General features: G+C 42.9%; 1 protein-coding gene across 1 annotated transcript; it reads left to right on the top strand.

Annotated features, from left to right (window-relative positions):
* The first annotated feature begins 23,502 nt into the window (after window positions 1-23,502).
* On the top strand, window positions 23,503-36,190 carry LOC148002742 (uncharacterized). The gene is given in 7 exon segments (XM_087574834.1): window positions 23,503-23,784; window positions 23,909-24,512; window positions 24,515-24,655; window positions 31,375-31,471; window positions 31,473-32,520; window positions 32,522-35,726; window positions 35,820-36,190. Coding segments are annotated over 7 exon segments (5,742 nt in total). The 5' UTR covers window positions 23,503-23,508.
* The last annotated feature ends 35,899 nt before the right edge of the window (window positions 36,191-72,089 follow it).

Raw genomic sequence — 72,089 nt, 5'->3', positions numbered from 1 at the left:
ACAACAAGTCACAAGTTTTCTTCTCCCTAAACAAGTTTATTTGAGCTAACAGTACTGGTTGTGCTTGGTCACATGTAGGAAGGAAGTGCTTAGGCAGTGAGTACATCCAGGCATATACTTGCTTATGATTGGACCTGATAAAAAATGGAATTGACTAGTCACTGTTTTGGGGGAGCTGCCGAATGGACTTTATAAGAGTCAATCATCCTGGCCCATATTTATTTAAAACTTGCTTCTAATTTGGTTCAAAAGCGAGTTAGTGGTCTTATTCTCACTTGGTGGGGTTTACCACAGAAGACAGGAAGAGATGTTTCTAGCAAAAGTGGCCATCCTAATGCTTCAGTTGTTCCTTAGAAAGCCTCTTAGAGAAGCAGAGGGCCTGAGTTCAGTTCTCAGCAGCCGTGTCCCCTGGCCCACAACTGTTCCTAATGACATCTCCAGGGGACCTGATGCCATCTTCTGGTCTCCATCCACAGGATCTGTACTCATGTACACAGAGACATAAACATAAAACACAATCTAGAAAAGAATAAAGGACAACAGCTCCCCCTGCACCACTAGAGCCTGAGAGCTCTACCCTATCTCCTCTATTACATTCTGCTACTGCATTCTTCCCTTCCAGCAAACACCAAGCCCATCTCTAATCCACCTGTGGCCCTTTATAAGGGAAAGAAGGGAATTTGCTTGAGCAAACACTCACACACATATGCACTCTCTCTCTCTCTCTCTCTCTCTCACACACACACACACACCCACACACACACACACAGAGAGAGAGAGAGAGATTACTATCACCACTATAATAATGTAAGCAGATGTCAGTGCTACTCCTATTTCATAGGAATAAAAACTGAAGCTTAGTGTGGTTACTCCACAAGCCAGTTATCACTGAACAGGATCTAGACCTGGGATTCAAACCAAGAAATCTGACACTGGAAACTTAACTAGTATGTTGCCTCTAATGTGTCGGCAACTAGGAAGAAGAAACAGATGCGGTGTTAACAACAGTTGATCCACTGGTAGAGGTCATCTCATCCAAGTTAATAGAAACATTTTGATTGATTAGTCATGTCTGCTGTGAGTGCAGGACAGGAAGATGCAGTTCATGTGCTATGTATATATGTTTTAATCCTGAACCAACTAAATACACACTCTAGATTTCTCTCTCAAGCTAGAAACATAGAGACTAGTTCCTTCTCCATAAAATTTCCTGAGCTTCCCCTCGTTACTAAAAGGCTTCAAGTGTCATATCAGATCATGTCCCAAAGTCCACATTTGATTGCAAATAAAGTAAAAAATTAAATTAACCCCAGTCAGCTCAGACTACTACCATATTTCTTCCCACTAGGCTTTTCCTTCCTAAGAGTCCCTCAGCCCTAACCTCCAGTCTAAGAAACCTGAGCCTGCCTATCTCTCCCCAACATACATGAAAACTATTCTGAATTTGGGGGTCCATCTCAGGTCCTTTGAAAGGGCAACAAGGCTCTTAAATGCTGAGCCATCTTCCCAGCTCCCATATTTGTATTAAAAAAAACTTTTACAAATAATGAGAGCAAAATAAAACTTTTTAGAGACATCCCATGACTCTTTCACATACAAAACCCAAATGAAAAAATGGGAAGTCTCAGACTTCACCCATTTGCTGTGGCACGGGTGGCAAAACCTTCCAGCACAGGAGCCTGAGATAAAGGCCTTCCCAGCATCTGTCCTTGCTCACCTTTCTGTTACTCCCATGTTATTTCTGCCAAGAAAAAATCCAACCGAAAAATAGAAACGAGATAATCAGACTCTGACAAGCCTTCCCCACACAGAAGCCTGCTGTTCCTAGTGACCCTGGCTAAGTCTACACTCCCCATAACCCCATCCCCACCCCCTCAAACACGAATACAACAAACTCTTGAATTTGGAAATTCCAAGGTTGGTTCTCCTATCAACCTGTTCCAGTAATACCCAGCAACCCAGCAGGGTCCACATGGATGCCTAACCCCAAGTTTTAGCTATTTATTCTGATCATACCATCTGTGGTGAAGGAAAGGCCGGGGGGAGAGAGAGAGAGAGAGAGAGAGAGAGAGAGAGAGAGAGAGAGAGAGAGAGCAGGATCCCACATGGAGCTTTCTGGAAGAGACAGAAATGCTTACATCTCTTTAGTCTTCACTCCCTTCCCTGGCTTTGTCAATCAATCACTAAGAATGTTTTTGAGAACTGGAAATGCATTCAGCTGTGTCTGCCCTTTTTCTTTGAAAGGCAGCCTTTAAAATCATCTTTCTGGTCTAATTATCTTTTATGGGGATACTAATACCTCATTCTTCTGTATTTTCCAGCTTCAGCAGCCATCTTCTCTGTGTACAATAATCACAGAACACACACAAACTGGGGTTGCAAGGAGCCAGGGGTGCTGTTACCTGACACGAAAAAACCAGGTCCTTACCCAGCTTGAACTGTGGGCAGAATCAGCTTGCTCTGGCATTGTTTTCTCTACTCCACTTTGAGGACAACTCTGCCTTTCACAGAAACCAAAGCCTTTCCTGCTTTTTTTCCAAGGCAATTGAAACAGAGGCGTAAAATGCTTGCCCTGAAATTGGCTTTCTAGGGTTGAATTCTGCCTACATTTCTTATGACCTGCACAGTGCTACACAAGATGAGTGTGTAAGCTCTCAGGCCTTGGCTAATAATGCATCTGTAGCATGTCCCCCTGTGTGAGGCAGCTGTTCACACTGCAGAGGAAGATAGGAAGCAGAAGAGTCTGCTGCGGGGAGGGGGTAGGTATAACCTCTAAAGATCACCCCTAGTGTCCTGTGTCCAGATCCTAAAAGATTCAAAATTGCCCGAGTGTATTTTTGAGCACCAAGTGTACAAACACATGAACCTATAGGGAACATTCAAGGCCCCCTTATCTATGGTGAGGGCTCCTTGTGCTTTGAATGGGCAGTCACTTAAAAGGTAGTGCATACATGTTTGTTCAATAAAATAAATACTTTGCTTGCAAAATAATTCTGTCTTGACATCACTCCCCCTCTCCTTCCTTCCTGACAGGTCTAAAGGAAACTCCAGTTCCCCAAACCCTAAAAGGCAGCCCAAACATCCCGAAATGAGCTCAGCATGGGCTGTAGGAGAGTTTCTGAAGGTTAGATAAATGCCAGCAACCCTCAGCAACTTGTGAAACTGGTTCCCCTCTACCTAGAGTCCTAGCCCTCACAGAAGGGATTTATGCCTGGATACCTGTGGTGGTTGTTAGCACACAAAGGGCAAGTCGGCCTCCAGGACCCCTCAGTATAACAACAGGTGCCCTGTACATTTCAAGACCTAGGCTAGTGTCCTAGCCCTTCTCACCTTCTCCACCCTGAACTCACTCAGGCCATGTGCTCCCCTTCCCCAGATACTCATTCCTCCTGTAACCCTCTCTCTGTCTCTGTCTCTGTCTCTGCCTCTCTCTGTCTCTCTGTCTCTCTCTGTCTCTGTCTCTCTCTCTCCCTCTCCCTCTCCCTCCCCCTCTCCCTTCTTCTTCCTCTCCCTCTTCCCCCTTCTTCTTCCCCCTCCCCTTCCCCCTTTTCCTCTCTCCCTCTTCCCCAGTCTTGCTCCTGCTCCTGCTTCTCTCACTCTGATTTCTCTCTTCTCTATCCCCTGCTCTTCTGGTCTCTCTCACAGGTAGCTCTGGCCATGTCCAGCCTGCAGCCGTGCTCAGTCTACCTTTTCCCCTCTATTCTGAACTCTTGCAGATGCCTCTGACTCTTCTCCCCCTCATATCTACAATAAAAACTTCCCCTTAATACCATGGAGCAGCTGTTGTCAGTTTATACCGACAAACAGCTGGCTGTGCCTCAGAATAGAAGAAGGGTGGGTGAGGACAGACAGACACTGGAGAGGCTGCTGCCATAGACCTCCTGAGCTGAACAGTCTTGCCATCCCTGTAACAGCAAATGGGCAAAGTCTGAGGAAACTCAGGATGTCTCATATTTCCCCTGAGTGGAGTGGGGGTGGGGTATGTATGAAGGGGTCATGAGATGTCTTTAAAGGTTTTTGATCTGATCTCACTTTTTAAAGGCATCATTTTACATACAAATGAGTGCACTGAGAGATAGCTCCATGGTTAAAAAAGAGCACACACTGTCATTGTGAAGGACCTGAGCTCCACAATGGCTCACAACTGCCCAGGCCTCCAGCCTCAGGTGACCAGATGCCTCTGAACTCCATAGACACCTACACTCATGTGCATACACCCACACTCAGACATAAACAAAAATATCAACACCAAAAGATTAATTTTTAAATAAAAATACAGTTCTTCTTTTGTGGGGGGAAGAGTCATAAAATCTACCTCACTGGGCTCTCTGCCCCACACTGCAACCATTGGATGAAGGGAAGCCCCTTTCAGGTTCTCCAGGCTCCCTCTCCTGCCTGCCCATTAGCCTCACCTGCCTGATCCTGGTAGATACTTAAGGATACCACCCTCACCCTCCTAGAATAGTGTCTCCCAAGGTCCAGGTATTAAGTGTTAGTTTTTCCAGTCTATGGGTATGTGGAATCTTTAATAGGTAGGGCCTTGTGGGAGGTCTTTAAGCCATTGGGAATGTCCTTGGTGGAGGTATTAGACCCTAGCTCCTCTGTTCCTTCTCCATCACATCTCACTGTGAGGTAAGCAACCACTGTGTTGTCCTCATAGTGTCCACCCTGTCATAAGGCAAAAGCAATGGGGCCATGAGCCACAGTCTCCCAAAGCATTTGCAAGGATTCTCATTACAAGTTGATTTCCCTGGGTAATTGTTACAGTACCACATAGCTGACTAACCTATTTCCTAGGAAGGAAGAACCCCAGTTCAGACCCACTACAGGTAGATCTGAGGCAAGCTGCTTCCTGTGTCTAGCTTGGTGTCACAGCCATTTGATTAAGACTGGATTAGATATCAGCCCAGGAATACACATATTAAGTTGGATGTTACACATGAGATCTTACCTGGACAAATTCTGCTGTTTTTATTGTTTTTATTATTTCTTACCTGAAACACCCCATGCTTCCAAAAATGACCTTTCTAAGGTGTGGGGGGGGGGGGTTGAGGAATGTACCTGTTTCCTAGGGTGGCTATAACAATGTACAACAAACTGATCTCTTGAGATGTGCTTGCTAGTTCAGAACTGAGGTGCAACAGTTTTCTTCCCTTCTTAATGCTCAGAGTGAGAGCAACTCAGCCCTGTGCTTACTCTACATCGAGTAGGTGTTAAAACTGCTCTTCCTCAGCCAGAGACGCTTTGATCCCATCTCTCCCCACCATCTTATGTGGTAATACGCCTCCGTGCCTCTGCGTCTCTTCTTGTGAGAGTGTAGATAGAATATCTTGTGTCTGTATGGATGGCACCTGTCAATAATAAAATTGATGGTCTACAGCTTAGGCAGGAAATAAGAGGTGGGACCTCTGGGGGCAGAAAGGATAATGGGATAATGCCAGGGGAGAGACTCACCAGGGGAGATGTGATGAGACAGACACAGGTTCTTAGGCACAGGTAACGAGCCCTGAGTGCAGGTCCCTGTGCAGGTTAAAATAAATGGGTTACTTCAAGTTATGGTCTAGTCAGAGAAGAGCCTAGGTGTATGGCCCAGGTGTTTGTAAATATATGTAGGGTCTGAGTCTTACTCCGGGAGCGTGGAGCTAGGAGGAAGAACCGGACCTAACTTCTACATGAGAGTATCAGAGTTTGCCTGAAAACCCACTCAGCTCTGTAAAAACTCAGCCATGGAGGCAAAAACTGTCCCCCCCCCCTCACACTTTGAGGATTTGAATGGACAGGAATTCTGGATTGATACTGTTAATGTAAAGCAGGCTAGCTGGGATCACCCAAATGAAAAATATCTTTTCCCTCAGTCACTAAAGTCATCTGCTGATCACTAACATCAGATTACAAGTGTGGGAGCAGCGGGAAGATGGCTCAGTCAGTAAAGAGCTTGCGTACAAGGCCTGAGCTGTATCCTCAGAACCCATGTGCTAGACCCAGAAGTCTAGCACAGGTAGTATACATTTGTAATCCCGGAACTTGGAAAGAAGAGGCAGATAGAGCTCTGCCAGTCATCCTAAGCTACTCGGGGAGTTCTGAGATAATGAGAGATATAGAGTTAAAAATAAGCAAAGTGGGGTTAGAGAGATGGCTCAGCAGTTAAGAACACTTGAGGCTCTTCCAGAGGACCTGAGTTTGGCTATCTAACACCTACGTTGAGCTACTTACAATTACTTATAACTTCAACTCCAGGAGATACAATACTCCACTCCTGACCTCTGAAGGCACCTGCACACATGTAGCATATACTCACAAAGACAGACAGACAGATAGACACACACACACACACACACACACACACACACACAAACACACACACACACAGAGGATGTTTATAAGGCAAAAATCACAAAGACTTACAGTCTTGTGCATAAGCTATCTATTCTCAGGGCTGATTTCAAACTAAACCCACCATAGTTCTGAAATCCAGTAAGAAGCAGTTGCCACCAAAACACTTTTATAGAGCAAAGTGATGAGCTTTGAATGTTTGCACATTTTGAAGCTAAGGGAATAACTGATCAAGGTAACAATCAGTAGGGATCTCCAAGCCTGGCATTCTCTTCCTCCAATTTTCTGAACACAATCTGCAGACAGCAAGGCAGTCAGCCATATCTCCCCATGCTGCTGTGTCCCTAATCACCCAGGAAAGAAGCAGCAATGCTTCAAAAACAGAACAATAGAATCACCTTAAGACAATGAAATGCCCAAGATGAGGATTCTGCTGTCCTTAAAGGAACATTCCCAAAATCAGTTGAATAGAAAAAGCCTGCCCTTACCTGGTAAGACTACAACACGTTAGTATGATGTTCAACTTTTTTGTTCTGGGAAATGAAGCCCTAAAAGTGCCCTAAACAAGACAGGAAATGTTTTTTTTTTTTTTGTTTGCTCTGAGATAGTAAAGCCTTTTCAAGCAGAGAAGCCAAAAGGCTCCAGGGTAATAAGCAGGCTCCTACTCAGGGTAACCCAGGCCACCCTTGTAAAACACAGTTTCAGCTTGAATGTGTAGCATCCAGCCTGGTCATCAAAGTTCTCTAGGGAAGCCTGTGTTGAAAGGCCAGTGGCTCAGGCTCTAAGATCAACAACTAATAAATGAAACCTCTTGAAATTGAGAAACTTCTGAAAAGCAAAGGACACTGTCAAAAGAATAAAACCGAAGCCTACAGATTGGGGAAAAAAAATCTTCACTAACCCTGCATATGACAGAGGGTTAATAATCAAAATATATAAAGAACTCAAGAAATTTGACTCCAAAATACCAAAACAACCCAATTTAAAAATGGGGTACAGAGCTAAGCAGAGAATTCCCAACAGAGGAATCTCAAATGGCTGAGAAGCATTTAAAGAAATGTTCAACATCCTTAGTCATCAGGGAAATGCAAATCAAGATTCCACCTTACACCAATCAGAATGACAAAGATCAAAAACTAAAGCAATAGCACACGCTGGTGAGGAAGTGGAGAAAGAGGAACACTCCTCCATTGCTGATGGGGTTGCAAAGTGATACAACCACTCTGGAAATCAATCTTGCAGTTTCTCAGCAAATTGGAAATAGATCTACCAGAAGACCCAGCTATACTGTTTCTGGCCATAAAGATATGCCACCATGTGTTAACAAGGGTCCATGCTCCACTGTTCGCAACAGCCTTATTCATAGCATCCAGATGTCCCCAACCAAAGAATGGATACAGAATATGTGGTTGATTCACACAATGAAATCGTATTCAGCTATTAAAAACAAAGAGATCATGGACTCTGGGGGCTAATGGATGGAATTAGAATATATCATCCTGAGTGAGGTAAACCAGACCCAAAAGGACATGCATGGTATGTACTCACTGATAAGTGGATACTATTCAAAAAGTACACAATACCCATGATACACCCAACAGACCCAAAGAAGTTAAAGAAGAAGGAAGGCCCAAGTGAGGTTACTTAAATCCCACTTATAATAGTCATCGGGGAAATGCAAATCAAAACAACCCTGAGATTCTACCTCACACCAGTCAGAATGACTAAAATTGAAAATTCGGATGACAGCAGATGCTGGTTAGGATGTAGAGAAAGAGGAACACTTTTCCATTGTTGGTGGGATTGCAAACTGGTACAACCACTCTAGAAATCAGTCTGGAGGTTTGTCTACTACCTGAGGACCCAGCTATACCACTCTTGGGCATACAACCAAAAGATGTTCCAACATATAACAAGGACACATGCTCCACTATGTTCATAGCAGCCTTATTTATAATAGCCAGAAGCTGGAAAGAACCCAGATGCCCTTCAACAGAGGAATGGATATAGAAAATGTGGTACATCTACACAATGGAGTACTACTCAGCTATTAAAAACAATGACTTCAAGAAATTCTTAGGCAAATGGATGAAACTAGAAAATATCATCCTGAGCGAGATAACCCAGTCACAAAAGAACACACATGCTGTGCACTCATTGATAAGTGGATATTATCCCAAAAGCTCAGAATACCCAAGACACAATTCATGGGCCATATGAAGCTCAAGAAGAAGGAACACCAAAGTGTGGATACTTCAGTTCTTCTTAGAAAGGGAGACAAAATACTCACAGGAGGTAGAGGCTGGGAGGGACTTGGGAGGAAGAGAGTAGGGGGAGGGGATAAAAGGGGGCAGGATCAGGTATGAGAGGAGACAGAGATGATATACAGAGGGTCAGGAATTTGAACAGAGGTGTGCAGCAATGGAGTATGGGGAGTTAGGGGTGGCCACCAGCAGGAAAGCAAGAGGTGCTCAGAACCCAACAGGGATGACATTAGCTGAAATGGGAAGGGAGAATCTGTAGAGACTATATCCAGAGGTTAGATAAGGCCCAAGGTTGGGGAATGGGGCAACCCACTCATCTATAAATTTTTAACCCAGAATGACTCCTGTCTAAAGGAAATATGGGGACAAAGTGTAGAGCAGAGACTGAAGGAAAGGCCATCCAGAGACTGCCACACCTGGGGATCCATCCCATATACAGACACCAAACCCAGACACTAAGCTTGTTATAGCTGTCTCCTGAGAGGCTCTGCCAGAGCCTGACGAATACAGAGGCAGATGTTCACAGACAACCATTGGACTGAGCATGGGGGCCCCAATGGAGGAGTTAGAGAAAGAACTGGAGGAGCTGAAGGAGTTTGCAACCCCATAGGAAGAACAACACAATATCAACCATCCAGATCCCCCAGAGCTCCCAGTGACTAAACCACCAACCAGAGTACACATGGAGGGAGGGACCCATGACCCCAGCTGCATATGTAGCAGAGGAGGGCATTGTCGGGCAACAATGGGAGGAAAGGCCCTTAGTCCTGGGAAGATTTGAATCCCCAGTGTAGGGGAACGCCAGGGCGGTGAGGTGGGAGGTGGGTTGGAGAACATCTTCATAGAAGCAGGGGGAGGAGTATGGGATGGGAGTTCCAGAGGGGAAACTTGGAAAGGGGATAACATTTGAAAAGTAAATACATAAAATATCCAATTAAAAACAAAGAAGAGAGAATAAAATAGTCATAGGGGCAGAGGGAAGGAGGTACCTGGGTGAAAGAGGTGGGGAATGGGGGCAGGATCAGGTATGAGGAGAGGCAGGAGAGGCTCAGAGGGCAGGAGACCGAGTGGAGATAAGCAGCTGCTTGGAGTGGGGGATCTAAGAAGCCCAGAGACCCGGGATGGGGAGGTTTCCAGGACTCAGTGTGGGTGACCTTAGCTGAAATTCCCAACAGCCGGGATATAGAACCTGAAGAGACCAGCTCCAGTACCCAGACAGATGCCCAGTGGAGGGACGGAAACACCGACCTACCTACCAAATTTTCGACCCAAAATTGCTCCTGTCTAAAAGAAATGCAGGGACAGATAGAGAGCAGAGACTGAAGGAATGGTGGGTTAGTGACTGGCCCAACTTGGGACCCATCCCGCAGGCAGGCACCAGACCCTTACAGTATTACTGATGCTGCATCATGCTTCCAGACAGGAGCCTAGAATGGCTGTCTCCTGAGAGGCTCTACCCAGCAGCTAACTGAGACAGCTGCTTTGATGAAGTAAAAGAACACACTGGCAGTAGAAGATTGTGTGTGTAGGGGCCAGTAGCCTCCAGTCTACAGCCAGAACAGAAAAACAAACAAAGCCACCGACCCTTGATAGCCTCAAGTGTAAACAGTGCTCTTAAACCTCAGTGGATCTGGATGCAAATTTTCCCCAGTGAGCATCAGATGAGACTGTAACTCTAGCTCCAAGCATGACCATAGCCTGTGAGACCCAAGCAGCAGATCCACCTAAGCCCTGCCCATGCCCCTGACTTGTGTGGGGTAATAAATGTTTCTTCTGGAGCTGAAGAAGGACATTTATTCTTCTGCTATTCTCATCTGCTACTTAGCAATAACGTATCTGGTGAGGCAAACTTTCCCCAGGACCCTAAATCTGCAGCCAAATGGATCTTTGTATCTTACCAGAAAGTAGTTAATGTGGATTCTCTTTAGTGACAATGACTAAGTCATTAGTGCTCTTGCTCCCATTCTTGTGAGAAGAGGTGACTCAAAGGCAGCTTTTGTTTTCAAATCCAAAGCTGACCTTCATTTTCTGCCAGTTGCTCAGTGAGAGCGCTTGGCCATGAATCCGTGGTAGCAGCCATTGCATACATTCCCAGCTAACATTCTAAGTCATGCAAACATTCCAATGCCACACACTGCACTGTGATAAAAGTGACTGACTCACAGAAACACAAGAGTGTTGTCAAATGAACAGCATATCTTCAAAGTTGTCACAAATGCCAAACATGAGAACAGTTTCCCCTAAAAACTATGCATAGTAAAGACAAACATTTTTAATCACAATAAATTTAGATAAAGTGGCTTTAATTGTTATGTAAGCTAGAAACAATGTGTGTATAAAAGCCCAATACTGATCATACAGGAGGAACCAGATGTGTGTTTTCACCATGACTTGACCTTGTTTTTTACCAGTATATTCAGTCTGTGTCTCTTGGGCCTCCTGCATTTTGCTTTATCTTTGAATGTGACCTAACAAATTTACCAATGGCAACATCTTTCATGATATCAAAAGGATTGAGATCCCTGATTTACATGGAAGAGATTATTAACTATAAAAGAGGTATATCCACATTGTCTTTCTAGGACGTGGGCCTAAGGGACAAAAATTAGTATTTACAAGTGTGCAAAGTAATTTTTATTGTCTTCTTGCAAAAAATTATAATTTGAGAAACTACAAGAAGCAGTAAAGGAAAAAAAGCATCTTGTAAAATAAAATTTATCAAGTTAAGAGAGTATGGGGAAACCAGGGGCCTGACAAGGTAAAGCAATCAGAATAAAATGGACGTGAGGCTGGGGAGATGGTTGTGCAATTAAGAACACTTTCTGCTCTTCCAGAGGACCCAGGTTCAGTTTCTAGCTCCCCCATGGCAGCTCACAACCACCTATAATTCCAGTTGCAGGGGGTGCAGCGCCTTCTCCTGGCCTCCATAGGCACTGCATTCTTGTAGGCTAGACACTTAAAAATTAGAAATAATAAAATAAAAATAGTCTTTTATTAAAAAACAAAAACCTCCCAGCCATGTTCACAAACAAAGGCTGGCTATACTTTCTGAATTCTAATTTTATGGCCCTGAAGAGACACTCTGCTATGTGTGTAGCTCTGCTCTGTAATGCTGGCACTATTGGAGCCTATAGTGGACAAGAATTACACTTGAGTCACTGATAGCTTCTTCCTGTTTGGTTGTAGAGCTCCTATTTGTTTTAATTCTTCACCTCAAGCTCTTCCTTCAGTCCTCTTGGAGGCACTGATGAATTGTGTTCTCAAGACAAGCATTAGACTGGTAAACTACAGGTAAAGGTTTAAGTGGGTTTTTCTCTGCATCTAAAGCTGGAGTGGTGTCTCTGCAGGTCTTGCAAAGGTCGATCACAGCTTAAGTCCAGATGCTACACAGATCTCTCAGACTGCACTGTCAGCATAACCGACATTCAGAGTTCTTTACTAAAGAGCAGTCCCACCGTTACCAAATGCTCTGAGGCACCTCTGACACCTCCTCAATATATATTCTATTAGTAATCGTTACCCACTCCATGTTCTGACAAAGCATCTCTGGAAAGTACCACATGCAAACTGGACCCACTGAGAACTACTCCCGTAGAAGTAACTATGGTCTCTCATTAAAAACAGGCTTTTATGGGATAATAACATAATATGATAAGACAAAACAAAAAATAATACATTAGAATGGGACAAAACATACAAACAGAAGACAAAGAGCCCAGGAGAAGGACCAAGAAACAAGAGACCCATTTATTCACACACTCAAGTATCCCATAAAATGCACGAGTTAGGAAGAACTGAAGGAGCTGAAGGGAATTGCAACCCTATAGGAAGAACAACAATATTAACTAACAAGACGCCCCGCCCAGAGCTCCCAGGGACTAAACCACCAACCAAAGAGTATACATGGTTGGTCCATGGCTACCACTACATATATAGCAGAGGATTGCCTTATCAGCCATCAGGTGGGAGGGGAGGCACTTGGTCCTGTGGAGGCTTGTTGTCCCAGGGAAGGGGGATGCTAGAGGGGTGAGGTAGGAGTGGGTGGGTGGGGGTAGTGTACCCTCTTAGAGGCAAAGGGGAAGGGTGATGGGATGGGGGTTTGCAGAGGGGAGACTGGGAAGGGGGTCAACATTTGACATGCAAATAAATAAAATTAATTTTAAAAATAATCCAATAAAAACACTAAACTGGAAACCATAATATATACACAAAGATATGTATGGTAAAAAGAAAGAAAATATATATCTAAATAAAATAAATATTAAAAATAAGATAATTTTTTTAAAAAAGGAAGAACCATGACAATATTATGGGATGAGGAACCTCTGAGGATGCCATTGATTTTGTTCTCTGTTGGCATCTACTGCTGGTCATGCAGCCTACCCTGAAGAGTGACTTTTCCCCGACTTAGACTCCTGAAGGAAACTAAATTTTCATTCACAAGTGGTTATTAATTGGAGATTGCTTCTGGGTTGCAGTGGGGCATAAATCAACTTCAGTTCTAGGAACCCAACTGACACAGACCCATGTAGGCTGTAAGCAGGCTGCCACAGTCTGTGAGTTCAGATGAGTTCATGTTGATTTAGAGAGCCTTGTTTTCTTAGTGTTCTTTCTCCGTCCCTTCTGCCTCTCACACTCTTTCAGCCTCCTCTCCTGTGGGGTTCTCTGAGCCCAAGGAGTAATTTGTCGGAGACATACTGTTTTGGGCTGAGGGTCCCAAGGTCTCTCTGTCTCTGCTGGTCTCTCCGTCAGGTTGTGGGTCTCTGTATTTGTTCTCATCTCTTACAGGAGGAAGCTTCTCTATGATGTCTGAGACATCAAGTTCCTGTTGTAGGAGTACAGCAGAATGTCATGAAAATTCATTCTATTGCTCCATTTGTTGTTATTGTTGATGCTTAAGCAGTATTTAGTTTCACCCTAGGTCTCCTGGCTACCTAGTGTCCTTAGTCACCAAGCATTGTCAGACATAGGTTTTATCTCATGGAGTGAGACATCTGTACTAGTCAGGGTTCTCTAGAATAACAAAACTTAAAAAATGGATAGTTCTCTTCTCTCTCTCTCTCTCTCTCTCTCTCTCTCTCTCTCTCTCTCTCTCGTGTGTGTGTGTGATTTATTAAAACAATTTACAGTCTGTGATCCAGCTAATCCAACAGTGTCAGTTGTGAATGGAAAATCCAAGAATCTGGTAATTGTTCAGTCCATGAGGCTAGATATCTCAGCTGATCTTCTATATATGTTGGAATTCAGAATTAGTAGGTTCTAATCCCAGTGAAGTAATGGACTTGCTAGCCAAGCGAGAATAAGCAGACAAAGAATATAACTTCCTTCTTCCATATTCTTTTATATGCTTTCAGTAGAAAGTATGGACCAAATTAGATTTGGCTAAAGACCTGGATTGAAGGTGTATCTCAAAGATCTAGATTAGAAGTAGATATTTCCACCTCAAATTAACTGTAAATCCCTCTCACAGTAGAGGGTGCACTCTACTGGGGGTGGGGGTAGTTAATTACAGATGTAATCAAGTTTATGAGACTAGCCATCACAAGTCGTATTTGGTTTTACCCTAGGTACCTGGGTTATCTCTTCTGTTTGGTCACACAAGTCCTTCTTCTGTCCTAGAGTGGGTCTTCAGTCAGATCGGATATTGGTCGGTTACTCCCAAAATCTTTGTGCTATCATTGCATTAGCATATCTTGCAGGCCTTGTGTCTGAGTTGGTGTTTACATTTCTCTTTATAGGAATTCAGCATACCTTTCTGTACCAAAGACACTAGTGTGTTGGTCTGAAAGCTCTATTTGGGCACCAGCATGACTTTTCTAAGTTGAATGAGTTGTGTAGGTGTTAACTTCAGTCAACTGACTGAAGGCCCTCCTGTCTGTTTATGAAGAGTAACATATAATTTTGGCAGACTTCTGGGTTTGGGGGAGTTCCAATGGAACCCTTTAGCCAACAACTCAATTGTAACAACCCCAGTTCTGAAAGCTTCATTTGGTGACCAGAAATAGCCAGCTGGAGCCTGCATCCCCCATTACTTGGCTATTTCACTACAATCTCCTTCCTATATGTATATATTTTAGGGAGCTTCTACTATATTGCTTTCCTACTACCATTCATCCATAACTATTTATTCTATTTTCTTGGGAGATCTATCTGACACACCTCCACAACCCCTGATACCTTACCTTATACCTAACCTCTCTGGGTCTACAGATTATACTTTGTCTACCACTTACTTAATGGCTAATATCCACTTATAAGTGAATACATGACATATTTATCTTTCTGGGTGAGACACCTCATTCAGGGTGAGTTTTTTCTAGTTCATCTATTCACCTATGAATTTCATCATTTTATTTTTTAATGGCCGAGTAATAATCCATTGTGTAAATGTACCACATTTCCTTTATCAATTCTTCTGCTGAGGAACAACTTGGTTGAAAGGGCTCTAGCAACCTCACTATACCAAACACAGCTCTGGCAGGTCTTGCTCTTCCCCTATTCCCTAGTCCTTCCCTAAAAACTGTTAGATTACACTTTTAAAGCTATCCACAAAAGTCTATTTCCTAATTCCACTTTCTCTTCTTGAGGCTGACAACCAAGGTCCAGCTATCAAAATATTCAAGTCTAATAATCAAAAGCCCCCTTTTGGCTTATCTAATTGACATGCCCAATGTAAAGTAACCAATGTGTCCTAACATGGCTTCTATTTTTCCTTTTATAAAATGCCATTTGCCTAAGGACTCATCTGTCTCCTCTCCAGATGCAGTCCTTTGTCCCTCTGGGACAAATATCCCTTGTCCCTTTTCTCTTTTCTCTAGTCCTCTGTCTCCTACTCTTGTTCCTCAACCCTGCCCTCTCTCCCTCTGGGGCAAATAAATCTCCTTTGTGCTGAGAACTCTGTCTTGGGACATCTTGTACTGACTTTTAAGTCCTTTCATCAATCACTCTGATTTCTGTCTATTATGAAGAGAGCCACAATGAACATGGTTGAGCAAGTCTCTATAGTAGGATGAAGGGACCTTTGAGTATATGCTTAAGAGCAGAATAGCTGGGTCTTAAGGTAGGTCAATTTCAATCTTCCCAGGAACCCCCACATTGATTTTCATGGTGGCTGTAAAGTTTGCATTCACATGAGCAATGGCCGAGTGTTTCTCTTGCTGCACATCCTCACCAGCACGAGCTGTCACTTGTTTTACTAATCTTAGCTACTCTGACAGCTTTAAGATGAAATATCGAAGTGCTTTTGATTTTTAGTTCCCTGATGACTGAGGATGTTGAACATAAAGTGTTTCTCAGCCATTACACAGCCAATAGAGTTTCCTCTATCAATAATTCTCTGTTTAGATCTGTACCCCATTTTAAATTAGGTTATGTGTTTTCCTTTTATCTAGTTGTTTAGTTCTTTATATATTTTTGATATTAGTCCTTAGTCAGCTGTGTAGCTGGTAAAAATCTTTTCCTATTCTGTAGGCTGCCATTTTGTCCTAATAACAGTGTCCTTTGCCTTACAGAAGCTTTTCAGTTGCATGAGGTCCCATTTACTATTAATCTTAGCACCTATACTAAAGATGTTCTGTTCAGAAAGTTGTCTCCTGTGCCAGTGAGTTCCCCACTGTAACTTATTTTTTTCAAAACCTATTTTCAATGGTGGTTCTTAAACACATTAACCTCCCTTCTAGCCCACCACCCACCAGAGGTAGTGAAAAGAAAGGGCACCTCTTTAGAAATGGTTTTTAGAGCAACTTCCATTTGTGTTGTCAGGAAACCAGCAGTTCAGTTCACAGGTTAGCAGCAGCAGCTTGATCCACTTGCAAACAGTTCATGGATATACTAACAGTCCAGTTCAGTAGAGTCAGAATAGCAAACACAAACCTTGCAGAGACAGCCAGGCCTCAGCCTCAGCACAAGTCATCAGAAGGGACCAGGACCAACAGGAACGCCACAGAAAGTTTTCTACTGTGCCTCCCTCAGCAAAGTATCAGTGAAGATGCAAGGCCAATAAGCACTGTACAGCTAGCTCTATAAGCATTGTACAGCTAGACCAATAAGCATTGTATAGCTAGACCAATAAGCACTGTACAGCTAGCTCTATAAGCATTGTACAGCTAGACCAATAAGCATTGTATAGCTAGACCAATAAGCACTGTACAGCTAGCTCTATAAGCATTGTACAGCTAGACCAATAAGCATTGTATAGCTAGACCAATAAGCACTGTACAGCTAGCTCTATAAGCATTGTACAGCTAGACCAATAAGCATTGTATAGCTAGACCAATAAGCACTGTACAGCTAGCTCTATAAGCATTGTACAGCTAGACCAATAAGCATTGTACAGCTAGCTCTATAAGCAAGCCTAACCCAACCTCCATCACTGTCCATGGAGTCCTACTGATACTCCCTCCAAACATCACATGTCCTCTATGGGTCTTGCCTCAGCACATGAGTCTTAACAAAACTCCATGTGAGTCGTTTGATCTGACATCACTCTACCAATCAGCTGAAGTCTGAGAAAGCAGCAAGAAGCTGTAGCACACCACTAGAATGTTTTTAGTGCATTTCTCTCTATAGAGTCCTGACAAATGGAGCTCAACTATGCAATGTAAGGCAGACCAATACATGCATGTCGTTAGCAAAGAATCTTTCATCACATATTCTTTTATGTACTTGCTTTAGCAGAACATGCCTTCTTCAACAAAATGTTCCTTCACAAGTCTGCCTTAGCTTTTCACCTGTGTCTACTTCAGTGAAACATTCTTTGACCTGTCTGCTTTAGCAAAACACCATCCAATGCAACTGACTTTTCAAAGAACCCTTAAGTTTTCACTTCACCCCACTTTCTCTTCAATAAGGTTCAGTGTATTTGGTCTTGTATTCAGGTCTTTGATCCATCTGGAGTTGAGTTTCTGGCAGGGGGTAAATATGGATACTTTTTCTAAACACCCATCCAGTTTGACCAGCACCATTTGTTAAAGATGCTTTGTGGGTTTTTTTTTTCAATGTATATTTCTGTCTAACCAAAATTTAGGTGTCAATAGGTGTGTGGATTTATTTCTGGGACTTTGATTCAATTCCATTGATCAGTGTGTCTGTTTTGTGCCAATATCATGCTGGGTTTTATCACTAAGGCTCAGTAGTTCAACTTAAAATGGGGGATGGTGATACTTTAAGCCGTTCTTTTATTATTCAGGATAGTTTATTTTTCTCAGGTTTTGGTTTAGTTTGGTATTTGTTGTTGTTTTGTTTTTGGTGTGTGTGTGTGTGTGTGTGTGTGTGTGTGTGTGTGTGTGTGTGTGTGTGTGTGTGTTTTCATATGAAGCCAAGAATTGTCTTTTCAAGATCTGTAAAGAACTGTGTTGGAAATTTGATGTGGATCGCATTGTATCTGTAGATGGTTTTGGATGTAATGGACTTTTTACTATATTAAGATTACAAAAACCTGGGAGATCTTTCCACCTTATGATGTCTTCTTCAGTTTCTTCCTTCAGTGTATTCGAGTTTTTATCATACAATCCCTTTTCTTGCTTAGAGTTACCCCAAAATATTTTCTGTTATCTGAGGCTGTTGTGAGACGTGTTGTTTCCCTGACTTATTTCTCAGCCCATTTGTCAATTGAATATAGGAGGGCTACAGATTTTTGTCAGTTAGTTTTGTATCCAGGTTACTTTGCTAAAAGTGTTTATTACATGTAGGAGTTTCCCATGGGAATTTATAGGGTCACTTATGTATATTGTCATATAAAAAGCAAATAAATATACTTTTACTGCTTCCTTACCAATTTGTATTCCCTTGATCTCCTTCAGTTGCCTTATTGCTCTAGCTAAGACTTCAAGTACAATATTGAATAAGTATAAAGAGGGCAGACAATCTTGTCTTGTTCCTGATTTTGGTGGAATTGTTTTCAGTTTCTCTCCATTTAAGTTGATGTTGGTTATGGGCTTGCTATAAACTGCCTTTGTTATATTGACGTGCATTCTTTTTATCCATGATCTCTTCAGGATTTTTATTATGAAAGGGAGTTGGACTTTGTCAAAGCATTTTGACATCTAATGAGGTGATAATACGTGTTTTTGTCTTTCAATTTGTTTATAGGGTGAATTAAATTTATGAATTTACATATGTTGAGCAAACTCTGCATCTCTAGGGTGAAATCTTCTGGATCATAATCAATGATCTTTTTGCTATGTTCCTTGATTCAGTTTGCAAGTATTTTATTAAGAATATTTGCATGTATGTTCATAAGGGAAATTGTTCTGTAATTATCTTTCTTTGTTAAGTTGTTATGTGGTTTGGGTTCTCAGGATAGTTGTGGCCTTCTTTTTTTTTTTTTTTTTTTTTTTTTTGGTTCTCTTTTTCGGAGCTGGGGACCGAACCCAGGGCCTTGTGCTTCCTAGGTAAGCGCTCTACCACTGAGCTAAATCCCCAGCCCCTAGTTGTGGCCTTCTAAGATGAATTGGCAGTGTTCCTTCTGTTCCTATTTTTGTGGAATAATTTGAGGAGTATTAGCATTAACTCTTCTTTGAAAGCCTTGTAGAATACTAAAACCATCTGTCCCTAGAATTTTCTATTGACGGGGGCAGATATGTTTAATGACTGTTTTAATCTCACTAGGATTTACAGATCTGTTCAGAATGCTTATCTGATATTGACTTAACTCTAATAAATGGTTCCTATTGAGAAAACTCTCTATTTCTTTTATATTTTTCCAATTTGGGTATAAGTTTTTAAAGTATGTTCTTACAATTCACTGAATTTCTTTCGTATCTGTTACGTCTCTTCTTTATAATTCTAATTTTGTCAATATTTTCTTTGCCTTTTAGTTAATTTGGATAAGTGTTTGTCAACCTTGTGGATTTTCTCAAAGAATCTAATATTTGTTTCATTGATTCTTTGTATTGCTTTTGTTGTTGCTTCTAATTTATTTATTTTAGGCCTGAGTTTGATTATTTTTTGCTGTATGCTCCTCTTGGTTGTAATTACTTCTTTTTGTTCTAGAAATTTCAGATGTGCTGTTCCTAATATAAAATCTCTTCAACTTGTTTTATGTAGGCACATAGTTCTATGAACTTGGCTCTTAGAAATGCCTTCACTGTATCCCATAAGTTTGGGTATGTTGTGTATTCATTTTCATTCAATTTTAGAAAATATTTCATTTCTTTCTTAATTTATGCCTTGACCCAGTAGTCATTCAGTAGTAAATTGTTCAGTATCCAAGAGTTTGTAAATATTTTGTTTTATTTATTGCTGATATCCATAGTGGCCACATAGAATGAAGAGTTCTTTCAATTTTCGTGTATTTATCTACTAGCTTTGTGACTGCATATGACATCAGTTTTGGAAAAAAGTTCCATGAGGATATGAGAAGAAGTATTTTCTTTTTGTATGTAATGTTCTGTAAATATATTAGGTTCATTTGATTTATGACATCAGCAGGCACCAGAATTTCTGTTTAGTTTATGTCTGGATGACCTGTGGACTGGCAAAATAAGGTGTTAATATCTCCTATTATCAGTATGTGAGGGTTAATATGTAGTTTAAGCTTTGGTAGTGTTTCTTTTATGAACTTGGGTGTCCTTGTGATTCGTGTATAAATGTTAAGAATTGCAATTTCAGAGAAACTAAAGATGGTAGTAGCCACTGGTGGTCATGGGACATCAAAGCAGCTCCAAGGAGCCTGATAGAGGCATGTTGGCATTGAGGGCAATGTGGCAGCAGAGACTGAGTCTGCAGAGCTAGCAGAATCTCAAAAAAAAAAAAAAATCAAAGGCGTGCCTTACGGAAAGATGCTTTTAAAAGGTGGTCTCATGAAGTCGGAAAGAAAGATGGCGGAGAGGAGTGTACAGAAGTAAGATTCATATTCTTTTCTGGTGGTGAGAGGTATGAGAGAACAGCTGCAATCGACAAAAGAATAGTATTGCTTCTGGGTAGAAGTGGTCCCTGGTCTCCCAGGGCGTTCAGCACAGCCACTGCTGCTGCGTCTCACACTGCTTGCCCCTTCCTTGTCCCTGCTTAACTCTGCTTGCGCTGCTGGAGAGCAGGCACTCAGAGAGCCCTGTAGTAGCCAGGAACTCTCTCTGATCCTGCCCGAGACTTCCCGACAAGCTCCGAGATCACCCTGATTCTGATCAACAACAGGATATCCTAAAGGAATCTCAGCTATAGTCCAGTATTTATGGTGCTTCAGAAATGACTCATTGCAGTAAGTATTTGCATGTAAAGACGTTTGGGCAAAAATAAAAAAGGTGTGCTATGTGACACATGAAGTTTGCAATGCCTCTCTGATGAATAAATCTGTGATGGAGAGGCAGGAAAGATAGAAGAAGGGATCAGTGTAGGGAAGTGGAGAGAGGCAGAATCATTGACATTGTGGTGGCAGCAATGACATTTGGGAAAAAGCTGCTCTGGAATTGCTGAGAATGGCAGGCAGGGTGGTATGCATTAGCGTGAAACTCTTGCAGACTCTGCCCCAAACACACTGCCCAGCTTCATTGTTCAACCTGGATCTGAGTAACAGCAGGATGCCAGAGATGGAGAATAGTTCGTTTTCTAAACCGACCTCTTCAAAAGACCGCCATGGTCCAAGCTTCCACCAGAGGCCATGTTGGTGTCTGTGGTCTGTGCCGCCACTGTGGACTATGTTGATATACATGGCCTGTACTGTTACCAGAGGCCATGTTGTGTGGGACCATGAAAGGCAGCCTGGTTCCTGGATGAGCTAAGGCTAGAAACCCCGGTGACCCTGAAAGGGACAGTAAGCATTTTGCCTGACTCCCAGAAAACCAGGCCCCGACACTAGCCGCAGCCCTCTATAGATGTGTAGCCATCTGTCACATAATGGCAACGGATGCCCCAAGACTCTCCACATGTAGAGGATGTGACCACAGGTCACGTAGACTCAAAAATGAGGTACCTAAATGCCTGGAGGCTTAGCCAATGAACTTTCCTTCCCAGACACTTAAAGGTATTTAATCTCAGGCCCACCCTTAGACGTGGGATATGGTTTGACTTATCCACCACAGTAGGCCTCCCTTAACTCCCAGCCTGTCACATCAAGCCAAAGACTCCCCTCCCACATAATCCCCGAGGGACCCCAGTGCCCCCCCTCCCTGGCCCTCGGATCTTTGCAGGCCCAGGGACACCCCCGCCCCCAGCCAGTTCTAGCTATGTCCCTTGCCTCAAACTGTGTTTCCCCACCTGGGGAGCAGTGTTGTTCAGCTTCCCTAGGGCCCAACACACACCTGGTGGTGGTTGCAGCCTGGGATAAGCCTCCCTAAGTGGCAGAGCCCTGTGGCCGAGTGGACACATGAACCAATAACCCTACAAATGAGCATCCTTTGATACTCATCATTGTTTTCCAAGTAAAATGGGGTACTGCCAGGAGCTGACATGTCTCAATGTCAAAGGGGCCTTAAATTCTTTAAGTCTCTGAGGTTTCTGAAGGCCATTTCTTTATCTGAATTGGCTAACTTGTTTTTTAGCTATTCACAATCTGTTCAATCTAGAAAGCGCCTTATTATAGCAAACTCGTCTATTATCTAATATGACCATAAGTTTGATTATCTGACTATCAAATTGTATTTCTTGATAATCCTAAACAGTTTATAATAGCAGCTTTAAAAGGTACTATAACTTTACATTACACCTACAAATGAATTGTACAGGTTCAAAACCTTATACAAGTTCAAATATAATATGCAGTGTACTAAACAAAAAATACCCACAAATATTTAATCATTATAAAAAGATCTACACTGAAGAACTAGAGTTTCAAAAAGGTTAATCATTATCAGAGCCCGGACGTGCAGGGCCGGACGTGCCTAAGGGAGAGTCAGAGATAGGACTTGCCGGACCAGCTATCAGCCCCAAGGACACTGACCATCTGGAGCCATCCCCTCCCCTTCCTCCACTCCCCTGAAGTGAGTCATTTCCCCCCGGAGTGAGATAAGCCACCCTGCCTGCATTGCTGAGCTGCTAGATAGCACGTACTCCTTGCTGATGTAATTTCGCGCCAAAAGTAACTGTGCATCATTTGAATTGGCCAATCATGTGTAACTGCTCGAATGCCCCTAACCTCCCCTATATAAACCCCTGCGTTTGGAAGCTCGGGGTCGATTCCTCTGTCTCCTGTGTGAGATATGTGTCGACCCGGGATCCCGCTAATAAAGCTACCTCTTGCTGTTACATCAAGACCGGCTACTCGTGATTCCTGGGGGCACCCCACCCCGAGATTGGAGCGAGAGACGTGCCCCCCCGTTCAGGGGAGCGCTCTTTCATTTGGGGGCTCGTCCTGGATCGGAGCGTGCCCCCCCAGAACCCCGAATGCCCCTTGGAGGTACGTTGGTGTGAGTGCTAGAAAGTGGCCGCTGAGTGTGTGTGCATGTGAGTGTGAGTTGCATGCTACGGATTTGGCATTTCTCGGTACCGGTTTGGAGTTTCAGTGCACTCGGGTAGAAGAGGCTTCCCTACCAGTTCAGTACAGTCGGGTGGAAGAGGTTTCCCCACCCAGGAGAGTGCATCAGGATGGAAGAGGTTTCCCCACCCCAAACAGGCACCTGTGAGTAGATGAGCTTTCCTACTCCGAACAGTCTTTTTCTTTCTTTTTTTCCTTTTTAGATAGCGCAAGGGGGGACACCCCAATTGTGCAGGCTCTGGGAGACGTTCCGCAAGCCAATTTTTGTCGGGAGGACCCGGCAGTTGGCAGTCAAAGAGATCCGACTGTGACTTTCCATAATCAAGGAGACGGAGAACTTCTCCTACCCAGGCGGTGGATTTAAGATCCAACACAGTCCGAGGTTGCGTTCAGCTGGATATACAAGTCTAAGCGCGGGCGCTCGTGCATGCACACATTATTTTTTTCTTTTTGTAATTTCATTTTTTTGGTTTGGTTCTTTTTTTCTTTACCATAGGACAGTCCATGTCCACTCCGTTGAGTCAAACTTTGAATCATTGGTCAGAGGTTAAAACGAGAGCCCAAAATTTGTCTGTGACTGTGAAGAAGGGACGATGGCAGACTTACTGCACCTCTGAATGGCCAGCATTCGGAGTGGGCTGGCCATCTGAAGGCACTCTAGACCAGACAATTATTTCATCCATTAGAAGAATTGTTTTTCAGCCGGGGCCCGGATCTCATCCGGACCAGGTCCCTTATATCGTAGTACGGGAGAATCTAGCCTCCGATCCTCCCTCGTGGCTTAGATCCTGATCCTGGCCACCCCTTTCTTCGTCCTCTCACATATTAGTAGCGCAGGAGTCCCTAACGGAGAAGAAGACGGTCCCTAGAATTTACCCTGACATCGAGGGCCTTCTTGAAGAAGATGAGCCCACACCATCGGCACCCAACGCCCCCCCCTTATCAACATGACATTGACAAATCAGAAGGCCCTGCCGCCGGAACCAGAAGTCGCCGAGGGGCCAGCCCCGAAGGACCTCCCCCTGTCCCCACCTTCCCGCTCTGAGCTTATGGCACCCCTGTAGATCCCCCTGATCTACAACCCTTGCAGTATTGGCCTTTTTCCTCTGCTGATCTTTACAATTGGAAAACTAACCATGATTCCTTCTCCGAAAATCCTTCCAGTTTAACTAACCTCATAGAGTCTCTAATGTTCTCCCATCAGCCCACTTGGGACGATTGTCAACAGCTTCTACAGGTTCTTTTCACCACTGAGGAGAAGGAGTGGATCCTCCTTGAGGCTCGGAAACATGTCCCGGGGCCAGATGGGACCCCTACCCAGATGCCCAACCTCATTGATGCTGCCTTTCCCCTTGACCGCCCCCCTTGGGACTACAACACAGCTGAAGGTAGGGAGCAGCTGACCACATACCGCCGGGCTCTGGTGGCAGGTCTCAAGGGGGCAGCTCGTCGCCCCACCAATCTGGTCAAGGTAAGAGAGGTGCAACAGGGACCCACAGAAGCCCCCTCTTGTTTTTAGAGAGACTTCTAGAGGCTTACTGGAGATACACCCCCTTTGACCCTATGTCAGAGGGACAGCAGGCAGCAGTAGCTATGTCCTTTATAGGCCAGTCCTACCCAGACATCAAGCATAAGTTACAGAGATTAGAAGGCTTAAAAGATCTTTTTTTTTTTTTGACGGTAACATCCTTTAGATTTATTTTCTATATTTAAGGAAGCTTCTACAGCAGTAGATTTCAATATGCATTTTAGTTTCCACTTTAGCCATACTCCCATTCTTTTTTTTTTAACAAAGAGAGCTTTTTATTAACTTGAGTGTTCCTTATTTACATTTCGAGTGTTATTCCCTTTCCCCGGTTTCCAGGCAAACATCCCCCTAATCCCTCCCCCTCCCCTTCTTTATGTGTGTTCCCCTCCCCACCCTCCCCCCATTACTGCCCTCCCCCCAACACTCACGTTCACTGGGGGTTCAGTCTTAGCAGGACCAAGGGCTTCCCCTTCCACTGGTGATCTTACTAGAATATTCATTGCTACCTATGAGGTCAGAGTCCAGGGTCAGTCCATGTATAGTCTTTAGGTAGTGGCTTAGTCCCTGGAAGCTCTGGTTGATTGGCATTGTTGTTCATAAGGGGTATCGAGCTCCTTCAAGCTCTTCGAGTTCTTTCTCTGATTCCTTCAACAGGGGTCCCGTTCTCAGTTCAGTGGTTTGCTGCTGGCATTCGCCCCTGTATTTGCTGTATTCTGGCTGTGTCTCTCAGGAGCGATATACATCCGGCTCCTGTCGGCCTGCACTTTTTTGCTGCATTCATCTTGTCTAATTGGATGGCTGTATATGTATGGGCCACATGTGGGGCAGGCTCTGAATGGTGTTCCTTCTGTGTCTGTTTTAATCTTTGCCTCTCTATTCCCTGCCGAGGGTATTCTTGTTCCCCTTTTAAAGAAGGAGTGAAGCATTCACATTTTGATCATCTGTCTTGAGTTTCATTTGTTCTAGGCATCTAGGGTAATTCAAGCATTTGGGCAAATAGCCACTTATCAGTGAGTGCATACCATGTATGTCTTTCTGTGTTTGGGTTAGCTCACTCAGGATGATATTTTCCAGTTCCAGCCATTTGCCTACGAATTTCATAAAGTCGTTGTTTTTGATAGCTGAATAATATTCCATTGTGTAGATGTACCACATTTTCTGTATCCATTCCTCTGTTGAAGGGCATCTGGGTTCTTTCCAGCTTCTGGCTATTATAAATAAGGCTGCAATGAACATAGTGGAGCACGTGTCTTTTTATATGTTGGGGCATCTTTTGGGTATATGCCCAAGAGAGGTATAGCTGGATCCTCAGGCAGTTCAATGTCCAATTTTCTGAGGATCCTCCAGACTGATTTCCAGAATGGTTGTACCAGTTTGCAATCCCACCAACAATGGAGGAGTGTTCCTCTTTCTCCACATCCTCGCCAGCATCTGTTGTCCCCTGAGTTTTTGATCTTAGCCATTCTCACTGGTGTGAGGTGAAATCTCAGGGTTGTTTTGATTTGCATTTCCCTTATGACTAAAGATGTTGAACATTTCTTTAGGTGTTTCTCAGCCATTCGGCATTCCTCTGCTGTGAATTCTTTGTTTAGCTCTGAGCCCCATTTTTTAATAGGGTTATTTGTTTCCCTGTGGTCTAACTTCTTGAGTTCTTTGTATATTTTGGATATAAGGCCTCTATCTGTTGTAGGATTGGTAAAGATCTTTTCCCAATCTGTTGGTTGCCGTTTTGTCCTAACCACAGTGTCCTTTGCCTTACAGAAGCTTTGCAGTTTTATGAGATCCCATTTGGCAATTCTTGATCTTAGAGTGTAAGCCATTGGTGTTTTGTTCAGGAAATTTTTTCCAGTGCCCATGTGTTCTGGATGCTTCCCTAGTTTTTCTTAAATTAGTTTGAGTGTGTCTGGTTTGATGTGGAGGTCCTTGATCCACTTGGACTTAAGCTTTGTACAGGGTGATAAGCATGGATCGATCTGCATTCTTCTACATGTTGACCTCCAGTTGAACCAGCACCATTTGCTGAAAATGCTATCTTTTTTCCATTGGATGGTTTTGGCTCCTTTGTCAAAAATCAAGTGACCATATGTGTGTGGGTTCATTTCTGGGTCTTCAATTCTATTCCATTGGCCTATCTGTCTGTCTCTGTACCAATACCATGCAGTTTTTATCACTATTGCTCTGTAATACTGCTTGAGTTCAGGGATAGTGATTCCCCCTAAAGTCCTTTTATTGTTGAGGATAGCTTTAGCTATCCTGGGTTTTTTGTTATTCCAGATGAATTTGCAAATTGTTCTGTCTAACTCTTTGAAGAATTGGATTGGTATTTTGATGGGGATTGCATTGAATCTGTAGATCGCTTTTGGTAAAATGGTCATTTTTACTATATTAATCCTGCCAATCCATGAGCATGGGAGATCTTTCCATCTTCTGAGGTCTTCTTCAATTTCCTTCTTCAGTGTCTTGAAGTTCTTATTGCACAGATCTTTTACTTGCTTTGTTAAAGTCACTCCGAGGTACTTTATATTATTTGGGTCTATTATGAAGGGTGTCGTTTCCCTAATTTCTTTCTCGGCTTGTTTCTCTTTTGTATAGAGGAAGGCAACTGATTTATTTGAGTTAATTTTATACCCAGCCACTTTGCTGAAGTTGTTTATCAGCTTTAGTAGTTCTCTGGTGGAACTTTTGGGATCACTTAAATATACTATCATGTCATCTGCAAATAGTGATATTTTGACTTCTTCTTTTCCGATCTGTATCCCCTTGACCTCCTTTTGTTGTCTGATTGCTCTGGCTAGAACTTCAAGAACTATATTGAATAAGTAGGGAGAGAGTGGGCAGCCTTGTCTAGTCCCTGATTTTAGTGGGATTGCTTCAAGTTTCTCTCCATTTAGTTTAATGTTAGCAACTGGTTTGCTGTATATGGCTTTTACCATGTTCAGGTATGGGCCTTGAATTCCTATTCTTTCCAGGACTTTTATCATGAAGGGGTGTTGAATTTTGTCAAATGCTTTCTCAGCATCTAATGAAATGATCATGTGGTTTTGTTCTTTCAGTTTGTTTATATAATGGATCACGTTGATGGTTTTCCGTATATTAAACCATCCCTGCATGCCTGGGATGAAGCCTACTTGGTCATGGTGGATGATTGTTTTGATGTGCTCTTGGATTCGGTTTGCCAGAATTTTGTTGAGTATTTTTGCGTCGATATTCATAAGGGAAATTGGTCTGAAGTTCTCTTTCTTTGTTGTGTCTTTGTGTGGTTTAGGTATAAGAGTAATTGTGGCTTCGTAGAAGGTATTCGGTAGTGATCCATCTGTTTCAATTTTGTGGAATAGTTTGGATAATATTGGTATGAGGTCTTCTATGAAGGTTTGATAGAATTCTGCACTAAACCCGTCTGGACCTGGGCTCTTTTTGGTTGGGAGACCTTTAATGACTGCTTCTATTTCCTTAGGAGTTATGGGGTTGTTTAACTGGTTTATCTGTTCCTGATTTAACTTCGGTACCTGGTATCTGTCTAGGAAATTGTCCATTTCCTGAAGATTTTCAAGTTTTGTTGAATATAGGTTTTTATAGTAAGATCTGATGATTTTTTGAATTTCCTCTGAATCTGTAGTTATGTCTCCCTTTTCATTTCTGATTTTGTTAATTTGGACGCACTCTCTGTGTCCTCTCGTTAGTCTGGCTAAGGGTTTATCTATCTTGTTGATTTTCTCAAAGAACCAACTTTTGGTTCTGTTGATTCTTTCTATGGTCCTTTTTGTTTCTACTTGGTTGATTTCAGCTCTGAGTTTGATTATTTCCTGCCTTCTACTCCTCCTGGGTGTGTTTGCTTCTTTTTGTTCTAGAGCTTTTAGGTGTGCTGTCAAGCTGCTGACATATGCTCTTTCCTGTTTCTTTCTGTAGGCACTCAGCGCTATGAGTTTTCCTCTTAGCACAGCTTTCATTTTGTCCCATAAGTTTGGGTATGTTGTACCTTCATTTTCATTAAATTCTAAAAAGTTTTTAATTTCTTTCTTTATTTCTTCCTTGACCAGGTTATCATTGAGTAGAGCATTGTTCAATTTCCACGTATATGTGGGCATTCTTCCCTTATTGTTATTGAAGACCAGTTTTAGGCCGTGGTGGTCCGATAGCACGCATGGGATTATTTCTATCTTTCTGTACCTGTTGAGGCCCGTTTTTTGACCAATTATATGGTCAGTTTTGGAGAAAGTACCATGAGGAGCTGAGAAGAAGGTATATCCTTTTGCTTTAGGATAGAATTTTCTATAAATATCTGTTAGGTCCATTTGGCTCATGACTTCTCTTAGTCTGTCTACATCTCTGTTTAATTTCTGTTTCCATGATCTGTCCATTAATGAGAGTGGGGTGTTGAAATCTCCCACTATTATTGTGTGAGGTCCAATGTGTGTTTTGAGCTTTAGTAAGGTTTCTTGTACATATGTAGGTGCCCTTGTATTTGGGGCATAGATATTTAGGATTGAGAGTTCATCTTGGTGGATTTTTCCTTTGATGAATATGAAGTGTCCTTCCTTATCTTTTTTGATGACTTTTAGTTGAAAATTGATTTTATTTGATATTAGAATGGCTACTCCAGCTTGCTTCTTCTGACCATTTGCTTGGAAAGTTGTTTTCCAGCCTTTCACTCTGAGGTAATGTCTGTCTTTGTCTCTGAGGTGTGTTTTCTGTAGGCAGCAGAATGCAGGGTCCTCATTGCGTATCCAGTTTGTTAATCTATTTCTTTTTATTGGGGAGTTGAGGCCATTGATGTTGAGAGATATTAAGGAATAGTGATTATTGCTTCCCGTTATATTCATATTTGGATGTGAGGTGCTTATGTTTGTGTGCTTTCATTCTCTTTGTTTTGTTGCCAAGACGATTAGTTTCTTGCTTCTTCTAGGGTATAGCTTGCCTCCTTATGTTGGGCTTTACCATTTATTATCCTTTGTAGTGCTGGATTTGTAGAAAGATATTGTGTAAATTTGGTTTTGTCATGGAATATCTTGGTTTCTCCATCTATGTTAATTGAGAGTTTTGCAGGATACAGTAACCTGGGCTGGCATTTGTGTTCTCTTAGGGTCTGTATGACATCAGTCCAGGATCTTCTGGCCTTCATAGTTTCTGGCGAGAAGTCTGGTGTGATTCTGATAGGTCTGCCTTTATATGTTACTTGACCTTTTTCCCTTACTGCATTTAATATTCTTTCTTTATTTTGTGCATTTGGTGTTTTGACTATTATGTGACGGGAGGTGTTTCTTTTCTGGTCCAATCTATTTGGAGTTCTGTAGGCATCTTGTATGCCTATGGGTATCTCTTTTTTTAGGTTAGGGAAGTTTTCTTCTATGATTTTGTTGAAGATATTTACTGTTCCTTTGAGCTGGGAGTCTTCACTCTCTTCTATACCTATTATCCTTAGGTTTGATCTTCTCATTGAGTCCTGGATTTCCTGTATGTTTTGGACCAGTAGCTTTTTCAGCTTTACATTATCTTTGACAGTTGAGTCAATGATTTCTATGGAATCTTCTGCTCCTGAGATTCTCTCTTCCATCTCTTGTATTCTGTTGGTGAAGCTTGTATCTACAGCTCCTTGTCTCTTCTTTTGGTTTTCTATATCCAGGGTTGTTTCCATGTGTTCTTTCTTGATTGCTTCTATTTCCATTTTTAATTCCTTCAACTGTTTGATTGTGTTTTCCTGGAATTCTTTAAGGGATTTTTGCGATTCCTCTCTGTAGGCTTCTACTTGTTTATTAATGTTTTCCTGTGTTTCCCTAAGGGAGTTCATGTCTTTCTTGAAGTCCTCCAGCATCATGATCAAATATGATTTTGAAACTAGATCTTGCTTTTCTGGTGTGTTTGGATATTCCATGTTTGTTTTGGTGGGAGAATTGGGCTCCGATGATGCCATGTAGTCTTGGTTTCTGTTGCTTGGGTTCCTGCGCTTGCCTCTCGCCATCAGATTATCTCTAGTGTTACTTTGTTCTGCTATTTCTGACAGTGGCTAGACTGTCCTATAAGCCTGTGTGTCAGGAGTGCTGTAGACCTGTTTTCCTCTCTTTCAGTCAGTTATGGGGACAGAGTGTTCTGCTTTCGGGTGTGTAGTTTTTCCTCTCTACAGGTCTTCAGCTGTTCCTGTGGGCCTGTGTCTTGAGTTCACCAGGCAGCTTTCTTGCAGCAGACAAGTTGGTCTTACCTGTGGTCCCGAGGCTCAAGTTCGCTCGTGGGGTGCTGCCCACGGGCTCTCTGCAGCGGCAGCAACCAGCGAGATCTGTGCCGCCCCTTCCGGGAGCTTCAGTGCACCAGGGTTCCAGATGGCCTTTGGTGTTTTCCTCTGGCGTCCGAGATGCGTGCAGAGGAGCAGTCTCTTCTGGTTTCCCAGGCTTGTCTGCCTCTCTGAAGGTTCAGCTCTCCCTCCCACGTGATTTAGGTGCAGAGAACTGTTTATCCGGTCTGTTTCCCTCAGGTTCCGGCGGTGTCTCAGGCAGGGGTCCTGCCGCTCCTGGGCCCTCCCCCACGGGAGCCCAGAGGCCTTATACAGTTTCCTCTTGGGCCAGGGATGTGGGCAGGGGTGGGCAGTGTTGGTGGTCTCTTCCGCTCTGCAGCCTCAGGAGTGCCCACCTGATCAGGCGGTGAGGTCTCTTTCCCACAGGGTCTGGGAGCAGAGAGCTGCTGCAGGCCGGGATCCGCGGGCGTGGGACCTCCGGCAAACACAGGACGTGCCCGGTCCTAGATGAACTCTGCCTCTGTGTGTCCCGATCTCACCAGGCAGCTCTCTTGCAGCAGACAAGTTGGTCTTACCTGTGGTCCCGAGGCTCAAGTTTGCGTGCGGGGTGCTGCCCAAGGCAGCTTAAAAGATCTTACAGTAAGAGACTTAGTTAAAGAGGCAGAGAAAGTGTACCATAAGAGAGAGATGGAGGAAGAGAAGAGAGAGAGAGAGGAAGGAAAGGGAAGAGAGAGAAGATGAGAGAGATAGACGCAGGGACCAGAATTTGACTCATATACTGGCCGCAATAGTACCTGAAGGAAACAGAAATGTAGGAAGGAAAACAGGGAACCTGGGCAACCCATGCCACCAAGATGACTTGGCCACACTGAACTGGAAAAGAATGGTGGACAAAGATCAATGTTGCCTCTGCAGGATGAAAGGACATTGGACCAGAGACTGCCCAAACAAGAAGGAAAAGATGCAGGGTCCTAAGACCTTAGCCCTAAGAAATGAAGATGACTAGGACAGTCGGGGCTCGTATTCCCTCCCCGAGCCTAGGGTAACTTTAGATGTGGAGGGGACCCCCGTGGATTTCCTAGTTGATACAGGGGCAAAGTTCTCAGTTCTACAACACCCTATGGGAAAGCTTACAAACAAGACCAGTATGGTGGTGGGAGCAACCGGCACGAAAATACATAAATGGACAACAGCCCGCCACGTCAACCTAGGGGCCGGCCAAGTATGACATTCTTTTCTAGTAATTCCTGAATGTCCCACCCCCTTGCTCGGAAGAGATTTGTTGACCAAGATGAATGCCGAAATACAGTTCTCTCCAGACGGACCCCAAGTGAAGTGGCACCCCTCCAGGCCGGTATGGACTTTAACTCTTAAACTAGCTGATGAATATCGCATGTATGAAAAAGGTAACAAGATGCACAACCCACAATGGTGGCTTTCAAGGTTCCCTGAGGCCTGGGCAGAGACAGGAGGAGTTGGGGTGGCTTCCCAAGTACCTCCCATAGTAGTTACAGTCAAGTCGGGGGCCACCCCCATCAGCGTACGCCAGTACCCTATGAGCAAGGAGGCGAGGGAGGGTATCCGGCCCCACATAAACAAGTTTTTACAGCTGGGCATCTTAACCTCATGCCGGTCCCCCTGGAACACCCCACTGCTCCCAGTGAAGAAGCCCGGAACACAAGATTACTGACCTGTCCAGGACCTAAGAGAAATTAATAAACAAGTAGATGATGTTCATCCTATAGTGCCTAATCCCTATACCCCCCCCCCTTAGCACTCTGCCACCAGAGAGGACATGGTATACTGTCCTAGATCTTAAGGACGCTTTCTTCAGTCTGAGATTACATCCCTCTAGCCAACATCTGTTTGCCTTCGAATGGAAGGATCCAGAGACGGGACATTCTGGACAACTGACCTGGACCAGGTTACCACAGGGATTCAAGAATTCACCCACCCTCTTTGATGAAGCTCTACATCGAGATTTAGCGATTTTCAGATCTAACAACCCGCAGCTGACACTGCTTCAATACGTTGATGACCTTCTTCTGGGGGCCAAAACCCAAGGTGAGTGCCAAAAAGGAACTGAACAATTACTATCTGAATTAGGCCATTTAGGATACCGGGCGTCAGCGAAGAAGGCACAGTTGTGCTGCACCGAGGTGACCTACCTGGGCTACATCCTCCGAGATGGAAAGCGGTGGCTCACTGAAGCCCGGAAAAGGACTGTGCTCCAGATACCAACACCTCAAACGCCTCGACAGGTGAGAGAATTCCTAGGCACCGCCGGGTTCTGCCGGCTTTGGATTCCTGGGTTCGCCGCACTGGCTGCCCCACTCCACTCTTTGACCAGGTCAGAAACTGAGTTCCAGTGGAAACCCGAGCACCAAGCGGCTTTTGATGCCATCAAAAAGGCCTTATTGACCGCACCCACTCTGGTCCTACCAGACTTAACCAAACCTTTTACGTTGTTTGTAGACGAGAAAGCAGGGGTGGCAAAAGGACTGTTAACCCAGACCCTGGGCCCCTGGAAGCGGCCCATGGCATACCTCTCTAAGAAACTGGATTCAGTGGCTAGCGGCTGGCTGTCCTGCCTCAAGATCATCGCGACAGTGGCCATTCTGGTAAAAGACTCTGATAAACTAACATTAGGCCAGCCAGTGACGATCATAGCCCCACATGCCTTAGAGAGCGTCATCCGACAGCCCCCTGACAGGTGGATAACCAATGCCCGCCTGACTCACTACCAGAGCCTCCTGTTAAATGATAGGATCTCTTTTGGCGCTCCTATCGTCCTGAACCCAGCCACGTTGCTTCCCGAGGCAACAGGACAGAAACTAATACATGTGTGTACCGATATTTTGGCTGAGGTCTCTGGTGTCAGAGAGGATTTGACTGATGTTCCCCTGCCAGGCTGCCCTTCCTGGTTCACAGATGGCAGCAGTTTCTTGATAGAAGGAAAGAGAAAGGCTGGAGCGGCAGTGGTAGATGGGAAAAGGACCATTTGATCCAGTGGACTGCCAGAGGGCACCTCAGCCCAGAAGGCAGAATTAATAGCCCTCACTCAGGCATTGAGACTGGCTGAAGGAAAAAACATTAACATCTACACTGACAGTCACTAAGCCTTCGCCACTGAACATGTTCATGGGGCCATCTACCGGCAGAGAGGACTCTTGACATCCACGGGAAAGGAGATTAAAAATAAAGATGAGATCCTCAGCCTCCTAGAGGCTATACACCTCCCAAGAAAGGTAGCCATCATCCACTGTCCCGGGCATCAGAGGGGACAGGATGCTGTGGCAAAAGGCAACCATATGGCAGATGCCACTGCCAAACAGGCCACACTCGGGGGTGTGATCCTGCCCGTAGTAGGTGAAGAGCTCCCTCCAAACCTAAGAGACTCCAGTTTCCAATATACCCCAGAAGAACTAGAGGAGTTTCACCGTTCAGACTGGATTCAAGGCTTTTCTCCTTACGGTGTGGCAGAGACAACAGATGGCCAACAGGTTCTTCCAGACCAACAAGGACGTGAGTTCATTGCTAATCTCCATCATCTGACCCACTTAGGCACGAAAAAGCTGATAGAGCTCGTGAGATCCTCTGAATACCACGTCCAGAGACTGCCGGACATAGCCCAGGAGGTTGTGCAGAATTGTCAAGCCTGTGCCCTTGTCAACTCCAATAGACCCCCGTCTCTCCATGGCAAGAGGCTCAGGGGAGATAGACCGGGGGCTCATTGGGAAATTGACTTTACAGAAATAACTCCAGCTAGGTATGGTAATAAATATCTATTAGTGTTCATAGACACCTTCTCAGGCTGGGTGGAAGCATTCCCTACCCACTCAGAAACGGCTCAAGTGGTGGCCAAGAAGATACTGGAAGAGATCTTTCCGCGGTTTGGACTCCCCAAGGTAATCGGGTCTGACAACGGACCTGCTTTTGTTGCCCAGGTAAGTCAGGGGCTGGCCAGTCAGCTGGGGATTAATTGGAAATTACATTGTGCTTACAGACCCCAGAGCTCAGGACAGGTAGAAAGAATGAATAGAACCTTAAAAGAGACCTTAACTAAATTGGCCTTAGAGACCAGCAGGAAAGATTGGACAGCCCTCCTTCCCTTCACCTTGTTCCGCACTCGGAACACTCCTGGGAGGTTCAAGCTGACACCGTATGAGATCCTATGGGGCAGCCCACCCCCTATCGGTGAAGCGGGGGGAGTACATGATCCTGACCCCCCTCTTTCTCAACCCCTCCTTACCTGCCTCAGGGCTCTTGAGATTGTCAGGCGCCAGGTGTGGGACTTGCTGAAGGAGACCTACGGGATGGAGAGCCCCGAGATCCCACACGGATTCCAGGTTGGAGATCTGGTTCTAGTCAGACGACATCGAGCTGGCAACCTTGAACCTCGTTGGAAAGGACCCTACTCGGTTCTATTCACCACCCCAACCGCTATAAAGGTCAATGGAATAGCCGCCTGGATCCACGCATCGCACGCTAAGAGAGCTCCCAAAACCCCTGAAGATGAATGGACTGTGGAAAAGACTCCTAACCCTCTTAAGCTTCGCCTCCGCCGCCCCACCGCTTCACTCCGGGAGATGACATCGAATAAGGATCCACATTCCCCCCGACAACTGACTTGGCAAGTTTTCTCCGCTACCGGAGATTTGATATGGTCTGTCACGGGTAAACGTCCCCTCTGGACCTGGTGGCCACCGCTGTACCCGTCCTGGTGTAAGCTGGCTGCGGGAGCACCAGGGTGGGGCTTAGAGGCTCTGGCCCCTGATGAGGTGAATGACATGCTAGATTTCTCACCACACATTTACACCTCCCCCCGGTTCGGAGGACCTGGAGCTGTACGTGCTCCACTCCCGAAACCCGATGCCAGCTGCCGGACTCCTGGGGCTAGGGCAGAACTCACTAAGACCCCCTTCTATGTCTGCCCGAAGAACAGGCCCCTCAGGTCTGATATGTGGAAGTGTGGGGATGAATCACATTTTTTCTGCTATTATTGGGGCTGTGAGACTACCGGACAGGCCAATTGGAACCCCACATCTACTTGGGGTTCTATAGATGTCAAGTGGGCCAAGGACAGAGTTGCCACCCTTAACATTACCTTTACCGAAATGGGGAGAAAGTACACCAAAGATTGGCTCCAGACCCGACGCTGGGGGCTGCGTCTCTACGTAGCTGGGGCAGATCCTGGAGTCCTGTTAGACATTAGACTCAAGGTAGAACCTGTTAGCCCCAAAGCTATAGGTCCTAACCCTGTCCTCAAGAACCAGAGACCTCTCACTAGAGCCAGAATCAAGGTTACTACTACGCTGAAACCTGAGACTTTTGAGCCAACCGGAGACACAACCACACAAGGTTACCTGTCTCCCCACCTGCCAGATACACAAGAATGTATGTTTAAGTTGATCCGGGGACTTTCCAGGCTTTAAACCACTCCAATCCTAATTTGACTATGGAGTGCTGGCTTTGTCTTTCAACAAGCCCCCCTTACTATAAGGGAATAGCGACCTACGCCAATTTTACAAAATAAACAAACCCAGAGGCCTGCCTCCACACCAACAAGCCCCGATTAACCTTAACTGAGGTATCAGGAGAAGGGACCTGCGTGGGTAAAGTTCCTTCCACCCACAGTCACCTATGTCGCTGTTTTCCCTATCCATACTTCCCCCGGCACGACTTCTTACCTAATTCCTCCCCCAGGGTATTGGTGGGCCTGTAGTTCCGGCCTCACTCCCTGCCTGGCTGATTCAGTGATCAATAACATTTCAGATTACTGTGTAATGCTCCAGTTGGTCCCGAGAATCTGTTATCATCCTCCCGGAGAATTCCTGTCTTTATATGAACATGCCCCTAGAATCAAAAGAGAGCCCATCTCGTTGACCCTGGCTATACTCCTAGGCTTGGGGGTGGCTGCTGGGGTGGGCACCGGGTCTGCTGCTTTAATCACCAGACCACAACAATTACAACAGGGCCTGACAGCTCTAAATTCTGCTATCTCTGAAGACATTGAAGCCCTGGAAAAGTCCATTAGTCATTTAGAAGAATCCCTAACTTCCTTGTCAGAAGTCGTGCTTCAGAACAGAAGAGGGCTAGATTTATTATTCCTAATAGAAGGAGGATTATGTGCTGCCCTGAGGAAAGAATGTTGTTTCTATATTGACCATTCAGGGATTATTAAAGACTCCATGGCTAAACTTAGAGAAAGGTTGAATAAGAGACGACGAGAACGAGAGGCCACTGATAGCTGGTTTCAAAGTTGGTTTAATAAGTCCCCATGGCTCACCACCCTGTTGTCAGCCCTCGCAGGTCCCTTGATAATTCTGCTCCTCCTGTTCACTTTAGGGCCCTGCATCATCAATCGTCTTATAACCTTTGTCAGAGAACGGATTAGTGCTGTACATGTCCTTATGCTAAGACAACATTATCAGGCTGTGCGAGGTGAGGAGCCCCTAGATGCTGAGCCTATTATGTAGTTCCAAGATTTGAACTACTCACAAAAAGAAGAGGGGAATGAAGAACTAGAGTTTCAAAAAGGTTAATCATTATCAGAGCCCGGACGTGCAGGGCTGGATGAGCCTAAGGGAGAGTCAGAGATAGGACTTGCCGGACCAGCTATCAGCCCCAAGGACACTGACCATCTGGAGCCATCCCCTCCCCTTCCTCCACTCCCCTGAAGTGAGTCATTTCCCCCCTGAGTGAGATAAGCCACCCTGCCTGCATTGCTGAGCTGCTAGATAGCACGTACTCCTTGCTGATGTAATTTCGCGCCAAAAGTAACTGTGCACCATTTGAATTGGCCAATCATGTGTAACTGCGCGAATGCCCCTAACCTCCCCTATATAAACCCTGCGTTTGGAAGCTCGGGGTCGATTCCTCTGTCTCCTGTGTGAGATATGTGTCGACCCGGGATCCCGCTAATAAAGTTACCTCTTGCTGTTACATCAAGACCGGCTACTTGTGATTCCTGGGGGCACCCCACCCCGCGATTGGAGTGAGAGACGCGGCCCCCGTTCAGGGAAGCGCTCTTTCAACACCAATGTAACAAAATATCTTAATATATAACAATATACAAAGGTCTATGCAATGTGACATTATTGGCTATAAAACGTTCTTTGGTATTCAGTAATCTATTTGTTATTCCTATTATTCCCATACTATTCCTATATTTCCCCTTTTTATCAACCTGTCTCCCCCTACATAAGAAAAAAATAAGGAGACACACCTCCACTTGCAATCTCAGACCAACACTGCTCTATACCCCACAGTTCCATATATATATATATATATATATATATATATATATATATATATATATATTCTGGGAGACCTGCTCCAACCTGGGATATACAGGTAAGACTCCTATACCCCAATGCTCCTGCCTGCTAGGACCCCAGCAAGCCTACCCATGAGCTCTGTCCTGTCCTATCAGAGCTCTGTCTTCTCTCTGGTTCACCCTTCCACCTGCAATCTCAGAGCAGCAAACCGCTCTGCACTCCACAGCTCTCCCTGCTCCTAGGAGGCTTGTTCTAACCAGGGACTACCAGACCAGCCAACACTAAACACAGCCAGATGACAAAAAGCAAGCACAAGAACATAATCAGCAAAAGTCAGTGCAATATAGAACAATCGGAAGCCAGCTGTCCCACTACAGAAAGCCATAGATATCCCAACGCACCTGAAGAACAAGACTGTGACCTTAAATCTCATCTTAAGAAGATAGAGGCCTTTAAAGAGGAAAGGAATAAAGCCCTTAAAGAAGTGCAGGAAAATACAGTCAAACAGTGAAGAAAATGAATAAAAGTGTCCAAGACCTGAAAATGGAAATAGAAACAATAAAGAAAACACAACTGGAGGCAACCCTGGAGATGGAAAGCCTAGGAAAGAGAACAATAAATATAGATCCAAGCATCACCAACAGAATACAAGAAATAGAAGAGAGAATCTCAAACATACAAGAAATTGATACATCAGTCAAAGAAAATGCCAAATCTAAAACGTCCTAACTAAAAACATCCAGAAAATTTGAAACACCATGAAAAGACCAAACCTGACAATAATAAAAATGTAAGAGGGTAAAAAAAAAAAACTCAGTTCAAAGGGCCAGAAAATATCAACAAAATCATAAAAGAAAACTTCTGTAACTGAAAGAGATGGCTATAAACATACAAGAAGCCTACAGAACACCAAATAGGTTGGACCAGAAAAGAACAACTCCTGCCACATACTAAGCAAAACACTAAATGTACAAAAGAAAAAATAGTAAAAGGTTCGAGAAAAAAGTCAAGTAACATATAAAGGCAGACAGATCAGAGTCAACAGAGACTCTAAAAGCCAGAAGATCCTGAACAGACCCTGAGAACCACAAATGCCAACCCATACTACTATACCCAGCAAAACTCTAAATCACCATAGATGGAGAAACCAAGATATTCCATGGCAAAACTAAATTTAAACAGTATTTTTATACTAATCTAACACTACAGATGATACCAAAAGGAAAAGTCTAACAAAAGAAGGGTAACTATACCCAATAAAACATAAGAAATTAATTATCTCACAGCAAAACCAAAAGAAGAGAATCACACACATATAGTATCACTACCAACATCAAAATAACAGGAACTAACAGTCATTGGTCATTAATATCTCTTGACATCAATGGACTCAATTCACCAATAAAAAGACACAGGCTAACAGGGTGTACATATAGACAGGTCCCAACATTCTGCAGCATACAGGAAACATACCTCAACAATAAATATAGACACTATCTCATAGTTAAAGGCTTGAGAAAGTGTTCAAGCAAATGGATCCAAGAAACAAGTTGGAGTAGCAATTCTAATGTCTAATAAAATAGACTTTCAAACAAAAGTAACCAAAAGAGGTAGGAGAAGGACATTTCATACTGTAAGCTTAGATTTTTCAAAATGTACTTCAGTAAGGGTTCTCAAATGTTTTGATCCTCTTTTAGTCCACTGTCCAAAGGTAGGGGAGAAATAATGGGAAATAGGACAAGGGGATATGGACCTGTTTAGAAGTAGTTCTTTGAGGTAATTCCATCTCCATTGTCAGAATACCAGCAGCCCAGTTCAGGAGTGTCAGGATATTAAACAGCAATTCAGCAGCAGTGACATAATCCAGCAGGAACAGCCAGGTCTCTGCTGAATTGGCATGAGTCAGCTGGAGGAACTAGAACCAGCCAGAACGCCAGGAGATGTTGTGAGCCATGCCTCATTCGGTGAAGCAAAGATGGGAGATCAAGCTATGCAAGCACACCATCACTGTCCACTGAGTCCTAGTTATGCTCTGTCCAAACATGTGTCCTCTCACCGGTGAGTCTTGCCTCAGCAAACATCTCATGAACTTGCCTCAGTAAAATACCATGTGAGACTGCATCATACGACATACCAGAACCTTCCACTTCATTGTACTCATCAGAGGAAAAATCCACCAAGATAATGTTCAATTCTAAACATCTATGCTTCAAATGCAAGGACACCCACATTCATACAAGAAACTTCACTAAATTTCAAAATACACATTGAAACCCAGACAATAATAGTGGAGGTATTCAATACCATATACTCACAAATAGATTATTGAAACAGAAAGTGGGCAGAGAAACAATGAAACTAACAGACATTATGAACCAAGTATAACAGAAGTATACAGAACATTTCACCCCAAAACCTTGTCAGAGCCTCCTAGGTTTGACCCCTGCTGAGCCTGGCTGATGCTTGTGGAACCGACATACCTGGGCCACACCTGGGCGGTGGTCAATTCGCTCCTGCCTTTTGCTTTCTCTGCCTTTGTCCTCGAGATTTAGGCTGGTCTTCTGGGATTTCTCCCTAATTAATTCAGGTCTCATAGTCATAGTCAGTCTTTTGTCAGGAGTCAGGGTTTCCCACTGTGCTTCCCAGATATTTTCTACCTGGGGAACTTGGGTATATAAGTGGTGAATAAAGCTACAGGAGTCTCTCTCTCTCTTCCTCTTCTGGCTTGACACGAATAACCTGTGTGTGTGTGTGTGTGTGTGTGTGTGTGTGTGTGTGTGTGTGTGTGTGTGTGTCTGTGTGTGTGTGTGTGTGTGTGTGTGTGTGTGTGTGTGTGTGTGTGTTTCTTTAATCCCGCAGGCTTTCCCCTGATTCTCGGTACTGTGTCAGTGCAGGCGCCGACAAAACCTCACAAAACTTTCTCCAAATTTGACCATACAATCAAGCACAAAGTGAGCCTCAACAGACACAAAAAGATTGAAATAACCCCTTGCATTTTATCGAATCACTATGGACTTCAACAACAGAAACAACAGAAAGCCTACATATTCATGGAAATTGAACAACTCTCTACTTAGTGATCACTTGGCCAAGGAGGAGAAAGAGTTACAGACTTTCAGTTTCAGTCAAAATGAAGGGACAACATACCAAAACTTATGGGACACAATGAAAGCAGCACTAAGAGGAAAATTCATAGCACTAAATGCCTTCATAAAAAAAATTGGAAAGATCTCATACTAGCAACTTAATAGTACCTGAAAGCTCTAGATCAAAAAGAAGCAAACACACTGAAGAGGGATAGATGGCAGGAAATAGTCAAACTCAGGGCTGAAATTAACCAATTAGAGCAAAGAGAACAATACAAAGAATTAAACAAACCAAGGGCTGGTTCTTGGAAAAAAATCAGTAAGATAGACAAACTCTTAGCCAAACTAAAAGGCATTATCCAAATAAAAAAAAGTCAGAAATAAAAGGGGAGACAAATAGAAACTGAGAAAATTCAAAAATCATTATGTCTTACTTCAAAAGTCTGTACTTCACAAAACTGGAAAATCTAAACGAAATGGATGGTTTTCTAGACAGATGCCATTTACGAAAGCTAAATCAAGGTCAGGTAAACTATATAAATAGTCCCAAAACCCCTAAGGAAATAGAAGCATTCATTAAAAATCTAAAGAAAAAAAAAAGCCCAGGGCCACAGAGTTCTAGTGCAGAATTCTACCAGATTTTCAAAGAAGAGCTAATACTAATACTCCTCAAACTATTCCACAAAAGAGCAACAGAAGGAACACGACTTAATTCATTCTCTGAGGCCACAGTCACCCTGACACATAAACCACACAAAGACACAACAAGGAAAGAGAACTTCAGACTAATTTCGCTTATGAACAGTGATGCAAAATTATTCAATAAAATTCTAGCAAACTGAATCTAAGAACACATCAAACACATCATTCACCACAGTGAAGTAGGCTTCATCCCAGAGATGCAGGATAGTTCAATATATAAAAATATCCATCATTATATAAACAAATTCATTATATAAACAAATTCAAAGGAAAAAGTCACAAGACCATCTCATCAGATATGAAAACGCCTATAAGAAAATCCAACACCCCTTCATGTTAAAACTCTTAGAGAGATCAGTGATTCAAGGTATACACTTAACCACAAGAAAAGTAATATACAGCAAGCCAATATTTAACATCAAATTGAAGGGGGAGAAACTTGAAGCAATCCCACTAAAATCAGGGATAAGACAAGGCTGCCACTCTCTCCCTATCTCTCCCAATGTAGTACTTGAAGTTCTAGCTAGAATAAAACAACAAAAGGAGATCAAGGGGATAGAAATTGGAAAGGAAGAAGTCAAGGTATTACTAACCACAGATGATATGGTAATATAAGCAACCCCAGAAATTCTATCAGAAAACTCCTAGAGCTGACATATCACTTCATAAAAGTGGCTAGATATAAAATTAACTCAAAGAAATCAGTAGACCTCCTTTGTGTAAATGATAAACCAGCTGAGAAAGAAATTAGAGAAACAATACCCTTCACATGACCCACGAACAGTATAAAATATCTTGGTGTAACTCTAATCAAGCAAGTAAAATACCTATATGACAAGAACTGCAAGTCGTTGAAAAAAGACATTGAGGAAGATCTCAGAAAATGGAAAGATTTCCCGTGCTCATAACAGGTAGGATTAACATAGTGAACATAGCCATCTTATGAAAAGCAATCTTCATCAAAACTCTGACACAATTTTTATAGACTTTAAAAGAGAAATTCTCAACTTCATACAGAAGAGCAAAAGCCCAGGATAGCTAAGACAATTCTGAACAAAAAAGAACATCTGGGGGAATAACCATCCCTGATCTCAGAGTACAAAGTACACTGAACTACAGAGTAATAGTGATTAAAAAAAATTCATGGTATTGGTAGAGAAACAGAAAGGTTGATGAAGTGGAATTGAACGGAAGACCCAGAAATAAAGTCACACACTTAGGAAGACTTGATTTTTGACAAAGAAGCCAAAATTATACAATGGAAAAAAGAAAACATCTTCAACAAATGGTTCTGGTCTAACTGGATATCTGTATATAGAAGAATGCAAATAGATCCATACTTATCACTTTGCATAAAACTCAAGTCCAAGTGGATCAAGGACTTCAACATAAAACCAGATAGAGAAAGGGGGAAACAGCCTTAAATGCATTGGTACTGAAGACAATTTTCTGAACAGACTGCCAATGCCTTAGGCCATCTAAGATCAATAATTTATAGACAGGACCTCATGAAACTGAAAGGCTTTTGTAACACAAAGGACACTGTCAATAAGAGAAAACAGCAGCCTAGAGATTGGGAAAAGATCTCCACTAACCCTACATCCAACCAAAGGCTAAAAACCAAAACATATAAAGAATTCAAGAAGTTAGAGTCAAAACACAAACTTAAAAATGGAGTACAGAGCTAAGGAGAGAATTCTCAACAGAGGAATCTTGAATGGCCGAGAAGCACTTAAAGAAATGTTCATCGGGGAAATGCAAATCAAAATGACCCTGAGATTGCACCTCACACCAATCAGAATGGCTAAGATCGAAACTCAAGAAACTGCACATGCTGGTAAGGATGCAGAGAAAGGGGAACACTCCTCTATTTTTGGTGGGATTGCAAACTTGTATAGCCACTCTGGAAATCAATCTGGTGGCTTTTCAGAAAAGTGGATATATTTCACCTGAAGACTCAGCTGTAATGCACCTGGCCATTTACCCAAAAGATGTTCCACGATACCAGAAAGACACGTGCTCCTTTAATTTCATAGCAGCCTTATTTGTAATAACCAAAAACTGGAAAAAATTCAGATGTCCCTCAACTGAAGAATGGATACAGAAAATGTTGATCATTTATACAATGAAATAATATTTAGCTATAAAAAACAAGGAAATCGTGAATTTTGCAGGCAAAATGAATGGAACTGTTAGGTAACCCAGACCCAAAAGAACATTCATGATATGTACTTACTGATAAGTGGATACTAAGATATCCATGATACACTCCCCAAATCCAAAGAAGTTAAACAAGAAGGAAGATCCAAGCAAGGATGCTTGAATCTCACTCAGAAGGAGGATTAAAATAGTCATAGGCAGCACAGGAAGAGAGAGATCTAGATGGGAAAGAGGAGAGATGGGGAAATTGGGTGAGGGGTGGCAGGATCAGCTTGAGGAGAGACAGGAGAGAAGGCCAGAGGGCCAGAAGGCCAGAAGGCCAGAAGGCCAGAAGGCCAGAAGGCCAGAGGGCCAGAGGGCCAGGAGAATGAACAGAAATATGCAGCTTCTAGGTAGGAATGGGGGGAATCTCTAGGAAGTGCTAGAGATCTGAGATGAGGGAGTCTCCCAGAAGTCCATGCATGTGACCTTAGATGAGACTCATAGCAGTGGTGATACAGAACCTGAAGAGGCCACCTCCTGTAGCCAGGTAGGACCACCAGTGAAGGAATAAGGATGCCAACTCCCACACAAAACTACTGACTTAAAATGTATCCTGTGTAAAGGAAATGAAGGGACAAAGATGGAGCAAAGACTCACCAACCAATAACTTGCCCAAGTTGAGACCCATCTTGTGGGCAAGCACCAATCCCTGACACTATTAATTATACTGTTATATTTCAAGACAGGAACCTAACATAACCTGTCCTCTGAGAGGCTTTACCCAGCAGCTAACTGAAACCGATGCACAGACACACAGCCAAACGTTGGAGGGAGGTTGGGAAATCTTATGGAAGAGTTGAGGGAAGGATTGGAGGCCCTGAAGGGGATAGAAACTGCACAGGAAGACCAACAGAGACAACTAACCTGGAGCCCTGGAGGCTCTCAGAGGCTGAGCCACCAACCAAAAAGTATACGTGGACTGGACCTAGACCCACACACACAAATGTAGCAGACATATAGCTCAGTCTCTATATGAGTCCCCCAACAACTGGAGCAGGGGCTGTCCTTATAGCTGTAACCTGACTGCAGAATCCATTCCCCAATAATGCTGCCTTGTCTGGCCTCAGTGGAAGAGGATGAAGCTAAACCTGTAGAGAATTCATGCAGGGAGAGGGGATAACTGGAAGGAGGGGTTCTACCTTTTTCGAGGAGAAGAGGAATTGGGATGGGGGAGGGACTCTGGGAGGAAGGTACTGAAAAAAAGAAAAAGAAAGAGATAAATCCCTAAGGTTTTTTTTTTTTTTTGGTTCTTTTTTTCGGAGCTGGGGACCGAACCCAGGGCCTTGCGCTTCCTAGGTAAGCGCTCTACCACTGAGCTAAATCCCCAGCCCCATAAATCCCTAAGTTTAACCTCTTATACTTTGGGTTTTTCTGCCCATTGAGGCACCCCCTTTCCTCAGACCTCCATAGAACATAATCCCCACCTCTCTCTACCTTTTATAAATACAACAATGTCATTCAAGAGAATGGCACTGCCACAATAAGTCCTTAAGACTTTGTAGCCCATAAGATTTACTGTGTATATATAGATATTCATGTCTCAGCTGGTCTCAGGGCTGTTTCCCTACAGAGGGATCAGCATATACACTACCTATCTTCTTGATCTTGCCAATTTCCCATTACCTGTCTTTAGTCAAGATCTTCAGGGGGTCTTCCCATGGTCAAATCTTATTTCTAATGATTTGGATGGAAGACATAGTTTTTCTTTTTCTGTTGGAACAAATGGAAAATTTCTCAAATGTAGCACATCTCCCTCTTTCTATTCTGAAATTAGAATTTTTATAGGCTTATATAATTTAGCAGTTCTTTTTAAAATCTATTGCTTATTAATAGCTGTGTTACCTGTCTTGTTGACTTTTAAAATATTTAAAGTCAACAAAGCACTCTTAATTTATCCCTGGGGTACTCTTTATCCCTTACATTCTATGAGCATCTTCTTTAAATTTTCATTAGATTTATCCATCATTGTTTGATCTGTAAGATTGTAAGACATCTCTGTAACATTTTCTATGTCATGATGTGAAAAAGCCTGCTGTATTTTAATGGATACATATAATGAAGCACCGTCAGTCCTAGCCTGCAAAGGCATCTCTAAGACAGTCATCACCTCTAATAGATGTGCAATCTCAGAATCATCTTTTTCAGAATTCAGGGCAGAAGCCCATTGGAATTCTGAATATGTATAAATAAACATGCTCTGGAACTACCTGTTTTAATGACATTGTAAGTTCCACATTGGATGCTCTTGAAGGTTTCCTACTTTTGGTTCAAAGAATCCTTTAATCTCTGTTCTATGGTCTCCAATATAGCATCTAACTTTTTCAGTCTTCGTTTTTAAAAGTCCATTTTACTTTGATCTCTTTTTAAAAGGATATATAAAAATTGTAATTATTATTGGACAATAATTATTTTATGTTGGTAAGTATAACAAAATTATTCATAATCTAGATATCTTGTAACATTGTGTCTTGTTTTTATTTTTAACACAGAAAATATGTATTTTCAAACCCTTCTTCCTTCAGAGATTTCACTTTTATTAAAATATATATGATATATATTAAGATATTATATATTAAGATATACATATATAATAAAATGTTATACCCATTTTAGAAGTTGGGGGCTTTGTAAGTCCTATTGTAGCTTTGGAAAGGGGTTCCTTATGTCTGTAGGCTTCTCAGACCAATAACATGTGTTTCTTAGATGCAGCATCAGGATAGATCCTGTTTTTGCATCTATTCTTGTTAGTCTGTGTTGGGGAATTGACACCATTGATGTTGAGAGATAACAATGAGCAGTGTTTAATGATTCTACTCATTTTGTTGTTGTGGTGGTGGTGGTAGTTATAATGGTGATGGTGGTGGTAGTTGTAGTGGTGATGGTGGTGGTGTGTGCGTGCGTGCGTGCGCGTGTGTGTGTGTGTGTGTGTGTGTGTGTGTGTGTGTGTGTGTCTGTATCTGTTTCACCTCTTTTGATTTGGTTGTCTAGGATTATTCCTTGTGTTTTGAGGTAAATGATTAACCTCTTTAACTTGCAGGTTTCCTTCTAGCTCTTTCTGTAGCCTGGATGTTGTTTTAATTTGGTTTTATTATAGAATGTCTTCTTTTCTCCATAACTAGAACTTTTGATGAATATAGTAGTCTGGGGTGATATCTGTGGTCTTTTAGAATCTGCAATGCATCTCTCCAGGCCCTTCTAGATTTTAGAGTCTCCACTGAGAAGTTAGGCACAGGTGTTACTCTAACAGATCTACCTATATTTGTTACTTTGTCTTTTTCCCTTGCTGCTTTCAATATTCTTTCTGTCCTGTATACTTAGTATCTTATTATGTGACAATGGGGCTTTCTTTTCTACTCTAGTCTATTTGATATTCTGTCTGCTTCTTTGTACATCCATAGGTATCTTCTTCTTTAGGTTAGGGAAATTTTCATCTGTGGGTTCGTTGAAAATAATTGTGTTTCTTTGACCTGGGCTTCTTTTCCTTCCTCTTTTTCTATTATTCATGGATTTGGTCTTTTTGTTGCACCCTAGATTTCCTAGATGTGCTCTTCCATTGTGTCATCCATGTTTAAGATTCCTTTTTCCTTCTCTTGTGTTCCTTTGGTGAGTCTTTCCTCTGAGGTCCCTGTCTGAGTTCCTACATTCTTTATTTCTCAATGTTTCCTGATTCCAGTCCTATTTTCATGTCTTAGACTGTTTTATTCATTTCTTTGTTTGTATTCTCATAGTTCCTTTAAGGAATTTATTAATTTATGTTTAAGGACCTCTATCTTATTCACAAATACTATTTTAAGGTCTTCATATTGTCCTCCAGCTGTGTTGTAATGCTCAGGGCCTGCTGTGGTAGGATTTCTAGGCTCTAGTGGAGACACTGTCCTGGCCCTTATTGACTGGGTTTTACTCTTGTATCTAGGCATCTAGATTCAAGATCTGGGTTTAGGAAAACTGTGATTCTAGGTGCTGATATCTGGTCTTGTCTTTGTTGGGTGAGTCTTTCATTCTTTGGTTTCTGTTGCCCTCTGTAATTCATACAAGAGTATGTGGCTATGTGTTGCCTAGTGAGAAATTCTTCTGCAATCCGGATAAGTGTGTGCCCTGTGGTTCTGGGTAAAATGTGTTCATAGGTAGTGAGAGGTGGCACTCAGAAATAGGGATGGGCTAGAAGGGGGGCCCAAAGGAGAACACAGGAGGAGGAAAGCAGGATATTTCTCCAGGATTTGCTTAGTTCCCAGAGAAATGAGGAGAGACAACAACAGGTAGTCTACAGGTAGCTACAGAGCTAGAGATGAGAGTGGGTGGTTGTATGTAGAGGAGAGGAGGGAGAGAGAAGATCTGAAGCTCATCTGTTTCAATGGCCTATTTGCTTCCTGGTTGCCAGGTTCCTAGAGAAAGCCTGTTGCAGTTTCAAGCTGAGGCACAGCAGTGGGGGGGGGGGTAGTTGCTGGAGGGGCATTTATATTTGGCCCACTGGAGGTGAAGATAGGGAAAAGGGAGGCTTACAGAACTGGGGATAAGGTCGGTACACTGGATCTGGAGGATGGAGGAAAGATGAAGATCTGCAGTTCGCCTGCCTACCTGTTCCTCTGGCTGGAGTGGCCTCTTGTATCTTCTAGAAAAACTTCTTAAAGATATAAAAAAGAAGAAATCTTGGCTTCTATGTCGCTTCTACTCCACCCGGTGCCCATGGCTGACATCACTAGTTGATCATAATTCAGCTGCAGAACTCTTACCACGAAGCAGCATTTTGGTAAGGGACTTCAGTTGAAAACTACCTTATGTTCCTTGCCCTAGTTAGTTAAGTAGTTTGTTGTTTGTTTTCAAGTTGATATAAGCTAGAGTGATCTGGGAAAAGAGAGTGTCAATTGAGAAAAGGCCAACATCAGATTGTCCTAGAGCCAAGTCTGTGCGACATTTTGTAAATCAATTGATTTACAAAATCAATTGATTGATGCGGGAGGGCTCAACCTATTGTGGGTGGTACTACAAATAGACGGTGGCCCTAGGTTGTATACAAAAGCACAATATAGCGTCTTCTGAAAAGAGGGGGTATCAATGGAGAAAATGACTATATCAGACTGGCCTGCAGGCAAGTCTGAAGAGCATTTTCTTGATTAATGAGCAATATGAGAGGGCCCAGCCCACTGAAAGTAGTGGCATTTCTGGGCAGATGGACCTGGATAATATAAGATGGCTGAGCAAATCACAGGGAGAAAGTCAGTCAGCAGCACTCCTACATCCATGGCCTCTATATCAGTTCCTCCCTTCAGATTCCTGGCTTGATTCCTACCCCGACTTCCTTCAGTGATGGAGTGTGGTGGTGATGTATAATTCAGATGAACCCTTTCCTTTCCAGTGCTTTCAATCATGGTGTTTATCACTACAACGGAGACCTCCTCCTTAGAGTTATCCTCTCACTTCACAAGTGAGAAAAGCTTAGCCTTTTGAGATTAAATATATGACCCAAGTCACAGGAACTAAAAAAAAAAATAGTAATAATAATCCTGACCCTCTCTATTAGTCATTTCAATACCCTGTCATTCTAAACTTTAATAAAACATGATTTAAACGGCTTATTCTTGTGTTCTAAAACAAAGACAAAGGAAAGTGTGTGGAATAAAATATAGGTCAAGCTGATACATAGAAAATTTAATTTCCCTTGCACATCACCAGGAATAGTTCTTTAAATGCCTTTCCTGTTTAGTGCTGGCAGACATAGTGCTTGAATGCAAGTCTTGTTTTTTAATTTTAATATTTATATTTAGTTTGTCTTACATGGTGTTTCCATTGCTGTGAAAAGACACCATGACCAAGACAACTCTTATAAGGACGACACTTAATTGGGACTGACTTACAGGTTCAGAGGTTCAGTCAGTTATCATTAAGGCGGGAGCGTGGCAGCGTCCACGCCGATATGGGGCTGGAGGAGCTGAGAGTTCTACACCTTGATCCAAAGGCAGACGGGAGAAGATTGACTCCCACTTGGTTAGGAAGAAGGTCTAAAACTCCACCCCCAGTGTCATGCTTCCTACAATAGTGCCATTCCCTGGGCCAAGCATATTAAGCCACCAAGTTTTCCCATTAATTCATCTATTTATTCACTTTACATTCTGATTTGCCCCTTCCTCCTCCCGGTGCCCCCTCCCAGAGTCCCTCCACCCATGACCCTCCCCCTTCTCTTTGAGGGTAGAAACACCCCTGGGTTTCCTCTGACCCTGGCACATCAAGTCTCTGCAGGGCTAGGTGCATCCTTTCCCACTGAAGTCAGACAAGGCAACCCAGTTAGAGGAACAGATTCCACACACAAGAAACAGCTTTGGGGATAGCTCCTGATCCAGTTGTTGGGACCCCACATGAAGACTGAGCTGCACCTGTGCTACATATATGCAGGAGGACCTAGGTCCAGCCTATGTATGTTCTTTGGTTGGTGTTTCAGTCTCTGGGAGCCCCAAGGGTCCAGGTTAGTGATTCTGTTGGTCTTCCTGTGGAGTTCCTAGACCCTTCAGGACCCCCCATTCTTCCCCCAACTCTTCCATTAGAGTACTCAAGCTTTGTCCAATGTTTGCCTGTAGGTCTCCATTTCAGTCAGCTGCTGGGTGTAGCCTTTCAGAGGTTCTTATGGTATGCTCCTGTCTGCAAACATAATAGTGTCATGGATTGTTGCTTGCCCTTGTAATAGGTCTCAGTTATGGTTGGCCATTTCCTGAGTCTCTGCTCCATTTTGTCCCTGCATTTCTTTTAGATGGGACAAATCTTGGATCAATAGTTTTATGTGTGGGTTGGTGACCTTTTTTCCCCTGGGAGTCCTGTCTGGCTACTACAAGTTCCATATCCCCACTACTAGGAGTCTCAGCTAAATTCACCCCCATAGACTCCTGGAGCTTGCCCCAGCCCAGGTCTCTGGCATGTCCTAGAGATGCTTCCCAACCCCCATCTCCACCAGCTACCAATTTCCATTTATTCTCCTGACCCTCTCTGGTCCTTTCTCCTGTTTCTCCCCACATTTTATCCTGATCCCCCTAAATCCTTCCCCATCCTCTTTCCCATCCAGTTCTCCATAAGATGGAGATCTTATTTTATTTATTCCCCCTTCTAAGTGAAATTCAACATCCTCCCCTGGGCCTTCCTCCTTGTTTAGCTTCTTTGGAACCCAAGTCTTACAAAAAGGAAAATAATGAGGTGACTTTGGGCCCCAACTTGGATGTTTGCATGAACTGGAGAATACCAAACCAGCTGTTATTCATTATTAACTCAGGCAGTAGCACCAAGTCCTCTCTGCTTTCATACGTCTTCCTGAGAAAGGGCTGCCGAACATCCCCTCACCTCACACACTCCTGAAGAAATTGCACCAGAGATTTACAGGAGACTCAACAGTAATTCTCTAATGGAAGTCAATACCTGTGCCTGTGTTAATTTGAGTTATTACTGAGATATAAAAATAATTAAATTTACTAGTATCACAATGATGGCTTATCTACTTGGCCTCAGAATATAAAAAATAGGAAAAGCTCTTATTGTGTGAAAGTATTTGTAGGAAACTAATTATAGAAACCAAGAGCAGGAGAGATTGTAAATTTTACTTAAAGCCAATGGATTCTTTTTATGACACTAGAGCTAAGAGATTCTCTAAGAGACAATTGAAGAATTCTGATGGCCAACTAAAGAAAGAAGAGGCCAAGGGACCAGTTAAGAAAATGATAAAGCCTGAACTAGTTACTCAGCAGCAAGGGGGAAGCGCTAGCTATAAGGTGAGAGAAGGAAATTCAGAAGCTATTGCCGATGCAGCTTTAATGGGCTCTGGCAGTAATAGGAGACTACATAGTTCAATGAGACTGCAAGGGACAGACATTGCAATAGCACAATTAGTGGTCCAATGGAGGTGTAAGGAGCTGTGGAATAGTTAGTGTATGGATGCTCCCACTACATCAGTGCAAAGACCCTGGCTTCTCAACACTTTAGCATCATTACTGTTTCCCAGGAAGAACTAGAGATAAACTGACGGGGTCACTGGGTCTGTTTCCATCTTATTAAAGGTTATGCACACTGACTGTGGGGGAGAGAGAGAGAGAGAGAGAGAGACAGAGAGAGAGAGAGAGACAGAGACGACAGAGACAGAAGAGAGAGAGAGGAAGGAATGAACAATGGGTGACAGCTAATGCGGAGAATCATAACAGGTCAACATGCTGAGAATAAGAGAGTTGAGTGTCCAGCTGGAAATAGGACATCTGCACCATCCTCTCCAAGTCCCAGTGAACAGCACAAAAGCAGGACTAGAAAGACAGTAAGGCTTGGGTGATGGAAGGAGTGCTAGGAAATGCTATCTTCTCAACTTGATGAACATTGCATTCATGAACTCACAACAGCTCTGGTCACCTGCACAAGACTGAGCCATCAGCATTCCATCGTGATTATTGTATCCCCTCTTGAGCAGTTAATGGTCACTGAGGAGAAGGGGAGTCATTTTCTTCAGTGGTGCACCACTGGCCAATTGCCCATGCTCTTGTAAATAGCCCCTTCCCAAACTCATGCAAGCAACATTAATTGAACTCAGTGGGGTCACACAAAAAGAGACATAAAAACAGAAAGAACACATTGAGCGGGGGGGGGGAGTTTAGCAGAAGTACAGGGAGGATGGGGGACAATGAGGCTAAATTTACCCCGAAACAACATCATGTATACATATGAAATTGTTAAAAGAAAGAGCAAATAAATTAGCAGTAATTGCTCACTGTAGTCTTCATATCCCTGTCATAATTACCAGAGTGCAGTTCCATATGCAAAAAGCTTAGGAAGGACTGGCTTGATGCTAGAATGCTTGCCCATAATGGTGGGGAAAGAAGCCATTTTGAAACACCATACAGTGGTCTGCTCTTTTCTAATATGATCTGCATTCAGAAGAGCCTTTTAAATCAGAACCCAACCTTTCTAGGTTTAATAGAAGCCTGAGAAAATGGACTTCCCAATCATCAGCTCAACCCATCCTGTTTTTCCTTGGAGGAAAGGGAAACCTGGGAAGCAAAATTCAGAAGCACAGGCTCACTCAAAGACTAAGACGTAGTAATAGGACTAGGTCTTACAGTCTTTCAGCAGTACATTTTATCATTAGCATAGTGTTCACCATCAGAGAAGCATTACAAAACATACTAAAAGGCAAACAGTAATCAATCCTGCAAATATCATCTCCTCTAGTGGAGCTCTGGAAGCCAAGCTGCAAAAGATCCCAGTAGATGGAAAAGAACTCACTTGAGAAATTGTTATGAAGATAGCAGGATGTTTAGAAAATGTCTTTGAGTCTCAGATCTCACATCTGAAAATAGAATGAATGAAGGAACTATCTGGTTCCCACTTATCAATTTACACTGGAACACAGACCCTGTGCATCTCGCCTGGGTGTCCTCCAGACCCAAGTGGTCCTGCAGTCTCTAACATTACTCTTCTCTACATCATTTATGACAAATGGCTCAAGCCCTCTTCTCACTCTGTGTGTTCACCTTAATGATCATCCTTCAGTTATCCCAGAGATTCTCAGATGTAGGAACCAAGTTTACCTCATCCCTTTTTGTATGATTTCATTGCCTCTGAAAATTTGGTCAGTTCATCTGTGAAAATTTCTTTAAGAAATGTACACACGTGCTCCACTATGTTCATTGCAGCCTTATTTATAATAGCCAGAAGCTGGAAAGAACCCAGATGCCCTTCAACAGAGGAATGGATACAGAAAATGTGCTACATCTACACAATGGAATATTACTCAGCTATCAAAAACAACGAGTTTATGAAATTCGTAGGCAAATGGTTGGAACTGGAAAACATCATCCTGAGTGAGGTAACCCAATCACAGAAAAACACACATGGTATGCACTCATTGATAAGTGGCTATTAGCCCAAATGCTCAAATTACCCTAGATGCCTAGAACAAATGAAACTCAAGACGGATGATCAAAATGTGAATGCTTCACTCCTTCTTTAAAAGGGGAACAAGAATACCCTTGGCAGGGAAGAGAGAGGCAAAGATTAAAACAGAGACTGAAGGAACACCCATTCAGAGCCTGCCCCACATGTGGCCCATACATATACAGCAACCCAATTAGACAAGATGGATGAAGCAAAGAAGTGCAGACCGACAGGAGCCGGATGTAGATCGCTCCCGAGAGACACAGCCAGAATACAGCAAACACAGAGGCGTATGCCAGCAGCAAACCACTGAACTGAGAACAGGACCCCCGTTGAAGGAATCAGAGAAAGAACTGGAAGAGCTTGAAGGGGCTCGAGACCCCATATGTACAACAATGCCAAGCAACCAGAGCTTCCAGGGACTAAGCCACTACCTAAAGACTATACATGGACTGACCCTGGACTCTGACCTCATAGGTAGCAATGAATATCCTAGTAAGAGCACCAGTGGAAGGGGAAGCCCTGGGTCCTGCTAAGACTGAACCCCCAGTGAACTAGACTGGTGGGGGGAGGGCGGCAATGGGGGGAGGGTCGGGAGGGGAACACCCATAAGGAAGGGGAGGGGGGGGATGTTTGCCCGGATACCGGGAAAGGGAATAACACTCGAAATGTATATAAGAAATACTCAAGTTAAAAAAGAAAAAAAATTAAAAAAAAAAAGAAATGTACACACTCTTTCTTCTTGTCTTCAACCCACAATGAATTTTCTTCTCCATTCTTTCATTATTCTTCCCAAATGCCCCAAACATAGGAACAGGAAGTATGCTGGATAATTTCACCAAAGGTCTAAGGTTATTGGACAGAGGTACAATGTAGCACAAAGTGACTAAGTGACAGTACCCCATAACAATGATGTGGTGGTATCTGAGGCCCCATATCATCCGAAAATTTCTCTCTTGCATCCATATCCTCCCAGTGCCATTTCTGTAGCCAGACTTTTGAGCTCTTTACAGGTTCCTTTTTCTACCACCCTTCTCCACCCCTGTTCCACCCATCCAATCCCCAATACAAGAAGAGAAAGGCTAGAAGCTTAGGAAGGACTGGCTTGATGCTAGAATGCTTGCCTATAATGGTGGGGAAAGAAATCATTTTGAAACACCATACAGTGGTCTGCTCTTTTCTAAAAGGCTCCTTTCTGCTGCTTTGGGGACATCAAGTTCCTTGAAGCACGTTTAATCTTTTCTGTCATAATATCCAATTTCTTTTTTTTTTTTTTTTGTTTCTTTACACATGACCACTGGACAAACTGCAACAAGCAGCAACTAGTAACTAGCAGCAGCAGGAGGAGGAGCAACAGCCCTCTCACAGACCCTCTCTAGGAGCAAGCATTTATAAACCCTTTCTAGGGTCCCCAAAATTCCAAGCATACTACACTTGCAGAGACTATCTGCAGCTGGGAAAGTCATACGTGTGATAAAGCACTAGGCAAATCATAGTCAGCTGCTGTGGACAATCTAAAGCAGCCCCATATCCCACACCTGGGACCAAAACAGAAACATAAGATTCCTGTGTCTTAAGAAATCAAATCCTCAGGACACCCTTCTTATCACTTGTCACCTTAGGTATCTCATCCCTTAAACCTCCTTTTTTCTCTGAATCCTTTTCCTCTTACCCATGGCCTGTGAAACACAAGATTCTATTGCACTTTAGTATGCTGTACAAAGAAACCCAACCTTTTTCTACTTCATAATCATTCGCCCAGATAGTGTGAAGGAATAGAGGGTTGGCCCCTATACTTCAGTCCAAGACTCTATAAATTTATTTTGTAAACAATAAAAGACTTGAATCCTTGAGAGTAATCAAGCCATTCGTCTAGAAAATAAACTCTACGAGAAAGAGAGAGAGAGAGAGAGAGAGAGAGAGAGAGAGACAGAGAGAGAGAGACAGAGAGAGAGACAGAGAGACAGAGAGAGAGAAAGACAGAGAGACAGAGAGACAGAGAGACAGAGAGACAGAGACAGAGAGACAGAGAGAGAGACAGAGAGACAGAGACAGAGAGACAGAGAGAGACAGAGAGACAGAGAGACAGAGAGACAGAGAGAGAGAGAGAGAGAGAGAGAGAGAGAGAGATGCTTTACTTTATGTTCATTGGTGTTCTGCTTGTATGTGTGCCTGTATGAGGGCTTCAGAAGTCCTGGAACTGGAGTACAGAGAGGTGTGAGCTGCCATGTGGGTGCCGGGAATTGAACCCAAGTCCTCTGGAAAAGTGGCCAGTGTTCTTAACTGAGCCATCTCTCCAGCTCCCTACAGACAGCTTTGTAAAAAATAAAAATAAAATAATATTCCTTCTATTCTACAGAGCCTACGTCAAAGCATTTAGTAAATTTTTTGTGTTCTTTCCTACCACGAGCAGGCACAAGGCACCTAGAGCTCAAAACTGGCAGAACAGGAGAACACAGAAGAGGATCTCTAAGATGGTCCTTTCTCATCTGTAAGGAAGCCAGGGTTCAGAAGGAAAAACTGAGTAGTCACAGCTCCGAAACGAGAGACACAGCAAGATTCAGAGCATGGACCTGTGATGGGCAGCTCAGGGTAGTCTGTTCTGGACCATGATTTGCTTCTCTGAGTGTGAAACAGAACAGCATGGGCAGATCCATCAGCAGAGATTGTCGTCAGTCGGTGGATATGTATTGGTTATGATATTTGTTCTTCGAGTCATGAAAACACAAACACATTTACCAGTTCACGTGGTGGGGAGTCCTGCTGTGGAGTATTTTTCACAGACGTGGTGCAGGCAGATGTAGCCTCCACGATGACATCAAGAGCTCTGTTCCCCAGTCTCTTCTCCGTGTTTTTTCGTGTTGATCTTAAAGTGGCAACAAATGCCATCAGCAACCACCATTCTCGGTGTAAGAGTCCGACATGACAGAATGAGGTTGTCTTTTCCTGTGCTTTTTATTACAGGAAGACTTGCTGGAGTTTTCAATGGCTTCTCTTTACCTCTCTCCTAAATACAACTCAGTCAGACATCCATTCTTGAACAGTCACTGTCTAAATTTAAAAAAAAAAGAAAGCAGCAGTTCCTCAAAGAAAATCAGGCTATACTTAAGCTGAGGCTTACTGGCCTTTTATATAAAAATGCCAGATATACACCTGCACCACAAAGGCTTACTTCATTTAAGAAAGAGGAAGAGGGAGGGGCATTGATAGAGATGCTAGACAAATATACAAGCATGCCCATCCCAGGATTCTATGGTTAGACTTAAGGATGTGCAGAGCAGAGGCTTCTGGATGACCCTCAGGACATAATTCATGAACAACACAAGCCACTCCACCTGTGGAAGCAAGTATTTACAGAGACCTTTGCCACAAGTATGCTTGACAGTAATTTCAGAAACTACCACACACCAGGTCTGGAGTTTTTGACCTTCTGGAGTTTTATATATAGGATTTATGTCAAGTCAATTCCTGGACACATTTCAGTTTTTTAAAATCATCTCTTCTCCCAGTTTCCTTTTCTGTAATTTCAGCTCTATAAACAATTATGAGCATTTCTCCCTTCCTCTCTAAACTCAGGAATAACCACAAAGTGATCCATCCCACGGTCATTTATGTACCTACATTCTGCTCCTGCCCTACAAACTACCTGAGCTCCTCTCTCAGCTGCTAGGAGCCCTACACCAATGGCTGCTAGGAGCCTGTACCCCAGTGCTGGTTCTCCAGTTCTTGAGGGTATCCCTCCAGCTAATCTGCTGTCTTCACTCCTTCCTTCTGGTTTTTGTTGCTAATTTCAAATGTTCTGTTTCAGCTTGTTCCCTCTTCTGTTAACACTCTCCATCCACCTTTTAACTTCTTTAATTGTATTCTTCAGCACCAGAATTTCATTTCTTCTCAAGTCTATTTTATGGTGATATATATATATATATATATATATATATATATATATAATTTATTTATTTATTGTTCATGTGTGAAGGGTGGCATGTGGGATGGGTAGATTTGTGTGCATTGGTGGGGAGGGAGAAATGCATATTTCATGAGAATATTGGAAGGCCAAAAGTCAACATTGGGTGGTTTTGTCTTTCTCAGTTGCTCTCCTCCTTATTTTTGAGGCAGGGTTACTGGTCAGGCTGGTAGGCCTGTCTGTGAGCTTAACAGGTCTTCAGCACCAACATTACAAGCAAGTGCCAACATGAACGGCTTTTCTTTTTTTGTAATGTGAGTGCTAGAGACCAATCTCCCTGGCTCTGCTTCTCTCACAATGAGCACTTTCTGCTCATGCAGTGATTTCCTTCCTTGGTTCCCTAGTCAACCTGTGTTTTCTGGCATCTTGCTGAGCTTTCTTAAGATGGTTATTTTGACTTATTTTTCAGGAAGTTCCTAGATCACTTCTTTATTGGAGTGGGAACTGTAGGAATGACCATTCGTTAACTGTATTTTACATATTAGTTATAATATACATAATTATAGCTGGAAGATTACATTGTAAATTATATATGCATACATTTTTATATGTTAATATATCCAAATGTATAGAGAGAAATGCAGTAAGTCAGCTTTAAAGTAATAACAACAGCAGCACCCCTGGAGGCTGAGGACCTGGTAGTTACTCTGTCATCCGGGCTGATGCCTCTTTAGTCAGAGTATCCCACAAGGACTCTATGCATGGCAGCAACTGTCTTGGCAAAAGGCAGAGTGCCTCAGTAGTCCCAGTCTGGCACTGGAAACCTGGGTAGTTCCTAGAGAGCAGCTGGTCCCTGGCCCACAACGAAAGCTTGAACATGCTGTTTCTGTGCTGTTTTAAAAACAAAATCCAAAATAGTCGATTTTACCAGATGAAGACTCAGGAACCAGATGCTGTGGTGAAAGCCTACTAGCTGAGAGAGGCCGTGAAAGCGCCCAACTGACCATCCTACACCACTCATGTCCGAGAAGGAGGAAAAACGGTTCTCCTTCTCCACATTGTCCTAAGAAAATGCTTCCAACTGAATGTCCCTACTTTCTACTTACTGTGTGTCTCTCTATACATTCTCCTGAAAAAAATATTTTCATATAAATATATATATAAATATATATACATATATATTACATATATATAAATATATGTATATATTTTCATATACATACATATATTTTTTTCAATCCACAGTGTGCCAGGACTGAGCTACAACCAGAAACAGGTTTTTCCAGTATGTAATCTCACAGTGTGATTAAATATCCTGCAACACTCTTGGATTAAAGGTGTGTGCTAGGGCTGAGTCACACCACAATTGGAGACAGATTTTTCTAGTGTGCAGTCTCGGGGTTCACAGAGTGATCAAATATCCTGCAACATTTCTCCCTTTTGACGTAAATAAGAGACTTTTTTCTCTAACATCAATAAACTATATATTTTCTGGTTAAAAACTACATTGGCCATGTCCAGTCCATTTGTATTTGGCAACCTCGGAGAAAGTACTATCTATCCTATCTTGCTGAGTCCAAAGTTCTTTACCAAAATCACTTTCTATCAAAACTTGCATTTATCAACCTAAAAAGATCTTTTTAGACCTTAAAACATTTTTGTAAGTCCTAAACAACTTAACCTTAACTGTGAGACTATAACTATCTAGTCTTCAAGCCCATCAGAGACCTGAGAAGGATAGCTATTACCAGAGTAAACAGGCAGTGCAAGGCAAACAGTCTCTAAAGCTATAGAAATGGCAGAGACGGCTGGCTTCCTGTCCGTCACCCAAGGCTGCAAGTCTACAAAGTTGGAGGTCCATCTCTTCTGCCGAGTGGCTCAGAAGATCTGGGACTTTTCTGCAAAGCAGTGAGTATAAAGGACTTGACTCTTTGTGTCCTGTTTGGACACATACTGTAAGTAGTTGATGGAGGGGCAGGGTTTTGGGGCTTTTTTGCCTCATGGCTACCTTTGAGTTCTTCAGTGTTCGCCTTCTTCCTTGAAGTAGTATGGAGGTGCTGCCAGGAGCAGACGTATCTCACTGTCAAAAGTCTTTTATTAGTAAAACATCTTTAGAGGGCATACTCTGTGGATCTCTGAGGTTTTGAAGGTTGTCTGTCTGTCTATCTAACACATATATGAATAGGCAGACACTGCCTGTGTTGGATATATGCTATCTGTTCAGCCTTGGAACATTTCTGTAATAGACTAGACTAGTATCTAGCATGGCCATGAACTTGATAGTGTAACTACCATTTCTTAAGTATCCTAAGCAGTTTGTGATAGATTTTAAAAGGACTAGAACTTAACATTGCGTTTTTTAATACCTCACAAGGATTTGAAACATGTATACAGTATGTTATAACAAAATATAGCCTTAATTTTGTATCAATATAAAAAAACTATATCAGTGTAACAAACATGATACCAGTTCTGTCTCATTATACAAAAATCTGTACCAATGTGAGACTGTTCGCTAGTACAGCTCTGTAGTTTGAGTAGACCGAATAATCTACCCTTCCTTCCAATTATTCCTGTATTCCATTTCTGTCTAAAGAAAAAGGAAATATTTTAACTGTAACACAGTGAAACTATTTACAATAATGGAGTTATTTCTGCCAAGCTTTCTACAATGTCCAGCTTGGTTGTATTTGGCACTCTTAAGATTAAGTCATTCTCAAATGAACACAGAAATTTGAATGTCCTAAGCAGTCTGTATTCCAAAGTTGATCTTTGGGTGCTATTTTTCAGCTTGGCAGCAATCCTGGTTAGGTACAACACAGAAGCCAGCCCAAAGGTGTCCACTGTTTGCACAGATCATGGCAGCAGAAGAATGGTACAGTCTTGCCCAAGGGTAACATTACCACAATCCAGGCGGATTCATTGTTTTAGAGCACCATCATCTTCTTGGAAACCTAAAGGGTTAATATTAGGAATGGTAGAAAACCTAAATATTTTAAATGCCATTTTCAGGAGGTCTCAAAAATATTTGAGGAACACAATAACCTGAAAATACATACAGGAAGGTAGATGAGGCTTATTTCTAGAATTATTTAATAGTCTGTATTACTATTAGTATCATGAAAGTATATAATATTATACACTTTGAGATAATATTTATACCTTAAAAAAAATCTTAGAAGGTCAAATGAAAACCAAAAGATTATGAGATTAGTTCCATCAGCAACAGGGTAAATTGCCTCAGTGGCAAGAGGAGGCCAAGCTAGAAAAAGCCTAGGAACCTGATCTCTGCCAGCTCTCCTTATCAGGGTCACTTCTGGAACATGCCATCCACCATCAGGGTGTGTCTTCTCACATCAGTAAGGTAATCAGACTTTGTGTTTGGGCAGGCTCTCAACTCAAGTGATTCTAATTTGTGGCAAGTTGACTTGAATGCCAACCATAATAATTTATAACTTATTTATAGGTTTTGTTTACCAATTCTTTAATTTTATAACAAGACAATAGTCATCTATTGCCTCTAACTTACAGGAAAATATCTTTCTGGTCTCTAAGATAAGATACTAGAAAAACTTTTCTGGAAAATACAGTCTTGGTTAAATTTTATCCAACCTCAAGCTCTTCCCCAGGCTGAGAACAGTTCCCATGGCCATTAACATTTAGCACAGTATTTTCAAGTTACCTGGTTTTTGTCTACATGTGAGGCTTTGTGAAGGTGAGAATCTCACCATACCCTCCCTAGCCATCATTCTAGTTCTCTCAGCCCATGATGCTCCTCCCTACCCAGCTCATTGCAGCATCAGGTCATTTCAGAAACCTTTGCAGCACTTACCTGAGCTGACTTCCTCCTGAGTTTTCTCCAAATCCCTCAGACAACATGCTTGCTTAGTGTCTCCAATGCATTTCACACTGGTATCTATCACGTATCTTGCAAGAGTATAATTTTCTGGGCCTCTGTGTTCCTGAGACATTAGAATTCAATTTAAACTGAGTTATGCCAGTGAACCAGCATTGCAGTGAGTGGCCATAGCTTTCTTTTGTTTCTCTCTGCCTATGTGTCCTCCTTCTTACCTGGTACCTCTACTCCACCCTTAAGGACTGTGATGGTTTGTATATGCTTGGGAGTGGAGGTGTGGCCTTGTTAGAACAGGTGTGGCACTGTGGGTGTGGGCTATAAGACCCTCATCCTAGCTGCCTGGAAGGAAGTGAGTATTCTTCTAGCAGCCTTGAGATGAAGATGTAGAACTCTCAGCTCCTCCTGCACCATGCCTGCTTGGATGATGCCATGTTCCCACCTTGATGATAATGGACTGAACCTGTGAACCAGTCTCAATTAAGTTGCCCTTTATAAGAGTTGCCTTGGTCATGGTGTCTCTTCACAGCAGTAAAACCCTAACTGTAAGAATCCTTGTTCAATAGGTCACAGCAGAACTTCTAGCATAATCTTCATCCTCAGAAATCCTAGGATCCCTGACTTTACCCTGTTTTCCAGTTCCATTCCCATGCTGAGAAATCTCTAGGGGATTCAGGATCTCAGGACCTGCCACAATATTTTTCTCACCTCAATTCCACACACATACCTCCAAGTAAGACCATTATGTTTAATACTTTTAAAACAAGGTGTGTGGGTTTTTTAAGGGTGTGCTTAAATGAGCAGTAAGTTATGCATGTGGGTCTGACTGTAAGCAACATCACAGCAACATCAGAATCAACCGAAATGTCCACCAAGAGGGGCCTGCTCAAACAGGATAAATTTTAACCACACAGTGGAATTTTAAGCAGCCATTAAAATTGATGAGATATTTCTAAATTTGTTGACCCAGAAAGAAGACCATGACAGAATGTTGAGTGAAAAAGCAGGTTAGCCAGCAGTCACGATGTGGTCTCATTTACATAACAGCATGTGTGCGTTTTGCACATGAGTATGCACGTGAGAATGTGTGCAGATGTGAGAGAACCTTGTAAGTGTGGGCACATAGGAGTGTGTGTAAGGGTGTGTATGAGAGAGGGATGGAGAGAAAGAAAGGGAGAGGGATGGGGGAAGATATGCACGTAAGCTTTGAAATACTGAGGATGTCAGAGCAGCAGCAAGACAGTATTGGTTCTGAGTAGTGGGAGTTTCAAAGGCTTTGCATGTGTATACAGCCTGTGGGGCTGTGACTTTACAATATGCATATATAATCCTAGGGAGTGGGGGCTTTTGAAACTTTCAAGGGAAGTCTGAAGCAGGCACAGTAAAACTTCACTCTCTCACCTTTGTGTTGGGAAAGATAAACAGTCAGGAGCTGGCTGGCACAGCTTCCTCCTGTACACATCTCATGCCTGCAGCCAACAGTCAGTCCTTAGGCTTAAAAGAATCCTCAGCAGCATACCCCTCACCAAGTCCTCAGATGGACAGAGACCTCTTTCCGGTCCCAACTGGACAGACATACCACACCACGCCACCCCAGTTGGGGCATTTTCTACTCACTGGATGCCTCTTTCCCTGTACAGAGTAAAGATTTTTGAAAAGCATTTGGAGGCTTCTAGAAGGATCTGTGGTCAGTTGAGCATTGGAACCATGAATCACCCACCAGATCCCAGCAAGTCTTATAAAGAAAAGTTGTGGCTTCCTACAGTTCATAGTTTTGATACATCACCATCGTGACAGAAAGCATGGCAGTGCGCTGGCAGACAAGGTGCTAGAGAAAGCAGCTGAGAGTTCTATATCTTGATCCGAAGGCATCAGGAAGTGAACTGGCTTGAGCTTCTGAGACCTCAAACCCCATCCCCTAATCACATACCTCCTCTAACAAAACTACACCTACTCCAACAAGGCCACACCTCCTAATAGTACCACTCCCTATGTGAGTCTACAGGCCATTCTTACACCCTCACACCTCAGCAGAACAGGAAGCACAAAGAGGACCAGAAGTGGGGGTCAATCTCCCACCAACAGAGCAAGACACAGTCGTCAATTGCATTAGAATAAGAATTTAAATGAACTTCCCTAACACAGCCTGGTGTGCTTCCTGGTTTGGTTTGGGTTATGATTCACCCTTTTATAAGAAAGTAGTTGCCTTGCTAGATTAATTTCATTTTGTTAGTGTACTTCTTTGTGTGACACCAAGAATACTCTTTCTCAACACCAATTATTCCATATTCTCTTGGACACTTCCCAGCTTCCTCTGCAGTGGGCCATGTGACTACTGCCAGCCAACAGACTGTGAGTGTTCACTTGTGGGGGTTGTAAAGTTATTACAAGCTCTTGTCCTTCTACTTTACACTCTTCTTAATGGGGTCAGGAAGCTCAGTGACATCAAGTGCCACCAGTGACATTTGGGAAATAAGTGGGGGAAATAGACCTTATTTATTAACTCTTCACATTCCCTGAGGGGTGGGTGGGTAATTGAGTGGCTGAACAGCAGGGGGCATCTACACAGGCAACAGGCAGAGGCAGCAGCCTGGGCACAGCAATGCAAATAGAAAGGTTTGGGTTAAAGGTTTCTTTCCTTTTGCTTTGTGTACCTTGGAGACTTAACCTATTTGCTGCTGTCTGTTTCTTCATATTCAATGGCTGGAATTCCTAACTTTTAATTGAAGAGCCTCAGCTTATTGTTCCTATGTCCTCCTTGGAGCAGCTAATGACCAGTAAACTAGTCCACAAGGACCCAGTCTAACAACACTTTCTGAAATGCTGTAAAAACCTCCACTCCAGGAAGGATGCCTTTCCTGGGTTTGCCTTGCTGATCTGCTGCCTCCCACTGCTGCAACCCAGGCTTTTCCTTTTGCTCACAACTGTGCTGAAAACTTGATACTTGGAACTGCTTAGCAAGAAAGACTGTTTCAACCTATCCCCTCCAACCCCAGACCTGGCTTCAAGTAAGGCATTAGAGATCCCTAGCAACCTGCACCCAAAATCCATTCATCCTCATCTACAAATAGCCAGCATAAGCAGCCTCTGTGGGAACTTTAACCCAGAGACAGGGCTAATTAATTTCAGGTTTAATAAAAGTTAATGAGTTTTACATTTCAAACCCTTCGTGTTCGTCTTTGAGGGTGTCGCTGGTTTGGTGCTCAGTACCTTTTTTTTGAAGCAGTTCCAGAAGTGACCGGTGGGATCAAAGAGAGGAGCAAGCACATGTGTAAGGAGTTGAGTCCCCGTCCAGAATCTGAAACAGAACCGTGTTCAACCTCAGAGCAAGAGCCCTTTGCATTGTCTACCACACCAGCGGAAGGGAAGCAGAGACTCTGGCAGCAAAGAGGTCTGAATGAAGCTGAGCATGGGGAAAATTCATGTTCAGACTGAGATCGTGAAAAGTGTACAGGGCTTGAGCTGGATCTCACATCCCATATCTGTTTCTCACCTCAGTTTCCTCTTCAGTGAAATGGGCAGTATCATCCCTCTGCCTAATAGGAAGGGCTTAGAGATAACCTGCGTTAGCATGTTGACGCTGCTGTGAAGCACAGTCCTGCCTTCTCTGCTTCCTTGCCTTATCTTTTGTTCTCCAAGGTGTTTTCAAGTGTCACAGCTCAATCTGTCCTGAGAACTGTTTCTGGGAAACTACAGACCAGAATCTTCACTATCTCCTCTGCCCCTCAAGAAACATTAAAAGATGAATAGATAAGCAAAATGTGATCTGTTCAGTTAGTGAGATTGTTTTTCAGTGATAAAAATGTAGGAGTAGGAGGACGGGGCGGGGGAGAAGGAGGAAGGAGCAGAAGAAGAGGAAAAGAGGAGGAGGAAGAAGAGGAGGGGGAGGAGGAGGAGGAGGAGGAGGAGGAGGAGGAGGAGGAGGAGGAGGAGGAGGAGGTGGTGGTGGTGGAGGCCAGGGAGGAGAATGACGTGGAGGAGAAAGAAGACAGGATGGAGGACAGGGAGAAAGAGGAAGAGTAGGAGAAGCAACAGGAACACTGATAACAGGCTTCAGTGTGAACACTCTTTGAAAGAGTTCAAACACAAAAGGTCATTTATGATTTTATTTATATGAAAGAAGTGAATGGTGGGTGACTAGGGCTGACAGTCAGGACTAGTGTTCAGAAATTGTGTTTATTGGTCAGTAACCTGTAATTACTATAACAAAAATGTCTAAAAATAAACAGCGTATAAGGAGGAAAGGTTCTAGGCTCGCAGTTTTAAAGCCCCTTGTCCTTGCTGTTCTGGTGGGAGTGTTTGGCACACAAGGTCTGTTCACCACGTGCAGGTAAGGCATCAGAGAGAGGGGGTCGATGAGACTGGGTTCCAACATTCCTTCCCACACTCCCAGCAGGCCTACTGCTAAGTCAGCTCTACTTCTTAAAGCCTTTACAACAGTGGTTCTCAAATGGTTCTCTATGGGGCCATTATCCCTTTGGGGTTGAATGACGCTTTCACAGGGATGGCATGTCAGACATCCTGCATATCAGATATTTGCATTACAATCCTTAATAGTATCAAAATTGCCGTTATGAAGTAGGAACAAAATAACTTTATGGTTGGCGGTCACCACAACACGAGGAGCTGTATTAAAGGGTCACAGCATTGGGAAGGTGAGAGTCACTGGTATAGAACTTCCCAACAGCACCACACGATGACAACCAAACACAGACACAGGACACTCCCGATCCTACTGGTCAGTGGGTAAAGGGTTTTCTTTTGAACTTATGTCGTTTTGAAAATGGAAGCCATTGTTGCATAGCTAAATGCTACTGGACACGAGATGAGTTCAATCGTTGTGTTATGTGACTTATGTCTCTATTTTTTATTGGGTACCTTCAACTCAACAATTCTACATTTACATTATTCTTAAAAACAAAGGCAAGGGACTAAAGACACTTCTCAGTCAGCAAAATGCTTGCCATACAAGCATAAAATTTAAAGTCACATCCTCACGACCCAAATAAAAAGTTAGGCACAGCGCACACACACACCTGCAATTGTTAACTGTGGGCTTTTCCACCCATGTTCAAATTTCTGAAATAATGACTTAGAGACTGAATTATTTATGAATAGATGCTTAGGCCAAAAGCTTGGGCTCATTCCTGGATAGCACGTAACATAATTATCCCATTTATTCTAGTCTAAGTCCTGCCACATGGCTAGATACCTCTCCTCAGGTGCACAAAGCCATTTTCATCAGAGTTTAGGGCAAATTTTCCATGCCTGACTCTACCTCCGAATTCTCTCCCTGTCAGAACTCTACCTCCTATTTCCTGCCTCAGCTAATAGGACAACAGCTTATACACAAGAGATTCTCTCTGCATTTCCCCCTTTCAGCCCGATAAATGGCTCTTTCTTTAACATCAATAAACTATATACAATAATAACAATTATGAAATCTGTCGGGTAAGATTGCATACATAATGTCCAGACCATATGCATTTGGCAATCTTGGAGAAAGTACTCTACTATCTCTCCTATATTGGTGAGTTCAGAGAGTTCTGTACCTAAATCAGTTTCTATCATAACATACTAACCTAAAAACATCTTCTTAGATCTTAAAACATTTTCCTAAATCCTAAACAATTTAAGCTTAAATGTGAGACTACAACTATCTAGTCTTCAACCACATCAGAAACCTAAGAAGGAATAAATATTACCCGATTATGCAGGAAGTGCAGGCAAGCATCTTCCAAAACTATGCAAGTGACAGAGACTGTCAGCTGCCTGGACATTGCCCATGATTTCTCCATAATGTTGGAGCATCCCTCTTCAGCCTACTGGCTCAATATACAACAGACTTTTTTGTGAAGCAGGAATTATGAAGGACTTACTTTCTTTGTCCTTGCAAAGCTCAGCAATCGACTTCCAGTGTCCCATTTGTCCAGTTTGGACAGCATTTTGTCTGCAGTTGAAGCAAGGGACGTTTCTTACCTAATAACTAGCTTATCACTTTTGAAGCAAACTCCATATGGAGTTTCTTTAATGTTCATATCTTCCTGGAAGTAGAATGGGGGTGCGGCCAGGAATAGACCTGTCTCTTAGTGAAAAGGGGTTCTTAATAATAGAACATCTTTAAATGCTATATTCTGTACATCTCTAAGATTGTGAAGACCATCTGTTATCTAATATATCTAAATAGTTTGTTTCTAGCTATTTACTGTCCTTTCAGCCTTGGAAGCATATTTCTGTAATTAACTAAATTAGTACTTAACCTGATCATAAGTTTGATTGATTGATTGCTAACTTGCATTTCCTTATTATCCCTAACAGTTGGTAAAGCACTTTCCAAAAGGACTAGAACTTAACATTACATTTTTAAGAATTACGCAGATACAATACCTTAAACAACATTGATACACAGTATGTTGTAACAGGACATAACCTTAAATTTTATATCAATATACAAAGATCTATACTAATGTAAGAGTTTCGGTTAGTATTGTTCTATAATTTAAGAGTAGATTCTATAATCTACTCTTTATTCCTATTATTACTATACCCCCCACCCCCGTTTTTCTTTTCAACCCTTCTCTTCAATTTCCCCTAAACATTATTTAGGAGAGAAATCGAGGAAAGAAAAAGAAACAGAAAAATCCTTGAGTCTAATTTCCTATATTTTGTTTCCTCCCTGACAAAGCCATTAACCATTGACCATTAACAACTTGTAAACAAATCCCCTTAAAAGACAGCAAACATCTATCATCCTATAAACAACCAAAAGCCATCTACCTTACCTCTTGGGAATGGGGCTGGCACCCTCTTAAAATTGCTTGCTGCTAATTTGGGGCATTGTTTTACATTTTTACCCCTTCCCACAAAAATGATGAACTATTGGTCAATCTTAAGAAAGCTAGCTGTAGCATTGGCTGTCCAGTCTCTGCATGCTGGGAAAGTTCAGGTCTTAACAGACGTCCTGACTGGAGCAGCCAATGATATTGGACTACCTAGCTAGCCATTTAGAAATTGTCCCAGATGCAGTTTTGAGAAAACAGCACTGGAGGCAGTCTGAGGTAGGATCAGGCAGGATGTTGGAATCAATCTGCTCAGTGTCTCAGAATCTTTTCAGGGCTGCATTGACTTCATTAGTGTTTATATACATATAAACTCTCACAGGTAATGTACATTTCTGCAATAGCATATGTATGGATCATGCAATGTGCACAATTCACTTAAAGACGATTCTCTGCTCTCTATTCAAGCAAGTAAGTCTTTCTTTATGAGTTAGTTTGGAATGTGTAACCAAACTATACACAAGAAATTCTCTCTACATGCAATCCCAACAACAGAAACAAAGACAGAAACAGGAGAACCCGTGGGGCTCACTGGCCAACCAGTCTAGCTTAATTGATGATCACCAGGTTTACTGAGAGCCCTTATCTCAAAAAATAAGGTAAGAAGTAATAGAGCAAGACACACAACATTGACCCCAGGCCTCTACACAAGCACACACTTGTGTGTTTTTACTTACAACACATGTGCTTATGCACATGAACAAATATTCTTGCATGCTCAATACATACACAAACAAAAAGGTTCAAGGATGTTCATGGAAACATCATTGCTATTAGCAAAAACAGTCTACACGTTTATGATTGATGAGAGATTGAAAATAATAGAAATATAAAAAAGTATAATTTTTTAAAAATGCAGTTAGGCTTCTTGGCCTTTTGGCTAAGATCAAATGTAAAAATGCAGTTAGAACACACACAACAGGTGACTAGGGAGATCGTTCAGTTGGTAAAATATTTGCAAGGCAACCATGAGGACCTGAGTTCAAATGCCCAGGATCCATGTAAAAAAATAAAGAAATAAGGTGTGACATAGGATGCCTAAAATCCCAGCACTGGGAGGGTTCCTTAGGTTAGGTAGACAGCTAGTCCATACAAATAACCGAGCTTCAGCATTAGTGGGAAATCCTGCCTCAAAATGCAAGACACTTAGTACTGACCTCTGGCCTTCACATAAACATGTGCCTGGGTACTTGGTCACACAGATGCACATGTACAAACACACACGCACACACACACACACACACACGCACACACACAGAGAGAGAGAGAGAGAGAGACAGAGACAGACAGAGAGAGACAGAGAGAGAGACAGACAGACACGGAGAAGGAGGGAGAGATGGAGAGAAACATACGCAATGGTTAAAATTTAAACTAGATCCCTGTTATCACGTGTAACAACCTTAAAAGCAGATTGTTTGAGTGACACAAACCATCAGCACTGAAGCCAGCCTCAGAGAGGTAACACTTCTGATGCAGCAGGAGAGGACAGAGGAGAGCTCTGATTTCAGTTCTTCTGAAAACAGAGCAGAAATCAAGAAGTCAGTGGGAAATTTGTAGAACTGAGTCTGAAATGTTTCTACAGACTCATATGTTAGAACACTTGGTGCTCAGTGGTATCAGTGCTCAGGGAGGCTGTAGAGCCTTTGGGCTGCTAGGCCTAACTTCAGGATGCAGGTCACTGGTTTTGAAGTTCTGCTTCAACCCCACCCTCTGCTTCTTGGCCTGCCACCAGGATGTGAGGTGCTGTAGCCTCAAGCTCCTGTGGGAATGTTTGCAGCGCTACCCTCCATCAGGATCTTCCCAGGACCAGCTGTGCTTGCTTGCCAGTGAGTATCCAGCCACTCGGGAACACTGGAATAATCATTTTCCAGTCTGGTTAAGATCTGACCCCAAATCACTGCATCTGTGGTCTTTGGAGTCACATGGGCAGGATCAGCATCTCCCTTGCAATTGGTGTGGGGGGGGCTTCAAACAAAGCTGCCTGTGACTGAAGAGGTGAGCAGTTGCCATGGCAATTGTCCAGCAGAGAGGAGAGTGACCAGTGGGATATGACATGGAGTCCTGTCTTGTCGCTTACTGGGGAGAAACTTTTTCATCCATGCTTGAATGTTTTATTTATGAGTAAATATGATAAAATATTTGTATTTGGTAATTATAGCTATGAGAAGTTATATGATTCTGTGTTTGTGTCTTTACTTGCTGTTTAACCTTTAATAACTATATTTATAATGTGTACAATTAGCAATATTCTTTCCACATTTCTCTACTGTAAAGAGGCCTAAGCAATAAGTCTTTCTTCCCTACCCTCAGACCCTGGCAATGTCTAATTATTCTGTATCTATGAATGGATGTCGTCAACACAGGTAACACATGGATGTCTTATACACAGGTAACACGTGGATGTCTTATACACAGGTAACACGTGGATGTCTTATGCACATGTGTTACAAGTGTCCTTCTCTTGGTTCATTTCCTGTAGTGCTCTCCAATTCATCCAGGTTGCCCCCACATACAATAATGTCACCATATGTCTGGCTGAACAATGCTCTGCTATGTAGGATCCAGGATCTGCTATGCACAATCCAGGTTTTGTTCAGCCATGTGCCTGTTGGTGAGCACTCAGGTTCATCCCATATTCTGATCACTGTTTATTCAGGGTTCCATTGCCATGAAGAGACAGCATAAACACAGCAACTCATATAAAGGAAAACATTTACTCAGGACTGGCTTACAGTTCAGAGCTTCAGTCCATTATCATCATGGTGGGAAGCCTGGCAACACACAGGCTGACATGGTGCTGAGGCGGAGATGAGAGTTCTACATGTGGATCATCAGGCAGCTGGAAGAGAGTGTGACACTGGTCCTGGCTTGAGCTTCTGAAACAACAAAGCCCACACCAGTGACACACTTCTTCCAAAAAGGCTGAACCTCCAATAGTGTCACTCCCTATGGACCTGGGGGAGACCATTTTTATTCAAAGCACCACAATCATTTTAAAGAATGCTGCAATAAACATTGGCATATAAGTAACTATTTTGCACCCCTGTTTCCAAGACTTTCACATCTCCCTAAGTCTACAACTGCCAGGTCCTATGTACCTCCGTGTTTCATTTTGTAAAGAACATTTGCTCTGCTTCCCATAGCATCTTTATCTATGTTAATTGAGAGTTTTGCTGGATACAGTAACCTGGGATGGCATATGTGTTCTCTTAGGGTCTGAATGACATCTGCCCAGGATCTTCTGGCTTTCACAGTCTCTGGTAAGAAGTCTGGTGTAATTCTGATAGGTCTGCCTTTATATGTTACTTGACCTTTTTCCCTTACTGCTTTTAATATTCTTTCTTTGTTTTGTGCATTTGGTGTTTTGACTGTTATGTGACGGGAGGAATTTCTTTTCTGGTCCACTCTGTTTGGAGTTCTGTAGGCTTCTTGTATGTTCATGGGTATCTCTTTCTTTAGAGTAGGGAAGTTTTCTTCTATAATTTTGTTAAAGATATTTACTGGCCCTTTAAGTTGGGAATCTTTGTTCTCCTCTATACCTATTATTCTTAGGTTTGGTCTTCTCATTGTGTCCTGG

The sequence above is a fragment of the Rattus norvegicus genome, chromosome 10 (genome assembly GCF_021556685.1).
Source record: "Rattus norvegicus strain SHRSP/BbbUtx chromosome 10, alternate assembly SHRSP_T2T, whole genome shotgun sequence".
NCBI classification, from domain to species: domain Eukaryota; kingdom Metazoa; phylum Chordata; class Mammalia; order Rodentia; family Muridae; genus Rattus; species Rattus norvegicus.
This window is presented reverse-complemented; position numbering and strand designations above follow the sequence as displayed.